The sequence below is a fragment of the Cupressus sempervirens genome, chromosome 11 (genome assembly GCF_028749045.1).
Source record: "Cupressus sempervirens isolate cs-2001-9-10 chromosome 11, ASM2874904v1, whole genome shotgun sequence".
In the NCBI taxonomy this organism is placed as follows: Eukaryota; Viridiplantae; Streptophyta; class Pinopsida; order Cupressales; family Cupressaceae; genus Cupressus; species Cupressus sempervirens.
In genome coordinates this window covers 591847830-591919918 of record NC_143128.1, presented here as the reverse complement: position 1 = coordinate 591919918, position 72089 = coordinate 591847830, and positions in this window count along the sequence as shown.

Genomic DNA, 72089 nt, shown 5'->3' with positions numbered 1-72089 from the left:
GTATAGTAGAACAAGAATGGTATCTACATCACTCAATCTAAGTATATCAAGGAGATACTGAAGAAATTTGGAATGGAAGATTCAAGACTAGTTGGAACACCTATGTCTACTAGACATAGCTTTCCAAAAATGATGATACCAAAGAAGTAAATAAGACTAATACTAATCAATGATTGGAAAATTGCAATATGTAGTACACACAAGGCCTGATATTTCTCTGGTAGTTGGAATAGTGGAAAGATTCTTAGCAAATCCTAAAGAAAATCACATGATAGCAATCAAGAGAATCATGAGATATTTAAAAGGTACTGAAGACTATGGTTAATGGTAAAAACTTGGAGGCAATTTGGACTTGAACATAGTTACTAATGTTGATTGGGTAGGAATTCTTGATGACAGAAAAAGCACTAGTGGTGGAGCATTCTTTCTTAGTAAAAGACTAGTATTTTCGACAAGCAAGAAGCAAAATTGTACATCTAGTAGTAGTAGAATATGTAGTAGCAGGATATGTAGTAGCAGTAGTCAATTGTTCCAACATTGTTTGTATCAAACAACTGTTGGAATGAACGAAGGTAGAGATCAAAGATCCAATTGTCATATATTGTGATAACACTAGTGCAATCAATATATCAAAGAATCTAGTAATGCACTCCAAAAAAAAATCATATTGCTATAAAATATCACTTCTTAAGAGAGATAGTGCAAGAGAAAGAAGTTAGATTAGAATATGTGAATACAAAAGAACAAATTGCAGACATATTCACCAAGCCATTACCTAAGGATGCATTTTTATATGTAAGAGGTAAGCTAGGAGTCATTCCCCTATCTCAAATTCACTAAGTGAAGTTTAGTGAATGCATCAACCAGAACCTATTGAAGATCAATAAGTTGGTGTAAATTTGGCAAGGGCATATTGCAAATGAATCAATACTTAAGGTACATTGGTATTTATAGAATTATTTTCTTTGGCATGTGTTTTCAAAGAGGGAGAAGTTTATTGCCATATCTGTAAAATTTTTTGCAACCAAAATAAAGTTAGAAACCAAAGAGGGAGAAGTTTTCTAAAGAAGATTTTTTCTGAAAGAGGGAGAAAGTTCTAAATTAATTTGGTAGTAGTTGTTGCAAGAAGAATCTAGTGAAATGAAGAGCTCATACTGACAGAGAGAGTTCTCAAGTCTAAAAAAAAAATTTCATTGTGCTATGACATGTTGTATTGCCATCAATGCCAAAGAGGGATATTATTGGATACAATTGGTTAATTGTGTGTTGTCTTTGATGTTACACAAATGTCATATCATTATCAGTCAATATATGTCAAGCTCACTCGAGGAGTGAAGATAGTTCTTAGTGTCTACCAAGCATTCTTGTGTTTTCCTAGTTTAGAAGGTAGTGTCTACTAAGTTCACTTGGGTGTCAAGGGAAAAGTTGTAAAAAGTGAGTGTTAACTGAGCTCACTCAGGTAACAAAGGAAAGTTGGATGGAACCAGTGCTAATTGAGCTCACTTGGCTGCCAAAGGATTTTTACAAGTTTGCAGTGTTAATTGAGCTTCTATTGGTTAACAAAGGAAATTATTTTTGAGTTAGTCTCTACTGAGTTGGGTTGGCTAAAAAAATATTTTCTTATTTTGGCATATTAAGCTTAATTGATTTGTCTATTGATTCTAGCCGACTAAAGTGATAAATATTGATTATTCTAAGTTGTATTTGAGAAAACTTGACAAAGTGGAAGATTTAAGTATAAGTTCAAGTTGTGATTTCAAAGTGTGTAAGTTATGAAGACGTTCTTGAAGATTTGATGATGAGAAGAGGAAGAAACTTTGAAGGATAAGCATAATATCCTTGTGGAGTAGCAAAGCCATATTTGATCAAGAAGGATCAAGTATAAGCTAGAATAGAGATCTAAAAATAGAAATCTAGTTGCATTCAAATCAGATCATCTCATTGTTATTATCTAACCATGGTAGTAGTGATCTAAATCTCCTAACAAAGTTAGCTTAATAGCTATTTGCGAATCCTCTAACAAGGTGGCAATTCCATTGAATTGTTCTCAAGACCTCTAACAAGGACACTCCTAACAAGGTGATTAAATCCTCTAATATGGTTACACCTAATAGTGTTGTTTTTTAATCTTTAACAGGGTTGGTTCCTAACAGGGTTCACTTCAGAAGAGTGAGAATCAATAACTAGTTGCAATTGGTGTTTTTTTTCGAATTGGGTTCACACATTAAATCTTAGTGTCTAATCTATTCATGCTATTTTCTTTTATGTTTTTGTAACTCATTTAAATTAATCAAAGATAACATCTAAAGGTTGATATGTTAATCATTTACTGAACTAATCTAGTTATTACCAAGTTATAGAATTCTATGTGTTTATCGAGCTTTAGGAGTATTCAGTTATTTGTTTGCATTTTTCATTGACATCTAAGGGATCTGGGATTTATTTTAGTAGTAACTAATTCACCCCTCTACTCTTAGTTACTCCTCTTATATTTCCAACAACATATGCCCTGCTCATAATCTTCTACAATTTTCCTAGGTATCTTAAATTTCTTTTGCATTTTCTCCTTGAATATCTCAAAAGAGTTGTCCATGATACTATCAATTTTTTCTCCCATCTCTACTATGAATTCATTGATTTGATACAATATTGGAGTATCTTTCTTCCATGCTATAGTTCCTTTATAAGGGAAAAACTTATATGTATTATTATTTGATACTCAGATGCTCTCCATATTCTTGCTCAATTTATTTAATAGTAGCTTTGACAAGATCAAAGATTAAGTTATTCTTCACCACCTTGTATGCCAGGTCAAGTACTTCACATAACACACTATTCAACTAGCTTGAGCTATAGATTTTGTGAGCTATCACATGAATGCCAAACTTCAAGCATTAATCATTTGAATGAGAAAAATCAATATAGACACAAAGGCAAAGATGGATTAGGATATACAGAAGAAGTTGAATCATCTTAGCAAGGACCTCAAAAGAACAAAAAACCTACTTGTAATCATTTTGGTTAGATTTCTCATACATGCAATAAATGTTGGAGCAATGATAAAGTAAAATTCAATGGAAAATGTTACAATTACAATAAGCATGGTCACAGAGCAAGTGAATGCACAAATAAACCTAAGTTTGAAGGAAAGTGTCACAATTTCAACAAACAAGGACACAAATCCTTAGACTACAAGACCAAGAAGTGGAACCCAACAAAGAAAATTGTGAAAGAAATATTTGGATGGGATTACAACACATGGTGTAGATGTTGATACCATGGTGAGTTTGGGCATATTGGAGAAACTTGTGTAAAAGATCACATGAGGAAAAGAGACACTACAAAGAGATTTTTTTTACACCCAAATCAATGAGTTGGGTAGCCCAATAATTTCAACTTAGTTCCCTATGGAGATCATTGGAACTATGATTTAGGAGAAATCTTCTAACACCAGTTCTAGCTAGCAAGCAGAAGGATCCAGATCAAAATTAAAGATGCACAAGGATCACCAAGTGATGATGGAAATTCAAAACCTTATCAAGAAAGGTTGGGTCACAAGAACTTACCAAGAAAGATTCAGTTGCATATCTTTTCAAGATACAAATGTCAAGTTGGTAGTTCCTACTGAATCAACAGACCTTACCAAGTTGAAGGTATCTTCCGAGCATTAAAGACCAAACCAAGTGGAGGAAAACCTATCACCAAGTGGATATGTGTATGAAGCATTAATGGTGATCATAAAGACTAAAATTCATTACAAGGAGGAAATTGATTGTATTTTTTCACAACAAATTTTTAGAGCACAAAGAAAAGAGTGAATTCAAAGACTCCAAGTGATTTTAGTAGTTATTGTTGATGATTTCTCCCGTGTTTAAAACCCTACTAAATGATGGCATCTTCAAGCAGTAAGGTTAAAAAAGGTTTTAAAATGTTGGTTCATGGAGTTGATTGCAAGCCTCCCTCATTCAAACTAAGTCCAACATTGCAAAGGCACTTGACTCTACTAGAGCACAATCTTAGATTCTACCCAAGGAACTTCTTTTCCATGGCATATATTCATTTTATCACTATTCTATTTAAGAGCTTGAAACCCTAGAAATTCACGAAGCATACAACGAACTATGTGTGGATGGTAGTGTAAAATATAAGCTCAAACATTTGGAGACAAAGGGTTTGGCACATATAACCTGAGATCAAACATTTGGAGACAAAGGGTTTGGCACATATTTTGCATATACTGAGGGAATTTCAAGTAAAATGGATCAAACTCATCCTAACATGTGTTCATAACATGCAATTATGGTTAGATCACCCTATTTTGATAACCAAGAAGATGATACACAAGATTACATAATTGCTCATGTTGAATAAGGAAAAGACCACTAAAACCCTAGGTTAGATTGAACTATAAAAGTAGAATCTTTCTAAATGGGACAAAAGAGGCATGAAGCTTAGTGGTGTGACTAACATGGAATTTCTTGAGATTTCATCATTCTTTCATTGGATTTCTTTTCAATACTAAGATCATTATGTAGTCTTTCATTCTTTGACCTTAGATTGATAAGCTCTTGATTTGTATCATTGATTTGATCAATAATGTCTACTTGCTAAAGGGATAGTTGTTGAATTTCTTTTTCTTTTTCTTCTATCACTTCTTTGGCTTTTTCTTTTTCTTCCATAACTTCACATAATCGGATTCATTGGATTTCTCACTTTCTTTTCATCTTTGTAACTTCTACTTGAAGATTGAAATTCTTCTCTAATAGATCTTTGATTTCTACATTAGCATCATTTGAATTTCTTTTTGGACATATGTCTTCAATTCTTTCTTCAATGTAGAGATTGTCATCCATTTGTGTTGCAAGATCTTCCTTTTTTTGTAATGATCGAGAGAGTTACTCCTTTATTGTCTTTAGTTGTGCAATAGCTAGTTAAAGATCCATCTTTTCATTCTCAATAGCCTTTTCTAACCTATGTACCTCCATGGCTTCTAATCTTATCTCAAGTTGTTAAAATTCTTCTGTAAGAACTAGTTTCTCTAATACCAATTGTTGGAAATATAAGATAGGCTAGGTTATGGAGAGGGGAGGGGTGAATTAGGGACCAATAGAACTTTAATTCACTTCACAAATTAATCCTCCATATATTATTTTGATCTAATTACATGCATGAAAGAATGAAAGAAATAAAGAATTAATAACACTTTGACATGAGATATGTTGACCCATAAACCTTCCAATTAGAAAGTAAAACTGGGTTGGGATGATACCCACAAGCTCTAGTACTTTAGTATAAAGTTAATATGTTAAGGCTTACAATTGATCACTTCTAGTGATCTTCCCTATTAGAAGCAAGAAGGACCGTGAGGTCCACTTTGTTAAAGGATTTACAAACATACAATGAAGTACACACTTGGTTAGGAGATTTAGTAAAATATTGATAAGTTTTCCTGGTTAAAGAATTTAACTGATACACCTATTAAAATGAATCAATGGATGATCTCTGATCTGCAACTTTGATTTACTAAATGAGATTCCTTGAATTGAAATGAGACCTTGTTGTGATAGTTAAATCTATGTTTTCCCTTATATTACTTGTGGCCTTCTTCAATTCATACTCATACACTTCATATTACTTCTGATTGATACACTTGAATATTACATAATGAGTTTCATATATATTAAAATAAATAATTACTTACTAGAGTACAATACCAACTTCATCATAATTCACAAAGTTGGCCCAACTACTATAACTTTGATTATGAAGACAAACTTGGTGATGTTTTGACACTCGAAAAACATTGTTAATGCTCGGCAAACTCTAGCACTTGGTTGAATTTGGATTCCAATCTATACTATTCACTTTAAATAGCTCAAACTTGGTGAACACTAAGAAACTTGGTAGATTTAGAATCACTCAATTGACACTACATCACTCATTCAACATTTGATTCACTTTGTTAACAATGTGAGCTTGGTAAACACTATAGAACTTGGTTAACACTATAGAGATTGGTTAACAGTAAGATCTTCATCACTTCTACTGGATAGCTTGGTAGACACTATTATGCTCAATCTATACCTTAACTATCCCAACTGCTCAGTAAATATTGTGTATCTCGTCATGAACTATAATCTAACTGTTTAACTCATTAGTAGTTGAAACACTTAGTTAACACTACTGGATGATTGATAAGCTTGATAGAAAACATAGATATTAGTAGCAATGTAACCAAATGACTACATGTTGAGTCACTAATAGACAAATTGACCTTAATGTCAAGAAAAGCATGTGACTAAATTTCCCAATAAGGTGTTCCTTATTGTCAACCACACCAAAGTGATGGGATTCAATAATCTAGTGGGTTTGTGTGTCTAATAGTCAGTCTCATTAAAAAAAATGAGGTAGGATCAAATGGTCTACTAGGTTTGTGTGCCTAATAGTCAACCGTACAAATATTGCTGATGGATTTACACACTCGTGATGTAGTACACCTATATCATGAGAATATTTTGTGCATGTGTTAGGATAGTTCATATGGTATAGCAAGTGTTTGTGACATGTTATTCAACCAATCCAAAACATGTAAAAAGAGGAAGAGTAACTAGCCTTTGCAAATTGTGTTATTCTAGTGTACTCTGTACGTTGTTCTTGAAATAAAGAAAAATATATGCAAATAAGGGATCATGTGTATAGGGGAGAATGTGAATCAAGGAAAGTAAAATTAATCTCCTTACAAAACTCTAACACCTCAAAGGGTGATCAAGGAAGTTGATCCTTTCAATCTCAATTCTAAGATAACTAGATCTAGGAACATTAGTTTTAACCAATTGATAAAGGTGCACTAATGGAAGCAAAGATTTGGTGGTGATAGAATTAGAGGAAGGATACAAAAGTCTTGAAAACCCTAGTTAAGAAAGAGTTGTGAATGAAATTTCTAGATGTAGGAAATAGATGTGCTTAAATAAAGGAGGTAATTAGAATAGTCACTTTGAGAATGAAGAATTTTGAAGCTAGTTTTCTGATGTCTATGCAACTCAAATTGACAAACACACTGAGACTCAAAGTTAAAACTATGAGATATACAAAATCCAAAATCATTTAGTTGTTTGGTAGAGTCAAATTTTCTTAGCAAGGACAAATTTTCCCTATGTAGGGAAGAATATGGCCCTAATTAGCACTGTCTAAACCTAATTCTAATTTTCCACTTCCAAAGTTTTATGAAAAGGGCATCTAGATTTCTAACATGTTTATCTTTCTGAGATCTACAACCTATAAGAAAAATGGTTTTTATTCATTGATGGGGGGTTTTCCTTGGTCACACCTAAATTTAGGAATTACCCTTGAATTGAAATAATTGAAATTTTGAACTACAATGTAAATGCATGAATTCACCTTACAATAGTAGGATCTCTCAAGTTGAATACAATGAGATCACTTCACCAATTGAATTAAATCAAGATCGATGTAGATGAATGGATGTAGAAGATGAAAAAAAGGAACTTGAATGTATTGAGGAAGATTTTAAATTCTAGATAAACTCCTTCAATTTCATGAATGCTTGAATTGTTGATCCTCAATTAAGGGATTGCTTGAATGTTTCAGTACTTAAAAGCTTGACTGCTTGAGAACTTGAGTGATAATGTGTGTGAATGTTTTATAATGGTACAGATGAGATGAGATAAAAAATGAAGTAAATGGATGGGTTTATAAAGGGGTAAGAATTAAATTTATCTTGTAGGCCGACTAGACTTGAGAATTAGCACTTTAGATTCATTCAGACACATGACCTAAGAAGTGGGCCAAAGAAAGGGCCCAAGTAGGGACACACTACATCATTGATTGGCTCAGAAAGGATGCATTGTTTCCTTGATTGAAAAGGGATGCACTACATCCTTGCTAATTAGGTCCTAGAACCTTCAAGATTTCCTCAGGGTCCCAAAATAGGTCATGGATCCTATAAATTAGGTACATATTTGAGATATGACCTTTATGGTGCAAAAAATAGATTTTGATTGATTGGATGAAGGAAATGTTGCAATATTGTTGCAAGCATGAATACTGATGATATTCCTATCGAGGTGTATTGTAGATATTTTACTATAATGATATGTTACATTCATGATTGACTTTTTCATTGATGTCAACATAGCAATAATCTATGTTATTTGATAGAAGAATAGCAGAAAGATCAAGTTGGTATGGATGGCTAGTTGAGTATTCTAACTATTCTTGGTCATGGGAGATATTTCTAAGTATCTAGTATATGTGGTTAATTTTGAAAGAAGAAATAATAAGTCTAGAAGAAGCTATGTAAGTTTTGGTGATGTTTGTTCTAAAATAGAGTTTATAGAGGCATGTTATGGTAAACTTGTTATATGTCTATGCAGAGTTGATATTCTGAGGATCAAGGTTGAGGACATGAAAAATATCTATTGATGATGACATGGCTAAGATTTCTCATCATAATATTGCATGTACAAAAATATATTCAAGTTGCAAGGCTAAAGATTAATGTTATTACTAAGTGTAATGTGTTCTTAATGTGGTCCTATAATGATTAATTGAGAAGGTCTAACAACAGACTCAAGGAATTTTTTTGAGGACTCGATATAAAAGAAGGATATTTTCATTTATAGTGAGGTGTGACATATGACATGTTTTGACTAACTTAAGTAGTAGAAATATTTGAAAGTAAAGTTGACAAGAGCAGTGTAAAAGTGAAGGAAACTTTATTGTTAAGGTTTGTGACATGGTCTAGAAGGTCTAAGAGTGATTGGTTTGGTTGACAAATGATGGAGACACAACCCAAGTATATAATGGACACAATAGGGAAGGAAAAATTTATTAACTATGAAAATATACCAATACATTTAGTGCAGAGAAAACAAACTCCAAAATATGCCCTATGGGCTTACAATAATATAAATCTAGAGATAATTTCTTCTCCCAGTACCTTCTCTCAAACTCCATTCTGAACTGCATTCTACAATGCTAGAAATGTTCTTAAATAGACCCCAAAGGGTTAAGGATTAGGAATACATTCTAGAAAGTTCTAGTTGGAATCCACCACTGAAAAAGAAGGGTCCAGAAGTCACATTAGAAGTTGGCACAAAATTAGAAGAATCAAGAAACGATAGCCAAAATTTTGAGAGGCATAACTTTTGAACCGTAGCTCCAATTGACAAACTATTTACATTTCCAGAAAGCTCTTGGAGTGCTCTATAGCCTTATGGACAAGCTTTGATTGTCACCCAATTTTAAGCCCCTTACAAGGTCATTTAGAACCTCAAACTTGACTTTGAAGCATTCTTAAGAGGTCTCCAAAAATTGAAAAACTGCAATAACTTTCTAACCATGGCACCTTTTGACCTGATTCTTTTTCTAGAATGTTCTAAATTACAACTAAAATCATCCACCCAATTTAAATTTTTTAACTCACCATAATTATGGCTCAATTACATAGTCCTAATTTTTTCACATTTAGATGTATCCCAAGGTGCTTAAAAGCTCTAATTCAGAACAATAATAGTGGAAATATGAGAGTTGGAACTTTTATTTGACCCAAATGGGTATCTAGAAATGAAAACACATGAAACAAAAACTAAGTCTAGGTATATTTTTTTGGGTGACACAGGATCGCTCTTATACCTCTAGATGCTCTTGCATCAGACACCCAGGGTAGATTGAAAAGTGACCCTGTCACTTTATGGATGGTAGTAGAAATCCCAAATGGGAAACGTTAGCTGCTAATATCCAAGTTGAGTCCTCTATTGACTGTCCTTTCCACTTAACCATGTACTCTTCATACTTCTTATTTTTGGTACTCCTGCCCACGCGACTATCTAGAATCTCTTATATCTCCTCCTTCTTAGAAGTAGGAATTGGACATGGCTCTAGCATCAACCCCTCATCTACACCATCATCATGATACTCTATTAAGTCTGCAATGTTGAAGATTGGAGAAATGTGAATTCCATCTAGTAACTCCACCTCATATGCATTTCTTGAGTCATGTCTCTTCAGAATTTCACAGGGGCCAAATTTCTTCATCTTTAGCTTGTTGTAAGTACATAGTGGAAAGCTTTCTTTTCTTAAGTGTACCATGACTAGATCCCCTACTTGGAAGTCCTTATGTCTTATCCTTTGATTAGCTCTAGCTTTATACTATGGATTCATCTTGATAATGTGTGCCTAGAACTCCTCATGTAGGCACTTGATATGTTCAACAAATTCTTTTGCTTCAAGACTTATCCTCTTCTCTTGCTCCATCTTCTTCAATTCTAGTGGAGTCCTTGGGCTACTTCCCTATATAATTTGGAATGGTGATCTATTAGTACTCCTATTTATAGAGTTATTATAAGAAAATTTCACTTGTGGTAGAATCAAATCCCATCCCTTGGGCTTATCCCCAATTAAACATCTCACCAAATTGCCCAGACTTCTATTTACCACTTCTGTCTATTCATCAATCTGTGGGTGATGTGTAGAGCTAAACTTCAAGTCCATTCTCAACTTCTTCCACAATGTTCTCTAGACATACCCCACAACTTTAATATCTTTATCAGAAACTATACTCCTTGGGAGACCATGTAGTCTCACCACCTCTCTCAACAACAAGTCCCTTTGTGTCCTTAACAATCGAAGAAAAAAATCCATACTTATGTCCTCCCATGCCTTTGATGGAATAGGAAATGGCTGATATAGTATAGTATTGTGACTAAATCCCTTGGTTGTTTGACAAACCTGACAACTCTATACAAAATTCTTCACATCCTGTGACATTTGAAGCCAAAAATAATGTTCTCTAAGAATAGCAATGGTCTTATCTCGAACAAAATGTCCTACCATCCATCCACTGTGTTTCTCCTTAATAAGATTTTACCTCATAAAACTCCTTGGAATACATAATTGAATCCCTTTAAACAACATACCATCCTGAATCAAATAGTCTAGCCACTTGGTTCTACCTACAAAACTAGGCTCTTTACAAGCTTTCCATGCTTCAGTAAAATCAAGATCCTTAGGGTATAGATTCTTGAGTTCATCAAACCCAACTACTTCAACCATCATTACTATAAGAAACAACTACCTCCTACTCAATGCATCTTCAACCCTATTAGACTTTCCACTTCTATGCTTCAACACAAATGTATAGCTCTGCAAGAACTCTACCCACTTCATATGCCTCTAGTTCAATTTACCTTGGCTATTTAGGTACAATAATACCTAGTGATCAGTATATAAAACAAATTCTTTTCGCAATAAATAATGCCTCCATTTATTTAAGGCCTCAACTATTGCATAGAACTCTTGATCATAAACATAATACTTCTTCTTCGCATCATTCAATTTTTCACTAAAATATGCAATAGGCTTACCTTCTTGGCTCAATATAACCCCAATAACACTGCCACTAGCATCACAATCCACCTGGAACACCTTTTTAAAATTAGGAAGTGCCCACATGTGTTGTTCTATCACCTTCTTCTTCAGCAATTCAAAACTTCTCACAGCTAGTGCAGTCCATTTGAACTCTTTTCTATCCCCTCTTATTGTGTCAGCCAGGGGTGCACATATGCCACTAAAATTCTTAATGAACTTCCTATAAAAACTAACTAGACCATGAAATGATCTTACCTCAGTAGTAGATCTTGGATTAGGCCATTCCAAGATGGCTTTTACCTTCTCTAGATCCATTTTGAGACCTTCAGGTGATACAACAAACCCCAAGTAGACTAACTCTTTTTTTGCAAAGCTTCACTTCTTTAGATTAATTAATAGTTTCTCTTCCCTCAACCTTTCAAGGAAACTATGAATATACAATAAATTTTCTTCCAAAGTCTTGCTGAAAATTAAAATATCATTGAAATAGACAATAAATTTTTTTCCCAAGAACTTCTTAAGTACCTCATTCATAAGCTGCATGAAGGTGGTTGCGGCATTTTTCAATCCAAAGGGCATGACTAGCCACTCACAAAGAGCCTCCTTGGTCTTGAAAGTAGTTTTTCACTCATCTCCTTCTCATATGCATATCTAGTGATAGTAACTCTTGAGATCTATCTTTGTTAAGTACTAAGCTCCACTTAAGTAGTCCATAAGATCATCCATTCTTGGAAAAGGAAACTGATACTTTGAGACCATTTTGATCCATTTTGAGACCTTCAGGTGATACAAAAAACCCCAAGTAGATTAAATCTTTTTTAGCAAAGCTACACTTCTTTAGATTAATTAACAGTTTCTCTTCCCTCAACCTTTCAAGGACACTATGAATATGAAATAAATTCTCTTCCAAAGTCTTGCTGAAAATTAAAATATCATTGAAATAGACAATAATTTTTTTTTCCTAGAACTTCTTAAGTGCCTCATTAATAAGTTGCATGAAGGTGGTTGGGGCATTCATCAATCCAAAGGGCATGACTAGCCACTCATAAAGAGCCTTCTTGGTCTTGAAGGTAGTTTTCCACTCATCTTCTTCTCATATCCGTATCTGGCGATAGCGAAACTTGAGATCTATCTTTGTGAAGTACTAAGCTCCACTCAAGCAGTCCATAAGATCATCCATTCTTGGCAAAGGAAACTGATACTTGATGGTTATCCTATTTATAGCTAAAGAGTATGTGCACATTCTCAACTCTCCATCCTTCTTTGGTTTAAGTACTGTAGGTACTACACATGGACTTAGGCTCTCCCGAATCAAATCCCTTCCTTAATAGCTCCTAAACTTGTCTATTTAGCTCCTTAGTTTCAGTAGGAGTCATCCTATGAGGAGCCTTGCTAGGAAAACTAGCTCTAGGCATTAAATATATCTGATGACTGATTTTCCTTACTAGTGGCAATCCTTCTGGAACATTAGTAGAGATGATATCTCCAAACTCACTTAATAAATCTAAAAATTCAAGTGGTATTTCACTACTACCTTCCTTATATTTTCTAGGAATCAAACCATAACACATACACTGATGTTTCATGCCATCAGAAAACTTTCTTCCATCAACAAGATAGATCCTAGCACTACTGCATACCTTTTCACCTTCATTTATCATGGGCTTCAATTTGTGGAGAACTCCATCCTTTGTTAGAGAGTATGTGTTTGTAGGACCATCATGTACCACATGCCTATCAAACTACCATGGTCTTCCCAACAATAAATGGCAGCCATCCATTGGAATAATATCACAGAGAACTTCATCATGGTAGCTCCCAATTTTGAACTTCACTAAACATTGTTCACTTACTATGACCTTATGATCATCCTTCACCCAAGCGATCTGATAGGGCTAGGGGTGTTTCTCCCTCTTGAGCTTCAACTTAGAGACCATCTCCTCTAACACCAAGTTGTTAGTGCTACCACCATCAATGATCACATCACAACATTTATCCTCACACTTGCACCTGGTACAAAATAGACTCCTCCTTTGTCCTAGTTCAATCTCACCATTTAGTAGGACCTTTTCATTTACTGGAGTCTCTCCTCTTTCTACATCCTTTGAATGTTATGAGTGTGTATCCTCATCCACATGAGCAACCCTAGCTTGACCTTTAGCTCTCCTATCTGTCCTTCCTTATCATTGAGGGAATTCAAAGGCATGATGACCTTCTTCATTGCAATGAAAATAGGTACCACAAAAACATCCTCTTCCTAAGCCTTGTCGACATCCTCTACCTCTTCCTCTCTTATCTCCAAAGTTTTGATCATGGGAGCGGTTGAAATTCTCATTCCTCTAGTTCCTTCTACTACCCACAACTTCATTTTTCTTTTGGGTCTCATTTCAGCCTCTAGATGACCTACCACTACCCCGTTCGCCTTGACCACACCCTCTTTGTCTCCCTTCAAACCTTTTCTTTAGCTTCTCTTTAACTCACAAGGCAAACTTGTATGCCTCTTCAATGCTGGTCATTCTTACAAGACTTAATTCCTCCTGGATGCAAGGTCACAACCCACTAATATAATGAGCAACCTTCTCCTTATTCACTTCTACATGCCCTGCTCTAATTAGAAGTTAGTAAAAATCCTTTGTATATTCTTGGACTGATTTTCCTACTTTCTTTAACCCATGCATCTTCTTAAACAAATGAAGCTTGTAGTCAACACGAATGAACTGCTTCTCTAGTTTGTCCACCATGTGATCCCACGTTGTGATCTTCTCCTTTCCTCTTCTATTTCTTTCCAATTTTACCTCTTACCACTAGATTTTGGCATAGCATTTCATTTTTTCCTTTGTAAACTTAACCCTATATGGATCCCTAATATCCTCATACTCAAAGTACTCCTCCAGGTCATTGATCCAGTCGATCAACTCATCCAATTTTAGATTTCCAAAAAATACACCCACATCAATTGTAGGTCTTTTTACAAACTTAGTAATGCCCATAAAAATCCTCTCCTTTGCTTGATTTAGAACTTCTCCTTCAACTTCCCCTTCATGTCCAATGTCTTCTTCTTCATTGTCATCTGCTTGCGACAACATTTGTTCCTCTATGGAGCTCCTCCTGTAATGCTTGAACTTGCCTTTAGAGGTCTCTAACATCCTTAGGATTAATAGCTCTATCCCTTTGACCTTGCTCTCTTTGTGGAGGCATCTTCTTAACTCAAACCCACAACTACATGATCTTGGTGCAAATTGCCTCACAGTCGGTGCTCTATCTACACACTCAGGAAAATTGGCTCTGTACCACCTGATGGAGACACAACTTAAGTATAAAATGGACACAAAAGGGAAGGGAAAATTTTATTAACTATTAAAATATGCCAATACACTTAGTGTAGATAAAACATACTCCGAAACATGCCCTATAGGCTTATAATAGTATAAATCTAGAGATAATTTCTTCTCCTAGTACCTTTTCTCAAACTCCATTCTTAACTACATTTTACAATGCCAAATATTCTTAAATAGACCGCAAAGGGTTAAGGATTAGGAATACATTCTAAAAAGTTCTAGCTGGCATCTGCCACAAAAATAGAAGGCTCCAAAAGTTGCATTAGAAGTTGGTGCAAAATTAGAAGAGTCCATAAATGGTAGCCAAACTTTTGGGAGGCATAACTTGTGAACTATAGCTCTGATTGACGAATTGTTTACATTTCTGGAAAGCTATTAGAGTGCTCTATATTCCTATGGATATCTCCACTTGTCCCACACTTTTCAGCCCCTTACAAGGTCATTTAGCACCTTAAACTTGACTTTGAAGCATTCTTAGGAGGTCTCTAGAGAATAAAAAATTGTAATAACTTTCTAACTATGCTGCCTTTTGACCTGATTCTTTTTTTGGAATGTTCTAAATTATAATTAAAATCATCCATCCAATTTATATCTTCTAATTCACCATAATTATGACTCAATTATATAGTCCTATGTTTTTGGCATTTACACATATCCCAAGGTGCTTAAAAACTCTAACTCAGAAAACTAATAGTGGAACTGTGAGAGTTGGAATCTTTATTTGACCCAAATGAGTATCCAAAAATGAAAACACATGAAACAAAAACTAAATCTAGGTATTTTTTTTGGGCGAAATAGGATTGCCCTTATACCTTTGGATGCTCTTGCATCAGACACCTGGGGTAGATTGAAAAGTGACCCTATCACTTTATGAATGGTAGAGGAAAACCCAAATGGGAAACCTCAGCTGTTGATATCCAAGTTGACTCCTCTATCAGATATCCTTTCCACTTAACTAGGTACTCTTCATACTTCATATTTCTAGTACTCCTGCCCACATGACTATCCAAAATATCTTCTATCTCCTCCTTCTTAGAATTAGGAATTGGACATGGCTCCAGCATCAACCCCTCATTTGCACCATCATCATGATACTCTATTAAGTCTGCAATGTTGAAGATAGGAGAAATGTGAATTCCATCTGGTAACTCCACCTCATATGCATTTCTTGAGTCATGTTTCTTCAAAATTTTGAAGGGGCCAAATTTCTTCATCTTCAACTTGTTGTAAGTACCTACTAGAAACCTTTTTTTCCTTAAGTGTACCATGACTAGATCCCCTACTTGGAACTCCTTATGTCTTCTCCTTTGATCAGCCCTTGGAAATCAAATAGTCTAGCCACTTGGTTATGTCTACAGAAATAGGTTCTTTACAAGCTTTCCACGCTTCAATAAAATTAGGATCCTTAGGGTATAGATTCTTGAGTTCATCAAACCCAACTACTTCAACCTACATTACTATAAGCAACAACTACCTCCTACTCAATGCATTTTCAACCCTATTAGACTTTCCACTTCTATGCTCCAACACAAATGTATAGCTCTGCAAGAACTCTACCCACTTCATATGCCTCTAGTTCAATTTACCTTGGCTATTTAGGTACTGTAATGCCTGGTGATCAGTATATAAAACAAATTCTTTTAGCAATAAATAATCCCTCCATTTCTTTAAGGCATGAACTATTGCATAGAACTCTTGATCATAAAAATAATACTTCTTCTTCGCATCATTCAATTTTTCACTAAAATATGCAATAATCTTACCTTCTTGGCTCAATACAGCCACAATATCACTACCACTAGCATCATAATCCACCTGAAACACCTTACTAAAATCAGGAAGCGTCAATACAGGTTGTTCTGTCACCTTCTTCTTTAGCAATTCAAAACTTCTCACACTTGCTGCAGTCCATTTGAACTCTTTTCTATCCATTCTTATTGTGTCAGTCAAGGGTGCACATGTTCCACTAAAATTCTCAGTGAACTTCCTATAAAAACTAACCAGACCATGAAATGATCTTACCTCAATAACAGACCTTGGAGTAGGCCATTCCAAGATGGCTTTTACCTTCTATGGATCCATTTTGAGACCTTCAGGTGATACAACAAACTTCAAGTAGACTAACTCTTTTTTAGCAAAGCTACACTTCTTCAGATTAGTTAATAGTTTCTCTTCCCTTGACCTTTCAAGGACACTATGAATATGCAATAAATGTTCTTCCTAAGTCTTGTTGAAAATTAAAATATCGTCCAAATGGACAATAACAAATTTTCCTAAGCACTTCTTAAGTACCTCATTCATAAGTCGCATGAAGGTTCTTGGGGGATTAATTACTCCAAAGGGCATGACTAGCCACTCATAAAGAGCCTCCTTGGTCTTGAAGACTAGTTTCCACTCATCTCCTTCTCATATCTGTATCTGGTGATAGCCACTCTTGAGATCTATCTTTGTGAAGTACTGAGCTCCACTCAAGCAGTCCATAAGATCATCCATTCTTGGCAAAGGAAATTGATACTTGATGGTTATCCTATTTATAGCTCAAGAGTCTGTACACATTCTCCACTCTCCACCCTTCTTTGGTGCCAAAAGTGTAGGTAGTGCACATAGACTCAGGCTCTCTCAAATGAAATCCTTCCTCAATAGCTAATGAACCTGTTTGTTTAGCTCCTCAATTTTAGTAGAAGTCTTCCTATGAGCAGCCTTCTTAGGAAAACTAGCTCCAGGGATTAAATCTATCTGATGACTGATTTTCCTTACTAGTGGCAGTCCTTTTGGAACATTATTAGAGATGATATCTCCAAACTTACTTAATAAATTTGAAACTTCAAGTGGTATTTCACTACAACCTTCCTTAAATTTTCTAGGAATCAAAGCATAACACATATGTTGATGTTTCATGCCATCCAAAAAATTTCCTCCACTAACAAGACAGGTCCTAGCACTACTACATAAATTTTCACTTTCCTTTATCATGTGCTTCAGTTTGTGGCAAACTCTATCCTTTTTTATAGAGTATGTGTTTGCAGGACCATCATGTACTACATCCTATCAAACTACCATGGTCTTCACAACAATAGATGGCAGACATCCATTAGAATAATATCATAGAGAACTTCATCATGGTAGCTCCCAATTTCAAACTTCACTAAACATTGTTCAATTACCAGGACCTTATGATCATCCTTCACCCAATCAATTCAATAAGGCTGGGGGTGCTTCTCCCTCTTGAGCTTTATCTTAGAGACCATCTCCTCTGACACCAAGTTGTTAGTGCTACCATCATCAATGATCACATCACAACATTTATCCTCACACTTGCACCTGGTATGAAATAGACTCCTCTTTTGTGCTGGTTCAATCTCACCACTTAGTAGGATCCTTTCATTTACTAAAATCTCTCCACTTTCTATATCCTCTGAATGTGATGAGTGTGCATCCTCATTCACATGAACAACCCTAGCTTGACCCTTAGCTCTCCTATCTATCCTTCCTTATTGTTGAGGGAATTCAAAGGCATGATGACCTTCTTCATTGCAATGGAAATAGGTACCACAAAAACCTCCTCTTCCTTAACCTTTTCCATGTACTATACCTCTTCTTCTCTGATCTCCAAAGTTTTGATCATGGGAATGATTGAAATCCTCATTCCTCTGGTTCCTGCTAGTACCCACATCTTCATTTTTGTTTTGGGTCTCATTTTTTCCTCTAGATGACCTACCACTACCCCTTCCTCCTTTACCACACTGTCTTTGTCTCCCTTCAAAACTTTTATTTAGCTTCTCTTCAACTCGCAAGATAAACATGTATGCCTCTTCAACACTGGTCATTCTTACTAGACTTAATTCCTCTTGGATGTTAAGTTGCAACCCATTAATATAACGAGAAACCTTCTCCTCATTTGCTTCTACATGCCCTACTCTAATTAGAAGTCAGTAAAACTCCTCTATATATTCCTGGACTGATTTTCTTGCTCACTTTAACCCATACATCTTCTTAAACAAATCAAGCTTGTAGTCAACAAGAATGAACTGCTTCTTTAGTTTGTCCACCATGTGATCACACCTTGTGATCTTCTCCTTTCCTCTTCTATTTCTTTCCAATTAAACCTCTTGCCACCAAGTTTTGGCATGGCCTTTCAATTTGGCCTTTGCAAAGTTAACCTTATCTAGATCCTTGATATCCTCATACTCAAAGTACTCCTCTAGTTCATTAATCTAGTTGATCAACTCATCCAGTTTCAGATTTCTTGAAAATACACCCACATCAATTGTAGGTCTTTTTCCAAACTTATTAATGGACCTAAAAAGCCTCTCCACTGCCTAATTCAGAACTTTCCCTTCAACTTCCCCTTCATGTCCAATGTCTTCTTCTTCATTTTCGTCCTCACTTTCATCACCTGTGGCAACATTCATTCCTCTACAGAGCTCCTCCTGCAATACTTGAACCTACCTTTTGAGGGCTCTAACCTCCTTATTATTAATAGGTCTAGCCCTTCCACCTCATTCTCTTCATGGAGGCATCTTCCTAATTCAAACCCACAACCAGACAGTCCTGGTGAAAACTGCCTCACAGTGGGCGCTCTGTCTACACACTTAGAAAAATTGGCTCTGATATCGCTTGATGGAGACACAACCCAAGTATAGAATGGACACAATAGGGAAGGGAAAACTTTATTAACTATGAAAATATACCAATACACTTAGTGCAGAGAAAACAACCTCCAAAACATGTCCTATGGGCTTACAATAGTGTAAATCTTGAGATAATTTATTCTCCTAGTACCTTCTCTCAAACTCCACTTTGAATTGCATTTTACAATGCCAAAAATGTTCTTAAATAGGCCCTAAAGGGTTAAGGATTAGGAATACATTCTAGAAAGTGTTGTTATAATTCTTTAGAATAAGTGAGAGGGGGGGTGAATCAGTTATTCAAGGTTCAAATGCCATAATAATACTTTTTTGCTTTTCTCTACAAATCCTTAATGGTGCATAACTGAACTTATCATGCATGCAATTTAAATATTGAAACAACTAAGAAAAGTAGACATGCATCACATTAGATAACACTAAGAATTTGATAACCCAAAAACCCTCCAGGAATAGGAAGGTAAAACTGGGGTGGGGATGATACCCACAAAATAACTGCACAATTGATTTTAACCACTTCTGATGGTCTGCCCTATGAGAAGCCTACCCTGTTAAAGGCTACAACACATTGTTAAATGTGACCTTGTTAGAGGATTTCACCAAACTGTTAGGAATGGGCTTGGTTAAAGGACTTCAAAACATTCATTTGGAATGTCACCCTATTAGAGGATTTACAATATGGCTATTAAACCAACCTAAGTCCATAGGATTTATCTTAACTATTACAGTTGCTAGAAAGTAACAACAATGGCTTTGATCTGATACAACTTACAACATAACTTGCCGATTACAGATCACACTTTAGTTCAATCCTTTGCTTGGCTTTTAATCACTTCAGTTCTGTTAGCGTATCTTCCTCTCAAGCTTTATTTCCTTGAGTCTTCTTTACTCATCATACCAATTCAATCATATTTGTGGTTATCTAGTGAAATAGAGTATTCTTTTCTCTCTTTCTCCTTAGTACTTTTCTTCAGTAGCTCATGCTTTCATACTTTCTCACTACCACCACACTACTGCTTTGTGACCTTATGACTTCTTAAATAGAAATCTGAAATATCTTTCCCGCTCAATTCTCCCTCTCCAATTTTAGGGTTTCAATGGATTAGGTAGGATACAATGTATCTACCCTATATTTCTTCTTCATCTAGAAACCTTGTCTAGCATCTAGTTGTATTCGCTAAAAACCTTTTTACATGGTGTTCTATGCCACCAGCTCATCACTCTTATCTTCTATCTGGTTTATAAACTTCTAGGTAACAACCTTGTCGTCTCAGATCTAGCGAATCTTCAATTTTAAAATAATACAGCAACACAACATTATTAGTTTACTAATACTCAACTTGTTCTATGTTACTCGGCACTTGTTTCTTGCTCAGCATCTATATCTTTACTCGGCACCTATTTCTTGCATAGCACTTGATGTTTACTTGGCACTTGATATTTTCTCGACACTTTTTTTCTGCTTGGCACTTGTTATTTACTCGGCACACTCTAAAATTCAACTTGCTTGGCTTCAACTAAGAATCTGTTTGGCACTAACTAGCTTGTTCGACATTCTCTTATGAACTTAGTTAGGCTATCACAAATAACATAGCTAAACCTTTACATCTTTGATATGTTTTAATGTGTCTATTATATGTGTCTTAGAATATGTCAACAATACACTATTTCATGAATGGCTTAGTTGATCCTTGCACTTCATTACAACATCATAACTTCAACCTTTCTCTAGGTACTCTAGTTACATCTTATTGATTGCCGCCTCCTTTTCAATCAACCAATTGATAGTATTTGGATCACTAAAAAAAATTTCATTCCTGCAAGTAGCAAGTTTGACATCAATGACAAAACAATGATTGAAAAAATTCTTTTCCAGTTCCATCATTCTTATTCAATCATTTCCAACAATCTCCCTCTTTGGCATTGATGGCAAACCAAAGTGATCATATATCTTTACCTTTTAGTTTCTCATAAGTCTTCGTTATGAGTATCTCTCTCTTATTTTGTTTATTTTGATTAGTTTCTTCATATCTCCCTCTTTGACATAAATGCCAAAGATGTAGCATCTTTAACATGTGAAATATAGGCTTTGCATCTCATATTTTCTCCCTTTGTCACCATGCTTGTGACTGATTTGGAGTTTCTTATTTCTGATGTCATCCTTTGCATCACTCTTCTGATATTTCAATGATCTACTCTTGTTGATGTAGGGCAGCGTCTTTGTTGCTCTAAACTACTTGAGTTAGGGGCATTACCCCTAACTTGCCTCTTAGATATTCATAAGCATCCTTGGGCAATGGTTTGGTGAAGATATTTACAATTTATTCCTTTGTGTGAATATACTCCATCTTCACTTGTTTGTCTTCTACTAGTTCTCTGACATAGTGATACTTGATTGCAATATGTTTGGTTTTTGCATGCATTATTGGATTCTTGGATATGTTTATAGAACTTGTGTTATCACAATACAATATCACAAGTTTTGTTACCCCTTCTTTCATTGCTTTCAATAAATGTATGAGCCACACAATGTTTGTGCAATTGACTACTGCTACCACGTATTCTGATTTTGCAGTGGACTGAGATGTGCATGTTTGCTTCTTGCTGGTCCAAGTAACTAATCTTTTTCCTAAAAATAGTGCTCCTCCACTTGTGCTTTTTCTATCATCAATGTTACCTCCCCAATCTGCATCTGTGTCTGCATTGAGCTCAAACTTTTCATTCTTTTTATAATATAGACCAAAATCATTAGTTTCTTTAAGATATCTCATTATTCTTTTTACTCCTTTGAGATGGTTCTCTTTGGGATTAGCAGAGAATCTAGCCACTATTCCAACTACTAATGCTATGTCTGGTCTGCTATGTAAAACATATTGTAGTTTTCCAATCATGGATCTATACATTTTTTGATTAACTTTAGCTAATACATCATTTTTGGATAGCTTATGTCCTATTTCCATTGGTGTGCTGACAACTTTGGAATCTTCTAATCCAAATTTTTTAATTATCTCTTTGATGTACTTTGATTATGTCATAAATATACCATGTTTTAGCTAATGTACTTGTAAACCAACAAAGAATTTGATTTCTCCAAACATAAACATTTCAAATTCATGTTTCATTTTGTCAACAAAACTTTTGCAAAGCACTTCCTGTCCTCCAAACACTATGTCATCTACAAAAATTTTAGATACAATAATGTCCTTACCTTCTTCTGATTTGATGCACATGTTGCTGTTTCATTAGTTCTTTCAAATCCAATTTGCACTAGATACTTGTGAAGTCTCTCATACCATGCTCTAGGTGCTTGTTTCAGACCATCGAGTGCTTTATGTAGTTTACAAACCATATCTTTGTTATTTTCATCAACAAAACCATCTGGTTGTTCAATGTAGACTTCCTCTTCCAATATACCATTCAGAAAAGTAGACTTTACATCCATCTGATAGACTTTAAAACCTTTATATGCAGCATATGCAAGTAAAGTTCTTACTCTTTCCATTCTTGCAATAGGGGCAAATGTTTCCCCATATTCTAATCCTTCTTCTTGAGCATAACCTTTACATATTAGTCTAGCTTTGTTTTTGGTAATTTCTCCATTCTCATCTAGCTTGTTTCTGAATACCTATTTGGTACCCATCACATTTTTGTCAACTGGTCTGGGAACTAAACTCCAAGTTTGGTTCTTCTTTATTTGATCAATTTCTTCTTCCATAGCTTTATACCAGTCACCATTTTGTAATGCATCATACACTGTCTTAGGTTCAATTTTTCTTAGTAGACATGATTCATTTCTTAGTCTATTCCTTGTCATTGGTCTTGCATCTTTGTCACCAATTATCTGTTCAGTAGGGTGATGCCTCTTCACATATTTGGACAATCTTGGTTTTGTCCTTGTTTCCATATTTGATCTTTCATATTCAGGGTCAATATGCACTTCATTGTCATGTAGCTCTACATCTCTGTCATGTGTACTAACTTCAAAGTCAGAATGAGCATTTTCTTCATTCTGCAACTTGGCTTTTGAATGCAACTCGGCATTCACTGGTTGTGAGTTGGCTGAAACTGAAACTTGTTGTTGAGTCCTAGTTTGATTGATAGTATCTTTATCAATGGGCATTCCTTCATAAGAATACATGAAGGTTCTATAGTCATCCATTTTCTTTGGTTTTTCAACTTGGACATCTACATGCTCATCAAATTTTACATTTGCACTTTCCACAATTTTGTCAGTGTTAGTATTTAAACACTTGTATGCTTTACTTCTAGTGGAGTAACCAAGGAATATGCCTTCATCACTTTCTGCATCAAATTTTCCATTTCTAGCATCTTTAAGGATAAAACATTTGCAGCCAAATACTTTGAAATGCTTTACATTGGGTGAGTGACCATACCGTAATTCAAAAGGTGTTGCATTTGTACCTTTTTTGACTTGTACTCGGTTCAGTGTATGAACAACCACACTTATAGCTTCTCTCCACTATTTTAGAGCAACAATATTTTTCATCATTAATGTTCTGGCACAGTCAATCATAGATCTATTTCTTCTTTTAGCAATTCCATTTTGTGGGGGAGTTCTTGTGGCCGATGTTTGTCTCTTGATTCCTTTGTCATTGTAGAATATCTTGAATTCATTTGATGTAAATTCACCACCTCTGTCCGATCTCATGCATTTCAAACTTTTTCCTATTTCCTTTTCAACTCTAGCCACATACCACTTAAACATTTGAAAAGCATCAGACTTTTTCTTTAAAAATATAATAGTCATCATCCTAGAATAATCATCAACAAACAACATTATATATTTGTCTCCTTTGTAGCTTTATACTTCCATTGGACCACATAAGTCAGTATGGACTAACTCAAGTACTTCTTTAGATGTATAATTTTTACTTTTAAAACTTGACTTGGTCATCTTTCCTAGTTGACATTGTTTGCACATGATATTGTTAGGTTTCTTCAGTTTAGGTAAACCTCTGACTTTCTTCATTTTACTGATATTGACTAGATTATCAAAGTTGACATGGCATAGCCTTCTATGCCATAACCATACATCATCAAATTTTGCAACAAGACAAGAGGTATTTTCCAGATCAAGATAAAACATATTACTTCTTGTTTGATCTCCTTTTTCTATCAGTCTACCATCAGTATCATAGATTTTTGCAGTTTTATTTCCAAATTCTACTTTGCAACCTACATTGCCTAACTATGAGACACTTAGGAAATTGTAGTTTAGTCCTTCAACATAGTATGCATTATCGCATGAAATTTGTTCTGTAAGCTTAATGGAACCTTTTCCTTTGACTTGACATGGAGCATCATTACCAAATCTAACAGAATTTCCATCATACTGAGTAAAGTTAACAAACTTACTTTTGTCTCCTATCATGTGATGTGAGCATCCACTGTCTATGATCCATTTATCATTATTTTTCATGCATGTTACTAGTGTTTTTGGCTCTTCTTCATCAGATTGGTCCTTCATGGCCACATAAACAACTTCATCAGAATCCTCTTCAACAATATAACACTTCTTTCCTTTGTCTTTGTAATCTCTCTTGTCAGCTTCTCTTCTATTTTTGTACTTGTTGCCTTCCTTATATTCCTTTTTCTATGTACACACCTTGCAGTAATATGTCCTACTTCATTGCAATTAAAAAAAATGATAGGCATCTTACCTTTGAATTTTCCTTTGCCTTTGTGAAATCTTCTAGCTAGTAGTGCTTTCAATTGTTCCACATCTTCCTTATCAGTGCTACTGTCACTGGATACATATTTCATCTTTCTTCTTTCTTTCTTTCATTTCACCTTATCAACATCTTTTAATGATAGCTTGGCTTTGAAATCAGATTCAACATTCTCGAGTCTATAGTTGTCAAAGTTAGAGAACTCAAATGCAGTGAGTCTACCTACTATGCCTTCAAAACTTAGATTGTTTCCTGGCACACATCTTAGCTCTTGTATAGCTGATACTCTAATAGCATAGATAGGGAGCAAGGTTCTTAAAAACTTACTATTAATAGTATCATCATCTAATTGACCATTCAAGCATCTCATTGCACTTACCACTTCCTTTATTCTAGCAGCATACTGAACAACATTCTCACCTTCTTCCATTTTCATATCATCGAACTTTCCTCTGAGACTTTCTCTTTTTGCTATTTGGACACATTCTGATCTCCTCCATAAATATCAGACAAGGCTGTCCACATTTTGAATGTAGTGTCACATCCTTCGATATCATCAAATTCAGCATACTTGAGTGTAGAAGCAATTTCCAGCATTGTTTGATTGTGTTCCTGTTTATTTTTTAAATCTTCTGTAGTAGGAGCGCCAGTTGGATCAACATGTTTAATGTCAATTGAATTTCGGGCATAATCTCCTATGGATCCAAGATGTAGCTTCATCAAGCTTTGTCAAGCAACAAAGTTGTCTTTGTTGAGCTCGGGAGCTTCTCTCTTAGGCATTTTGATCTTTTCTTCTTCTGATCGTTTTAAATTAAATCAGCAGCTGATGCTCTGATACCAATTGTTATAATTATTTACAATAACTGAAAGTGGGTGGGTGAATCAGTTATTCAAGGTCCAAATGCCATAATAACACTTTTTCCCTTTTCTCTACAAATCCTTAATGGTGCATAACTGAACTTATCATGCATGCAATTTAAATATTGAAACAACTAAGAAAAGTAGAAATGCATCACACCATAACACTAAGAATTTGATAACCCAAAAACCCTCCAAGAATAAGAAGGTAAAACTAGGGTGGGGATTATACCCACAAAATAACTCCGCAATTGATTTTAACCACTTTTGATGGTCTGCCCTGTGAGAAGCCTACCTACTAAAGGCTACAACACATTGTTAAATGAGACCTTGTTAGAGGATTTCACCAAACTGATAGGAATGGGCCTAGTTAAATGACTTCAGAATATTCACTTGGAATGTCACCCTATTAGAGGATTTACAATATGGCTATTAAACCAACCTAAGTCCATAGGATTTATCTTAACTGTTACAATTGCTAGAAAGTAACAAAAATGGCTTTGATCTGATACAACTTACAACATAACTTGCAGATTACATATCACACTTCAGTTCAATCCTTTTCTTGGCTTTTAATCACTTCAGTTCTGTTAGCTTTTCTTCCTCTCAAGCTTTATTTCCTTGAGTCTTTTTTACTCATCATACCAATGCAATCATATCTGTGGTCATCCAGCAAAACAAAGTATTCTTTTCTCTCTTTCTCCTTAGCACTTTTCTTTAGCAACTCATGCTTTCATACTTTCTCACTACCACCACACTACTGCTTCGTGACCTTATGACTTCTTAAATAGAAATTTGAAATATCTTTCCTGCTCAATTCTCCCTCTCCAATTTTAGGGTTTCAATGGATTAGGTAGGATACAATGTATCTACCCTATATTTTTTCTTCATCTAGAAACCTTGTGTAGCATCCAGTTGTATTTTCTAAAAATCTTTTTACATGGTGTTATGTGCCATGAGCTCATCATTCTTATCTTCTATCCGGTTTACAAACTTTTAGATAACAACCTTTTTCGCTCAGATCTAGCGAATCTTCGATTTCAAAATAATGCAACAACTCAGCATTATTGGTTTATTGATACTCAGCTTGTTTTGTGTTACTTGGCACTTATTTCTTGCTTGGCATCTATATCTTTACTCGACACCTATTTCTTGCTCAGCACTTGATGTTTACTCGACACTTGATATTTACTTGACACTTGTTTTCTACTCAGCACTTGTTATTTACTTGGCACACTCTAAAAGTGAACTTGCTCGGCTTCAATTAAGAATCTGTTTGACACTAACTAGCTTGCTCAACATTCTCTTATGAACTTAGTTAGGATGTCACAAATAACATAGCTAAACTCTTATATCTTTGATATGTTTTAATGTGTCTATTGTATGTGTCTTAGAATATGTCAACAATACACTATTTCATCAATGGCTTAGTTGATCCTTGCACTTCATTACAACATCATAACTTCAACCTTTCCCTAGGTACTCTAGTTACATCTTATTGATTGCCACCTCCTTGTCAATCAACCAATTGATAGTATTAGGATCACTAAAACAATTGTCATTCCTGCAAGTAGCAAGTTTGACATCAATGACAAAACAATGATTGAAAACATTCTTTGCCAGTTCCATCATTCTTATTCAATCATCAAGTTCTAGTTTGCATCCACCTCCAAAATAGAAGGCTCTAAAAGTCACATTAGAAGTTGGCACAAAATTAGCCGAACTTCTAGCAGGCATAACTTTTGAACCGTAGCACTGATTAACAAACCATTTGCATTTCTAAAAAGCTCTTAGAGTTCTTTATAGCTTGATGGAAAACTCTACTCATCTTTGACTTTTTGGCCCCTTACAATGTAATTTAGCACCTCAAACTTGACTTTGAAGCATTCTTAGGAGGTCTCAAAAAATTGAAAAACTGCAATAACTTTCTAATCGTGGTGCCTTTTGACCTAATTCTTTTTCTGAAATGTTCTAAATTACAATTAAAATCATCCCTCCAATTTACATCTTCTAACTCACCATAATTTGAGCTCAATTATATAGTCCTATTTTTTTGGCATTTGCACATATCCCAAGGTGCTTAAAAACTCTAACTCATAACACTATTAGTAGAACTATGAGAGTTGGAATCTTTATTTGACCCAAATGGGTATCCAAAAATGAAAACACATGAAACAAAAACTAAGTCTAGGTATATTTTTTTGGGTGACACAGGATTGCCCTTATACCTCTGGATGCTCCTACATTAGATCGCATGTTCTCCCTTCAAGCATCTATACCCTTAAGCCTTCTTTCTTAACATGCCATTCTAGACTCTCAATTAGGTTGCTAAATGAAGCAATACCTTTGACTCCTTGCATTTCTTAGGTTCTCGCACATGACAACCCTTTCTTTTGACTAGCCATCCCTTTAAATAGAGAATTAAAATATTTTTTGGTTCATACTCCATCATCTGATTTAGCGTTAGGATATATTAGGTAGGATTCAATGAATCTACCCCTCATTTCATATCACTTCTAGATACTTCTCCTTCAATCCTCTTTGAATTCATTTCAAAATGGTTTACCATGAATTCTATGCCACCAACTCATTAATCTTATCTTCCACCTAGTTTACACAATCCAAGATAAAAAACTTGTCGGCTTAGATCCATCAAATTCATGATATTTCTAATAATGTTGAAACTCGACATTAACTTACTTCTGATGTTTAGCATATACTACATGTCTTGGTATCCTCTATAAAATCACTCGGCATGAACTAAAGTTTACTAGTGCTTGGTATCAACTAAACATTACTCAACATCCACTATTTTTCTTTGCATATACTAAAATAGACTCTTCTTTGCACTAACGTTTCTGTGAAGCTACTACAACAAACAAACTTTTTTTTAACTTGTTCTTTGAAATTTTCTTAGGGTAACCAACCCTTGCAACCTTATGTAGATTATCATTGCATTACAATATCATTGTCTTAACTGATTCTTGTACACTTTTGTATATCATAACTCAACCTTTCCTCTAGGTGCTATTGTTACATTTTTTGATCAAATCCTCTTCATCAATCAAATAAGTAATAGTACTTAAATCATATAAGTAGTAGTCTTACCAACAGAATAGTAGGTTTGACATCAGTGACAAAATAATAATTGAAACATATTTATCATGTTTGTATCAATCTATTTTCAACAATCTCCTTCTTCAACACATCTCATGCCTAAATGTTATTTCATTACCTTCCCACAATTAGGTCTTTTATAGTAATTATCTATGAAGACTCTTGATACTTTGATTCAACATCATCTCATTCATTTTTTAATAGTTCCCATTATGGCCAGTATTTTAGTCATTGTGATTTCTTAACTCTTATGTTCCTTTTTCATTAGGTTCAACTTTTTCCACCATTCTTTATTATTTTCTAGTAGTTCACTAGTTTTCTCTAGTGGTTCCTTTATTGCAGCATTGGCTTCCATAGAGTTGACACTTCCCTCTGATAGATTTTCCAAATTATTAAGACTCATTTGTAGTTTTTTAGTGAGTTCTTTTTCATTTTTCACAAAGAGTTATCTCAATTTTTACTTTAGCTTAAAGATATATTTATTTTCATGTTCTAGGGCTTCATGTAATTACTTTTGATACTTGTAACTTGCCATTTTCCTAGACCTGTTCAAGTTATTAATACTCCTTCATGAGCCAAGAGCTCTAACACCAATTATTGGTAAGTGATAGGTGACCTACTAATGGTGTTGGGGGGGATTTTGTACCATTCAATTTTAAAAATTTAAATACTTTTTATTCCATGAATAGATATAGTGAAAAACATTACACTAGTAACAACACCAATAGGTTCTATATTCATATAGTTTACTATAAGCTAAATTAAAGTAACTAAAACAAACATTAAAATTCATGAACTCATAAAACAATATTGTGGTCTTGTAGAAAGACCACAATATAAGGGAAAAAATATGGTGGGGATGTAGCTTTTAAAAGTGTCAAATACCCTATATCAATTTTCCTATTAAAGATTTATTTGTTTAGAGATACAATCTAACTAATATAGTGTTCACCCTATTCAAGGATTCACAATAAGTTCAAAATAAGCACTTTTATGTCCTATTGAATCCCACCTTGTTAAAGGATTTAACAATCTTGTTGACAAACTTGTTGAGTATAGAAAACAAGAGATTGGTCTATACTCTCCTATCATCTCTACTTGGTAGGTATTCTTTTTTGTTCACTATCTATTATTTCACCCAATAACTTGTTTTACTATTCTAATGTAAATATTCCTATGATAGATAATCACTATTCCATATATGTGCAAGGCTTTCTCAATACTTTCTTCATCAACCTATCTCTTTATTCTTCCTTCTTTTTTAGTTGTATCCCCTTGCCTTGTTTTATGACCTCGTTAGGGTTTCTCAATATTTCCATAGATTATTCTTTAATTTTTTTACCTTTACCTTCATTGATAAGCTTCTTTATTGCTAATATAACCTTTTAGGGTTCTCATAACACTCCAATCTTTCAAATAGCTTTGCCAATTCTTCAATAACACTTCCTTAGTTAATAGCATCCTTATGTGTAATTCAATTTGTTTAGTATTTTTCCTTTGCACCAACAATGGAAACCTTCAAAATCTTTACCATAGGTTGCTATGATTTTTTCAAGTTAACATAAATTGTATGAATAACTATGATTTTATCCATGTGGTCTTATTAAGTGTGATATCCTCTTTCAAGACAACTATTTATTTTGCTTTTTGTTTGTATGATTCCTATAATATTTCTCACTCCTCCCCTTTTCATTATTAATATTAATTATATTAATATGAAAATTATATTATATTATATATTATATATTATATTAATTATATAAATGATATTCCTTGTAATTAATAATACTATTTTAATAAGTAATACAAATATAATTGTCAATAGTTAATTTATGTGTGTATATATATATATTAATTATTTATATTCAATAATATAGTATTTAATATCTAATATATATTAAGTATATATATTGTATACACATAGTTGTATGATAATATTTATGATATATATATATATATATATATATATATTCAATTTATATACATTATTAATCATTTTAATAATATATAATACTTATTTATTATTAAATTATATATCAAAATGGGGATATCACAATCCTCCCCTCTAGAATTTGCTTGTCCTTAAGCAATTGATTTGATCCTCATTAATTCATAGTTTGGATTCATTCTCTTTCTTGCATGTGTTAGAGACTTGCAAAGTAAACATGTTAGTATATAATAGCATGCACAAGAATATATGAATGAAGACACAAAGTAGGAACATTAATGCATGAAGACATAATGAAAACATGAGGTAGACACATGAATGCATTAAGAAATGAAGAAGACATGAAGTAGACATATTAATGCATGAAGACACAATGTAGACACATAGTATAAATGTTATAATCATGCTTACAATTTGAAATAAGAAAAAGGTAAGGAAATGTTTTACCACTTTGATCGTGAATGTCATGCTCCTTTCCCCTATCTCAAAATCAAATTTCTTGAAGATCCATATTCTATAGATATTACTATAGTAGGGTTTATAATTCCATAGTGTATGGTAGATTTACTATTGCTCGAGTTTGGACACATTTAGCTTGGGGCTTCCTTAGATTTTTAATCCATATTGGGATTCTCTTTCCCCAAGGTGATTGATTTACTCATCCCCCTGTTCAGACTCCCTACCAACTAGGAGCATGTTTAATTTTGATTTTGATGGTAAATTTACTACTTCTTGAGGTTGGACATGCTAATCTTAGGGATCCCTCAATTCTTTATCCATATTGGGATGTTCTTGCCCCAACATGACCAATTTACTTCCCCTGTGCACACTCCCTATCCAACTCCATGGATAACACAATAATTCTTATGGATTCAACCATGAGTTACCAATAGTATTATCCACACATCTTTACTTAATACAATTCATAATAATATTAGATCCTTCAAATACATTATAGATTAAATGTATATTTTGAATATATAATATGTATTTCATTTTTTCTTTTCATATTTCAATATATGCCCCTCAAACATATTATTTCCTTATCAAAATTTTAACTCTAATTAAGAAATTCATATACAAATAGTGAGGAACCCATATTTAGGAATCTATTTTTATCAATAATCAACTATAACTAATTAGTAATCTATATTTTCTTAAATATCATATCCACACAGGGGTTCAGATGTAAAATACTTACCTCCAACTTCCTTTTGACTTCTTCAACCCACATGTAGGAATGTATGTGGAGTGTCTTGGGGTATGTTCCTTATCCTACCATCAATGCCCAATGTTTATACTAAGCTCAATCAATGTGTTACTTGTTATTAATAATATGTAACTAGCTTAAAACATATATATTTGTGTTCATAAATCAAGCATCTCAAGCTCTATTTCAAACATTTTCTCAAATAGTTTGATGTCTTTTCTATTCCCATTCTAGTATCTTAGGCTTTGTATCTGATGGCTCATCAAACAACTAATGGCTAAGTGTGCATTCTTTATCATTTACAACTTTACCAACTGCATTTCCTTCTATGTGTGACACTTATTATATCTCACTCATTTCTCATTCTATAATGGTGACAATGAGTGTGATCTATAAATTAGGTCCAAATAATTCATGTAATTGTGTACTAACTAGAATTACTCTTCTAAAGGCTTTGTGCCCACTCATGGATGCTTTCACATCTCATAATCTTATGAGGATCTCATATGCCTCTGGTCAAAACAATATGACCCTCAAACTACACTAATAATTTTGTCAAACACATTGTTCCCGATGCATCTATGCTTTCATCTTTCATATGTATATTCATGGCCAAATTCGTAGAAGGTATTTGCATATTTTGGGCATTTAGTATGGTGAACCAAGGCATTCTATTGAATGATTCATATGCCTGTCTATCCCTCCATGCATATCTATCATCTGGGCATTTCAAGCTCTATTTGGGCATTCTCTCAAATAGTTTTTTGCCTTCTTGCAAGCTCAAGCTAGTAGCATTGTGAGTAAATTTGTCATTCATTCAAGCCCAACTTCATGTATTGATCCCTCTATTGTAGTGCGTTGATAAGCATTTTTCTCAGTGACACCTTCCATATAGTCCCACAACCCATATTGTGTTCCTACAATGTGCATTCACTATATTTGGGTTGTAAAATTTCTACACAATCCTTCTCCTTCAGTTTATAATTTTCCTTGCCACTCCATAATGGCTCTCAATATGCTAGATGTGTAGAAAATCAAATAGTAGATCCAAACATGAATAAGAGATAAAAGGCTCTTAATGTGCTACAATGAACCATTCTAAAAACTAAATTCTTTCTTGATGCAATAACATTTGATATCTCTATTATTATATTACGCCTTCCCACTGTACATATCAAATGGTCCACAAATATAATTATAATCTTCTATATAAGACATCACGATGCTCCTCTATTTTGTCTCTTCCAGTAACCATGATAATTGACAAAGTGCATTCGTGTTCATTTAGTATTGCTTTGATATAGACATTAAATAATCAATTTGTTGTAGTGGAAGATTGGTTTATGATCATTACTATCGTTTCCATGCCAAGAAATAACCTTATTAGGCTTTTATATCTTTCAACTCATTGCATGATCATTGTTTAAAGTAAAGCAATCTCAAAGCCTACAATCTCTAGGCATCATAGACTAAACATCTTCATGTATTAATAGGATGCTAGCTCTGGTACCAATTTTGATGTCACTTTTTAGGACAACTATTTATTTTTCTTATTATTCCTATGATTCCTATAATATTTCACTCCTTTGCTTTTCATTATTTGATAATATATGCGCGTGTGTGTGTGTGTCTCCAAGAGTCATGCCCTTTCATTATTAATATTAATTATTTTAAAAAGATAATTATATTATGTATTATTATATTAAATATGACTATATATTATATTAATTATATAAAGCATATTCCTTGTAATTAATAACACTATTTTAATAAGTAATTAAGATGTAATTATCAATAGTTGATTTATGTGTGTGTGTGTCTATATATATATATATATATATATATATATATACATATATATATATATATATATATACATATATATATATATATATATATACATATATATATACACACATATTAATCATTTTAATAATATACAATACTTATTTATTATTAAAATATATATCAAAATGGGGATATCACATTAGGTTTAAACCAAAAAAAATGAAAAACTAAATTATATGTTTGACAAAACTATTGTAAGAAAGGGAGTTAAAATTAATATTGGGTAGAACTTAAAACACATTATTATTGTTCTAGGATTTATAAATTTTCTAGTTACCATTAAATAATCTTGGAAATGCTAATATTACAATAATTTTATTGATCGAGATACCTATTGAAATGTGCATTTAGAACCAAAAAGCCATGGTTATCTATATTTTCAAACAATTTCAAAGTGATTGATAACTAGATTGTAAATATACAATATGCTACCTTTCTTGATATTTGTAATGAATTTGAATTTTTATCCATAATGTTTGATATTGTTGGATGTCTATTGGTTGAAATCAATGAACTTCATGCACACAAGGGACTTAAAATCCTTTGATGATTTAAATCTGTTCATTTCTTCTTCTAGCATGCAAATTGATATATTTTCTATATGTATGATGCAGGAAGTTTTAGTGGTTTTTCGATGAATGATCTTTTAGTAATATTTTAAAAGCTTTTAATGCTTTTCTTAGTTTTTTGAAAGTCAATTTTTATTAATAACCTCAAAATATTACTTCCAATTTTGAATGTTAGTTGGCAATTCCTCTTATCTCAGTTTTACAAAGCGTAAAAAAATTAACATTTTTTCAGAGTTGTTTTTAAAAATTACCTAAAATAGAAAAAAATAATTTTATGAAAAAACTATCAAAAATGGAAATTTCGTATTTGTATTTACTCTCATTGTAGGGGAAGAGAATTGGGAAGATGAATAACGGATAATTTGAAGTTCTAATATTTATTTTTGTGTTCTTTCTCTCTTATGTTTATGTTGATTATATGAGGAATTTGTGCTGCATTATCTTAGATTAGAGCTCAGATGATCTAGAAAAATATTATTTTTATATTTGCGTGGTTATGAGTTTATGTTTACGCAAGTTGATAAGAGGAACTAGTTTACAAAAATCAAGGTAGAAAAGAGAAAAGATCCATTTGTGGCAAATGATGCACTCGTTTGAAGAGTTGAATTTATTGACGAAGTCTTTACAAAAGAGGAAAGAAGAAAAGAAAATAAAAGAGAAAGAGAGGAAGAGGAAAGAGGAAGATATTAGATGATTAGAGTTGAAATAAATCTTAAGAGAATTACAAAAAAGTTTTCAACAATTAAGAAAGCTAATGGAATTAGAAATGCAAAAATGGTACCAACTAGTTAAGAAGAAGATCACATGACCTATTCAAAACAAGAAAAGGAAAGAAGAGACACAAAAAATATAGGAAGATCCAAAAAATTAAATGGTGATTATACCAACGATGGTTTTGACATCAAGAATTGAAGAAGCCAATATAAACCTAGCCGTGGAAGAGTCTTTTTGTCATTTTTAGCCTTGTGTTCAGAATGAGCAAATAAAAATGGTTGTCAATAATGAGATTTCAAATGAAGATGTTTCAGATTTTTTTAATCAGGTACATGAATGCTCGAAAATTTATTATGTTAATTGTGGCAATGGTGGATATGCTAATATATTATATGCTAATGACATAAATGGTTATGGTACAAAGGTTTATATAGAAGAAATGCAATTTTAGATTTTAGAGGTTGAGAAGATATTCAATAGAACATGGATTGAGAAAAATAAGAGGAAGAGGGATCTAGTGATAGATGCAAAGATGAATGATAAAATGTCAAAAAATTGGAAGACTGGGAAGAAGGAACAAACTTGCATTCCTTTGAGTCAATAAAATCAATATTTGATACAATGGAAGGAAAAGTTCCAAAAAAGAAATTACACACATTAAAAAATAAAATTGGAGGAGCAGTGTTATTTCAAACATAGGAGAATGATGCAGGAGCTTTTAGTGGCTTCCTAATGCATGTTCTTTTAGTAGTTTTTAAAAACCTTTTAATGTTTCTCTTAGTTTTTAGAAAGTTGATTTTTATTAACAACCTTGAGATATTGCTTCCAATTTCGAATGCTAGTTGGAAGTTCATTTTATCTCAGTTTTAGGAAGCCTCAAAAAAAAAGTTCAGCTTTTTTCTGTTGTTTTTAAAAATTAGCAAAAATGGCAAAAATGGTTTTATGAAAAAATTGCCAAAAATGGTAATTTCAGATTTGTATGTAAATTTGTATTAACTCTCATTGTAGGGGAAGAGAATTGGGAATATGAATAAAGAATAACCTAGAGTTCTAATATTTATTTTTGTGTTCTTTCTCTCTTATCTTTCTATTAATTATTTGAGGAGTTTTGGTTGCATCAATGTAGAGATCCTCTAACCTCTCTATGACCATTGGTAATCTAGTTAATTGGTGTACTACATGATTCTTTTGATGGTTTTTTAATATATTTTTTAATTTTATTTATTTTTAGTACCTTATATTTATGTCTCTTATTTGAAGATTTATAAATTTCAAATTGTTTCTTTTCTTACTAAATGTGATTCTCAAAATAAAAGTGTTTTTAGTTGTTAATGACAATCTTTTTAAGATCATGGTTTCATACGTTGGTGCATAAAACTTATTTTAGGGTTCATATTTTTATTTGTATTTGAAATGTTCAAATGGAATTCTTATTATTAGCTATACATATACTAAACCAATGAATACCCAAATTTCCAAACTTCTCTTAAATTATTTTAGCCATTAGAACTTGAGGTTTTCTTTGTGAACTACACACCAGTCTATAGATTTATACTTCAATAGTAGACTTCATATTTTTTATAGTCAGCTAGAAATAAATTGTGCATTTAAGAACCAAATTTTATTCAACATGTTTAGTTATAAAAAAAAAATCTTCAATCTAAAAACCTAACTAAGGTTTCAATGTGTAAAGATAGATATTCCTCTCAATCTTTGTTGGGACACAACATGTCTTCCCAAGGAAAGAATATTTCTTTAGGATGCTTTGCAAAAGGGAATCCTTATGAATGCTAGGTTTACTAAGATGGGCTTTGAGTGACCCTCAAATTGTTTGTTAATGTGAAAATTAATCTGAGAAGGATGAGCAATTACTTTTCCTATACCCCTTTGCCAGAAACTATTGGGAATGGTTATGTCAAAAGCTTGACTAGTCAACAACCTATCTTGTCAACTTTAGGAATCTTTTTATAGTTGGCTCAAACATGGGAATGTCATAGTCTCCAATAATTTATGGAAAATTTATTCATCCATTACTTCTATGGAAAATATGAAAGGATAGAAATAGAATAATTTTGCTAGCAAAACTTTGTATTTAACCTCATTTCTCAATAAAGTGGAAGCATGTATTTTAGATGTAAAAATTAATAACCTTAAAAATTCTCATAAGGAAGAAGGTTCTTTCTCTAAGTGGGATGCATACAAGCAAAAAAATTGGTTTAATCTTAATAAGCCACTTTTGATCTATTCAAAAGAAAATAATCAAGTTAAGGGGGATTGGAAATGGGAACCTCATCCAATAGGTTGGAAAAATATTAATTTTGATGGGGCCTCAAGAGGCAATCGAGGGCATGTCGGATTAGGATGCATTAAATAATTTCTCATAGACATTATTTTATTATTAAACATGCCAAACCTTAGGGGTACTTTCTAATAATTAGTAGAATAAGAGGTCTTGATTATAGCTCTAAAGCTGAGCTTGGAAATGGATATTAGAATGTTAGTCATTGAAGGGGATTCATAAATGGTTCCAAATTGCATCAAGGAAACAAAATAATCCTAATTGGATATCAAACTCTAAACTTGAATATGTGTTAAAGATAGTCCATCAATTATTAATGAACTATGTAAATGGTTTAAGAACTCTTTGGAGGAACCATGAAATTAATTAGTTAAAAGATTTTGGCTTAATCTTTTCACCAATCACAAAAAGAAAAAAAAGAAAAAAAGAAAAAAAGAAAAACAAACACAACATAATACTTTAAAGGATTTGTATAATATTTTACATGCAAACTAAAAGCGTTTGTACTTTTGATATGTTAATGGGCCTTCAAGGGTTAATCCTAGACAAAGGAAGGAAAGGTGTTTTTGGCAACCACCAGAGGAAGGACAGATACAAATAAATTTTGATGGGGCTGCCTAAGGTAACCCATGTATATCAAGATGTGGATGTATAGCAAGGGATCATGAAGGTAATTTAGTAGCTTTGGTTGCTAAAAGATTAAGGGATGGGACCAACAATGTGGCAGAATGTGAGGAAGAAAAATAGGCTCTAGTGTTAGGAGTCAAACTAGGTATCAGGCGAGTGCATCTAGAAGGAGATTCAAAGATAATTTTAAATGGGATCAAGAAAGGGAAATTGGAGTCTTGGAATCTTGGAATCTTGATAACCACATTAACTAGATAAAGTGTCTTTTGAAGGAGTTTGAGGACTTTAGGATATCTCATGTAAATAGGGAGGCAAATAAGTTGGCAAATAGGTTGGCTAACATAGGATAGAATGTCCCCTTTAGGAAATAGAATGAAATTTTTGAAGATTTTAGGATTCTTATATTCAATTAAGGATGGTGTGTTTAAGTGGCATTATGTTCATATGCTTCCTTCTTAATGGACTAATTTCCAATTATTACCCCCATCATCAAGGACACTTATGAGCAAGTAATCATCTCCACATGACAAAGGATGCACATTCATTAAGAACTCAAAGTGTGTGTTTTTAGCTCTATCATGGGAAAGTTTTAAAATAGGGAGGGGTCTCTTTTTTGTGAGGGAAATTTAGCAGAGTTTTTAGAGATGGAGGACAACTTTTCATTGGAGTTAGACAATCAAACCCATGCTTACAAAGGGAAGATCACAGTAAGATGCTTGAAGAATTTATTACTTGTTGAAGACTAGGATTTCATGAGTGACATCATGGCTCAGATGTTTCACCTGAAATATTTGGACTCCTACTACTGGAGGAGGTCCAATCTAGACATTGTGTCCCTCTTTATGGGCATGGATCTGCTAGTTGGAGAGTCAAAAGAGGAAGTAAGTAGGGTCATCGTTGTGTGTATTGACCCACAATGGCTATTGGGAGTAAAAAAGGGCATTGATAGAGCTGAGCTAGGTTTAGGGTTTGATATGGGGCATGAACCTTCGAGGTTGATTGGAGGTGGGGATTCTTCACTACAACCCTCAATTGTGTGGTCATTTGCAACTCCATGTGAGGATTACATACCAAAAGAGTCCACAGGGAGGAGGAAGGTGATATGCTTTCTACAGGAAAAGATTTGGGTATTGGATGATGGGAAGAAGGGCTTTATGAAGATGACACTAAGGAAGAGTGTAGGACCACCTAGAGAGCTACTAAGATACCAACTTGGTAAGGAAAGATGTGAGGATGCTATGGAATCCACATGAGCAAGCATGTGGGTCGATGTGTCTTTGACAAGGGAGACAAGAATGAGTGGCTCTTACATGAACTGATAATCTGTGGAGGACAACCTCTCCATATCAAATTTCACTATGGAGGAAGCTACAACCTAATTCAAGAAGTGAATGGGGAGGATTTTTTTTGGATGAATGGTTGCTTTTGCAGTTTTTGTGTTTACACAATGTATGGGGATGAGATATGTTTGTAAGTGTTAATGTCTTTTGTTTATAGTATATACTAACTCTTTTGTTAATGTGTTTTTTTATGCAGACTTTTATAGTATCCACTTAAAACTATGACACACTATTGTAAGGATCATCTTTATAATCAATACAAGAATTGTTACCTATAAAAAAAAAACCCATTTCTACTTTGAAAAATTAAATTTCTTTCAACACCTTCAGTGATAAAAGCCATTTCTTCAGCAAAACACAACTTAATTTTTTAAACTATTTAGATTAGTGAATCAATTTTTTAATCATTTCAAGACTTTGCAAGGTACGAACAATACAAGTTAGAATGAAATAAACCTTAAATAATCTGACTTTCTGTATCTCGAATTAGAAAAATATTAGATTTATAGATTTAAATAATTTACTTAAAGAAAACCCACTTTAAATGAAACCTCAATAATTTAATAATAACTATATTAAGTGATCTATTTTAGACACAAAGAGAAGTATAAATGAGTAGTAGGCCTGTAATGAATAGTGGCAATGTAGAGGCAATCCACATACAGTGCAAAGGTTATAGTCATTGCAATTATGGAATGCTCTGAGTTGCTTCATCTATACCTTGACATCAAAAGCGAACAATGGGATTTTGGGCTTCTTTAGTGCCTATATGAATTCTAATTCATAGTAACCGAGAATTTGTCTTCTAGGATACAGATTTATGGCCTCAAACTATCCATTTCGTTCAATTGGCTTGAATTAACCCGAGCCACATACTTCAGTATCGATTGGCTTGAGAGGAAACAATTGTAAAGTCTGCACTGCTTCATTTCTGTCTTGCTGTTCCTCAGATTGTTTATAATCATGTGTTTCTGCCACCCTTCTGTCGATTCGTGCAATTGCCCATCCTCTTTTCCTTAAATTCTTGTTTATACGCCACGGTAATTGAACCTTCTGGTAATTACAATCATCATTATAATCATTGTCCTTGAATTTAGTCGCTATTGCATTCTCTTGAACGTTGCAAATCTCTCTTGTTTTTGTCTCCTGTTACAATGCAATCGTCAAGTAGAAAGAAAACACTATAATAGACAGATGATAATTATATTATTGTTACCTGTTCTTTGCTGGAAATCTTTGCTATCGTGCTTGAATCTCTTGACGTTCCTTCAGCAATCACACTAATTATCTTTTGCGGTGAACTTCCAATTGCGCAATAATCTGGAGCATGCAAATACTTGTAATAAAAGAACAAATTAAATTCTCATTGAACATTGTAGTAATTGTATCAAGGCACGTTAAATATGGTTTTAAATGAGAGGAAGATTTGTGTGCGTATGAACTCAAAACAAATGTTAAATTATGTTGTTCGACTGTTCATTTTGATGAGTCTTACTGTGGTATGTACATACCCCATGGGTTTTCTAGTTATTACTTTTCATTCAATGGATGCTGTACAAACCCTAGTGCAGAAGAGTTTCCATGAAGTATATATAAATTTGTTGAGATTAAGTAAACAGTATATTAATTTGTTAATAGAAAAAGGACTATTCATCAAAAAAGACGTAACACGGGTAGTTGAGACAGTAGATTTGGGAATGTGGTTCACATTATGGTGGCAGCAATTATGGGTCATGGTAAGTTGTGGAAATGTTTTGGTAGTCACGCAATCTGGAAATTGAGGTTATGGTGGTCTCCCAATCATTAGTTGTTATTGTAATAGACCATAGCGAGTGCTTATTCGGAAATGCTAGATTTTGTCCCATTTCTCCAAATTATGGATCAAGGCAGCTTAAGTTATTATAAAGTTTTGGGTAATATAAGATTTATTTTATTATCATGAGAGGTAGTTATCTTCATGTGATATGAAGTTTCTTATTATGTCATAGTAGGCTATTTATTTGAGATTATAGTGTTGGCATGATATAGGTTTTCTAGATAGCTTTTTTTCTTTTTGGAGAGTGAAGTTTTTATTTCTAGAGACCGAGTTGTCATGATGTGTTCCTAGATAATATAGAAATGTAATGGGAGTTATGACAAATGGTCCTAATAGTGTTGTCAATATCTTTTGAGCTTTTATCAAGAAGACTAAGGAGCCTACACTTGAAGCTGGACACGAGTTCATTGTGAACCTAGAGGAGATTGTTCTTAGAGAAGAGGCATTGTGACTTTTAAATGGTTCCTAGTTTTGGAGTGTTTTTGAGCTTTATCTTCATGTTTACAAGGACTTGCATCCATGGTGGTTGGGTGTTGTAAATGCTCTTATTGGGGACATAAAGAAGACGTTGTATGGAAAACCTAAGCACTTAGTGTTGTTGTTAAAAGGATGATTTATGGTTGAAATGTATAGTCCCTCCTAGAGTTCTTATTGAGATCACTTATTGTTGTTCTTCACTATTTTTTCAATAAAAATATGTAGTCTTTTGTGAGAGCTTGGAAGATGTCATGTGATATTTTGTAGTAGGTTGGTTTAAATTTGTATATGATCTCAAAGTATTATGACACCTTTTATGTGTTCATTGACATGATTCATTAAAGTTTTGGTTAATATTTCTTAGGGCGCACACAACTTTCACTTTAATGGTATTCTACTTTTTTTTTGGCACATCAATGCATTCTCTTGAGTTTTGTTAGAAGATGGTATTTTTAAATGGTGAGTTGTTGCGAGGGTTGAAGATGTAGGCATATACAAGATATTTATCTTGCATGACTATTTGGATGTGATTAGCAATTGGCTATGGGTTTTATTCTACTATGGTGTCTTCATTTTGGGAATTAATTATCACAAGCTTTGGTAAGGAAAATAATAATTTAAGCTAGAGGTTGTTCAAATGTGAAGTTGTAGTATTAGCTAGGGATGAGATTATCACATTACAAAGTCTAACTATTCCTTTTTAACTTCTTTTATTTGTCTCTTCATCTTCTATTTAATATTATTGTATGTACATCATTTTGTAGTTGCAGTTTTAGCAAGTTTGAAGTCCTTAAAAATAGGCATAATTTCAGTAAGGTGATGTACAGATGAGTGGAGAACCCTAGTCCCCAAACATATTGAAGGTATCTTAAAAGTGTATCTAGAACATATATTAGTTTAAAGGCTAATTTGAAACTTATTTGATTTATAACAAGGAAACCTAAGTTTCAAGGTCTAACTGGGACTTAGAAGGCTACCAGATCTATTTATGAACAAATATTGAATCAATGATGAAGTAATACCCAAAACCATTTGTAAGTGGTTAATAATGGACAAGGGGAGTACATAAGGGGTCAATCCACATTTTCTAATAGGATCCATGGTCATGAGAATATTTTGAAGGACTTACACTAGTGAGTCTTGGTTGGAATAGGATGGAGTTGCATTTTGGTAGTGAGATCCTTGTGTGGTTAGAAGTTGACTAAATTCTTCCCAAGGAGAATATCAAGAAAATAACCCTTGGAGACATGATACAAAAGGTCTAGTTGATGTCAAGAGGAAGGCCTATACAGCAGTCAAGAGTGAATTGTTTGGGATCTCCCTATCAAATTGTTTTTAGATCCCACAAAGACTTAAGTAAGAGAGGCATTTATGTCTAAATTAATTGGAGAGTCGGCTATGGAGACCAATGAAGAGTTGACCAAGGAGGTGATAGAGAAGGAGGAGGAAAATAAACCCCTAAAAGGATAAATATCATCCATTATTATAAAAAAAAAAAAAAAAGGTAGGGAAAGCAGAAGAGAAAATAGATAAAGTGAGTGAGAGAATAAAAGATGATGAAGTTGAAGGAAAGACAATGTCTATACATGATGAAGTTCCTAAACTTGGTCCACCATTTCAAGAGGAACCATTCTTGAAAAGAATTAAATCCCTATGAGAAAAATCTCTAGAGGGTTTTCCCATGTTTAGTGGCAATATGGAGCTTCAATTAGTTATGAAGTGGATATATGGGATGAAGAATCTCTTTCAATGTGAGGGAATCAGTAAGGCCCAAAAGGTGAAGGTGGAAAAATAAAGAACAAGGGGACAAGCCCTAACTTGGATGATTTTTTTACAAATAGAGAGAGAGAGAGAGAGAGAGAGAGAGAGAGAGAGAGAGAGAGAGAGAGAGAGAGAGAGAGAGAGAATTACCTAACTAAAGATTATAAGATACAAGTCCACAAAAATAGACAAAATCCCAAATGAAGAGAGATGGATGTAGACACCTAAATAAAAGAGTTCTATAAACTGTATTGAAGATCTAAGGTGCAAGATGATGAAAGCATCAAATTGACTAGGCATCTAAATGGACTTGTTGAAGTATACAGGAGGAGATAAACCTCATAAGCCCTAGCATTGTAGAGGAGAAGAACAAGAAGAATAAAGATACCAATAATAGAGGAAGATGAAGGGGAATATATTCTAGATTCCATAGAGAAGTTTATAGTGGAAGAGGAAGTTCATCAAGACCCCAAGATGAGTATAGGCTTACAAAATGAAGTAGTGAATCTAGTGGAAGAGGGAATACAAATTTATGTAGAATCTTTAGTGGGAATTGAGGAATATTTGGAGTTAAAGTGTAAATTTTTTAAATTATGAAGTGCTACAATTATGGACAGCTAATTCATCTATCTTATACGTACTCTGAGAAAGGATCAATCTCTCAATCAGAGAAGAGGGTCAACTATACATCCAAAAGGATACAAATTGTTTGAACTCACAAGAGGTTAATTTTAATTTAGAAAGTGGCCCAAAAATTTAATGTTTAGAAGGATCTTAATCAAGGAACATGTGAGAGAGGAGTCTAATAAAAGAAGGGAATTGTTTACAATCAAATACAAAATTCTTGGGGTAGTATGCAAGGTGATCATAAATTGGGAGTCTATTGGTAATGTAATTTCAGAGGAGGCAATTAATAAATTTGGTTTGATAAATATCCCTCATACTCACCCTTATAGGGTTACTCAATTTTATAAAGGATAAAATGTACTACTGAATGAACAAGCTTGGGTAGAGTACACTAGAGAAAGATACAAGCACAAGATCCTATGTGATGTTCTTCCCATGGATTCCTACTAGATGTTATTGGGAACACCATGAAAATTTAATAGAAATACCATTCATAATTGGGAGAGGAACACCCACTCTTTTAAAAAAAATGGTGTTACTTAGCATATGTAATCCGTAATGGATGAAAATGAAACTAAAACTATGGGTCCTAATGTTTTAATTATAAGTGGAAACAAGTTTTGGAATGATCTCAAGAAAGATAATACAATGAGATTTTCCATAGTAGTGACTCCTAAGGAAGAGACTAAGTAGAAAACAAATCCTATACTTGTAGTGGTGGAAGCATTTCTTGAAAAATTTAGTAGTATAGTAGTGATGGGAGTCCTACAATTCTACCACCAACAAGGGCAGTTAGTCATCTAATTGACTTCATACTAGGGGCATCTTTACCAATAAAATTAGTATACAAGATGACACCTAATTATAACATGGATATTGGAAGAAAAGGTTGTGAATTTCTAGATCAAGGATTGGCAAAGAAGAGTATAAGTCCATGTGTAGTCCAAGAAGTGTTGAACCTAAAAATGCATGTAAGTGGAGATTATTTCCTAATTTTGGGATAATTAGTAGGAGACCAATAAGATATAAGTTTCTTACTAATAGAATAGATGATCTTATGAATTATCTTTGAGGGGTTATATATTTCACTAAAATAGTTTTGAAAAAATTGATACCACTACAACATGATAAAGGAAGGGGATGTGTGGAAAACAACTTTCTAAACCATGCAGGGCTTATATGAATGGTTAGTGATGCCATTTTAGCTTAGAAATGCCACAAGCACTTTTGTGAGAATGATGAATGAAGTTATAAGAGATTTCATAGGAATATTTTTATTTCTATATCTTGATGGTATACTCATCTTCAAAAAAACCAAGGAGAAATATTTAAAGCATTTGGAGATAGTACTAAAGAAGCCATGCAAGGAGAAATTAGCCATAAAAGTGGAAAAGTGTGAATTTATGAAGTAGGATATGGTGTATCATGGGTTTTTGGTTACACAATTTTTTCTAAAGATGGGTCCTATTAATGTTGAATCCATACTAAGTTGGCCAACTACAAGGACAAGAACAATGGTAAGGATTTTTCATGGTTTATCTCTTTTCAATAGGAAATTCATAAGAGGATTTAGTGAGACATGTTTTCCTCTCTTAGATAGCATAAAAGGTGGATTGAAAACAAAATTCAAATGGACCAAGAAAATCAATAAGGGGTTTGAAATAGTTAAATAAGAAGTTAGCCACTTAACCTATCTTTTCTTTACAAGTTTTCAAAAGTTATTTACCTTGGAATGTGATGCTAGTAATGTAGCAATTTGAGAAATCCTTAGTCAAAAAGGTAGTTTAGGAGCCTTGTTTAGTGAGAATTTAGATGAATCTAAGAACATATATTCATCATATGACCTAGAGCTTTATGATTTATTCTAGGCCCTACAAAAATAGAGGGACTACTTATGGCATGAGGATTTTGTTGTATTCACTGACAATCAAGCTTTCAATTTTATCAATGCTCAAGAAAACTAAGTCATAGATATATCAAGTGAATGGGGAATTATCATGAATGATGATGGTATTCCTTTTTGGGAGTATCCTAAGAATTGGAGAGAATTGACATGTTGCATTCACGATTATGTTTTTCATTGATGTCAAGATAGTAGTAAGTTAGTGAAGGTCGACAGAGTAGCAGATAGAGATTAAGTTCACATGGATATAGGTTTGATGATCTAGTGATGTGCTAGTATAGATATGTTCCAAACTATGTCCTGATGATGAGATTCAATGTGTGTAAAGTAAGTCAAGGATGTACATAAGATATGCCTAATTTATAGTAAGTAGTATAGAGACATAAGTATTACAGTAAGACCATCTAATGGTGACATAAGCAAGTGCACACAACCTAGTATTGTACTTGTGAGAAGTTGTATAGATTGTGAGCCAAGGAATTATATTGAAGATAGGGTGTAAAGGAAAAATGTTTTCCTTGTTTGCCTGATGGTATGCAAATAAAGTATGCAAAGTGATCAAGGAAGTGTGAATTGGAATAGAGTGTTTGGTGTATGCAAGTAAGTAATCCAAGGGATTATTGAATACAAAGTTTTTGATCTAGTAACAAGATCAAAAGGAGCAAAGCTCTAGTTGATAGGACAAAGAAAGAGGAAGGAGAAGTACAATACAATTCTATAATTTGTAATGAATAATATAAAGATCATTTGGATAGTGGTTTCCTTGGTCTTGCCGCTAAAGTTGTTTGGACAATGAGTCCAACTTCCTTCCACAACTCCTAATAAGGATTCAAAGTCTCCTAACAGGGACTAATATGTACTGAATGTTGTTATATACTCCTAAAAAGTTCCATCCTTTAATAAGGAATATTTATATTAGTATATCATCTTGTGGGTACCATCCCCACTGAGGTTTTCCCTCTGATCAAGGGTTTTCCTAGCTAACATATCAAGTATTATTTTGCATGAGTATCTTATTATGATTTATTGTTATATTGCTCATATGGTTACGATTTAATAAGGTTGATAATTGTGATATTAGTTGGATAACTAATTCACCCCCCAAATCTCAGTTATATTGGTGGACTATATATTCTATAAATTGGTATTAGAGCACTATTTTTTGGCTGGAATGAATGTTGATGCTTCTTGTATGGAGGAGTATATGTGATGAGAAGATTCATTAAGGACTCTTGGTATTTGGTATTGAATAGTGTCTTTGGACACTTTATCTGGTTTAAGACCTGAAGTAGCAAATTGACATAATAAGGCCCTTTTCATTGATGTCAATGGGGAAGAAGAGTGCATGAAAAACATCCTCTAGTTGAATAGGGTAGAGTCAAGTGTACATATCTATATTACAAAGATTTCGAAAGATTCATGAATGTACATATCAAAGAAGTGTTCCAGAGGATTTGAAAAGTGTAGCAGTAGCTACAAGAGAGTATTGTTTCATATTCTTGGAACTTAGATATTTTGTGTTTCCATCAATGGCAAAGGAGGAGATTGTTAGCATGAATGTTGATTGTAGTCCTTTGGGGAACTATCCTAAGCATTGGAGATTATTGACATGTTGCATTCATGATTGTGTTTTTCATTGATGTCAACATAGTAGTAAGTCTGTGAAGATAGGAATAGTAGAAAATAGAGATCAAGGTCATATGAACATAGCTTTTATGATCTATGATATGCAAGTACAAACACGTTTCACATCATGTCCTTAAGATGAGGTTCAATAAACATAAAGCAAGTCAAGGACATATGGAAGATATGCCTGATTTATAGTAAGCAGTACAAAGACAAAGTAGCTAAGAAGAAATTAATGGTAATTGTATTATATCTTCTAATAGAGATATAATTTAGTGATGCATAGCTAGTTAGAGACAAAATTAGTCATATGGTGATGTCAATAAGTGTGCAAGCCCTACTATCACACATGTGAGAAGTCATATAGATTATGAGCAGATAGTGCTATTGTAATTATAAATTAATTAGTTATCTTATTATAATTAATTGAGAAAGCATGAAGGCCAACTCAAGGAATTACTTTCAGTATAGGGTATCAAGGAAATATGTTTTCCTTTTTTGTATGTGTTTATGTCTAAACTGATCAAGAAAAAGAAAATTAGATCAAAATTTTTGGTTAATGCTAGTAAGCTATCCAAAAAATTATTGAATGCGGCATGTAAAATCCAAGTAAATGGACTCAACCATTAAAAATATAAAACCTACATTTCAAAAATCTAAAATCAATATTTACACTTTACATGGAAGGATCTTTCATATCTCAAAGGTTCATGATGATCCCCAAGTGTGAAATAAAGAAAGATCCATTATTTTCTCATTGACCCTAAACATCATAGTAAACTAGTTCCAAGCAAGGTATTTTTATTACACAAAGATAAATTAATTATCTACTCCTATAATAACACAAAGAGGAAAGTAAAAGTATTAGCTAAAAATTTACATGAAAAATAAACACAATTCAACCCATTACAGGATATATGTTCTAGTTGCAAGCATGAGTATGGTGAAATTATAGAGAAATGTACTTTGTTTTCTATGTCCACTTGATCATTAAATTATAAAAATAGTGTATAAGGATTTAGTATGTGTTGAATAAACCTCCTAAAAATGATCCAAGTTTACAAAAATTTGGCATCAAGACAGGTTTATCCAAATGTTATCATGGCAACATTGGAAAGTTGCAATGTTGCAATTGACAACTATTGTAACTTTTGTGTCTTTCTCTTCAAAATTCCTCCAATCACTCCCAACTTGTGTAGAATTAATTTTTAGACTATATTAAGTCTATTTTCATCCATTTTCCCTTGGAAATTATTGTGGAGGTTAAGTTGTATCTAGGCTTTGATGGCCCTACTTGGTAACACATTGAAAATATTGAGAAACTTGTGGTAAGTCTTGCCAGACCTTGTCCTAAAGAATATAACACACATATTGAAATCCCTTGGATAACTCATTCTCTCCCTAACTTTGATATATTATAGTACAATGCAAAATGATTAAGGAACTAGCCTCATTCCCTAGGTGCTTTTACACCATACGCCTTCATAGAGAACATTCTCACCTTAATCTCCTCCTTAGTGACAAGCCAAAGGAATTACTCATTATTGTTATTATTTGGTACAAGTGAGATGGGGATAATAATATTTTCCCCAACCTCTAAATTAATTTAAACTTCCTACTAGCTAGTATTTCTTCAAAGAGTTCAGCAACCCATCCTTTCATTTCTTCATGTTAAGATAAGGAGGTGTTATTTCCATCTAGGAGGGTTGTGATAGTACTTTTCACTTTTATGAGTGGATGCCAATCTATAGAAGAAAGTAGTATACCTATCTCCCTTAGGAAACCATTGGACTCTTGAGTTCTTTTTCTAGAATATGTCCTCCATAGTGATATTATCCTTCTATTTTGTCTTTAAATTCTCCTCTAGATGGTCATCAATATTTTGTCTCCTTGTTTTTATTATCTTTTGTAATTCATTCATAATTTCTTTGAAATAACCTCCTTTTTATTGACAATATTCCCAAATGAAGACTCCCTACATTCAATGACCTCCCTTTGTTTTTTGATCTCTTAACTAACTTAAATATAGCTATGGCCATCACTTGAATATTTCATCACTCAAGAACCTTATCTCTAAATTCAAAATGGGAATTCCTCATTATACAATGTAATGTGGACCTATACATGTATTTTCCTTCTAGATGAGGATAATAGGATAGTTATCTAAGGTTGTACAAGGGAGAGAATGAAGGATTGAGGATAAGGAGATATACCAACTAGAAAGAAAATAAAGCTATCCAATTTGAACTAGATGCTTACATCTTTCTATTTTTAGACAAAGTGTAGCTGGAGAAGAGGAGCTTAAGGTCCAACAAGTTATTCATCATAATAAAATTATCCAAGTTGAGCATATTGTCATTAAAATCCATTTATCCACTCAATTTCTTAGAGGCGAAGATGGGGGTAATAAAATCACCCATAGAGAGAGCTTATAAATTTCCATTAGACTCAGAAACATTAGTTCTAATCTCATTGTTAAACAACCTCATTTCCTAGGATTTACAAACATAGATGCTAAGGAGAAGCCAAGGGATATCATGGTTCTCAATCATCTTAGATAGATAGTTATGCGAGAAGGAAATAAACTTATGTAAGAACTTACTAGGACTCCACAAGGTAGCTATGTCTTAAGACACACCACTAGCTCTAACATATTGTAATGTAGTACCAAGGAAAAGGTTATTTAGGATAAGAGAAAAATTATCATACTTTAGCTTCACTTATTAGAGGAGAAGGATTTTCAAAATCTTACATTATTAAGGAAAAAAATGCATAAGGACATGATGTGTCACAATTGTAGTACTTATATCAAGCTAATGCTTTGATATCAGAGACTTTCTTAGGTTATGTGGGTTCTTTTCCATATGAGTATTTATTCTAACATTTATCTGAGAAAAGTAAGTTGCATTTGGAATTTATCAAGAGTTGAAGAAAATTACAAAAGCTTCATGATGGTTGGAGCTTTGAAAAAGAGGGAGTTGTGGAACTATGATTTTTGGAAACAATAGCCTAAAGTTTGGGAGAAGTTGGATTAAGGTGGTATGGTGTCATACATGACCATAATGAAGGAAGCCAAGCTGAAGATTACAAAGGCATTCATTAATAAATCTAAAGTGGGTATGACCACACTTGTAGGATATTGTCTCAAATTGGACATCAACATTATGGTTATGATTACAAGCCTCGAAGGAAAAGTTATGAGCTTCTACTAAAATAAAGACATTTCTAAGGAAGAGATGATTAAATTTCCTAAGACTAATGATGGGGTTCTTGTCATAGAAAAGGGGGAGTTATCACTCCTTCTTCCATTAAAACCTTGTGGAACTTTTTTCTCAAATTTTTTATGTAGTATGTTACTAGTGATAGGAGCTACGATAGGGCATGAAATTATCATTTTGTCCTATTAAACCATTTTATACATAAGATTAGAGTTTGTTTCCTATTTTATGTTCTGTGCTCTCTTGCTCATAGTATCAAGTAATATAAGAAAAAACCAAATAAACCCATCCTCCATGAAGATTTGATCAAGTTAATTTTTGAGTTTATGATGGACCATATGAAATAAACTCTCTCATTGTCTATCTCTGCTAAAAGAAAAAAAATATCCCCAAAGTTCCTGGTAGTAGAAAAGGTAAACACAAGCTATTGATGACTAATATGGGAGAAGTGAAAAGGAAATCAATAGAAATAAATAAGAAGAGTGTTAATTAAAAGAAAGTGATGAAAAATCCTAAATGAGATAGAAAACAAAAGGCTAAAAGTTTAGAAATAGAGGAGGATGTGAAGAATGAATTCTTTGGTCAGTTAGTTGAAAATTTGTTTAGATCATCAAGTATTTGTCCCTCCCCTATTTTTTTAATGTTTGCAGAATGTGAAGGATAGCTCACAAAAGAAGGAGATGATGAGAGGAAAAAAATTTGAGACTGATGAAGAAGAGGAGGTAGGAAAAAATGTTGATACTAGTGAAGAAGAGGAGAGTTATGATAAAGAGGCTTAGTGCTATAACTCTTATCTGGAAAATGTGACTCCTTATGTGTACATTGAGTAAGAGAATTATCCTCTCAATGTGGCCCCTAAAGATTATGAGGATAAGCCTGAGGAACTCAAAGAGAAGAAGTATCCTATCACTAATACCATGGTTGTGGATGAGTCCATGTTAAATTGTTGGAGGAAGATCTAAAACTTGTATTGATATTTAGCCTCCTTTGGGTGTGCTTGAAATAGAGAAAATCATCTTTATTTTTTCTTTTAGAATAGAGAAATGGACATTTAGTTCCATTAATAATTTCAACATTAACTATAGAGTACTAAATTAAAAAATGGAGGTTGTTGAGGGTAACCTCAACAAAGAGGTAGGGAGCAGTAATGTTGGGAATGATTTGGGCATAAAGATTAAGGAGTTTTTGACATAATTGAGAATTTGGAAATAAACACCTCTATTTTGATCAACAATTACTGGAATCTATTACAGTCCTCAATGGAAAGTATTAATAAACATGTTGGTAATGCAAATATGGAAATGAACAACATCACATGTGTTGGACTTGGATGATGCAAAGGGAATGAAAGAGTCTCTATGAAAGAAAAAAGCTAGATCTTCAACTAGGAAGATGAAGGCTAAGACCAAAGAATAGATCAAAGAGGATGTCAAAGTATCCATGAAGAAGAATAAGGAAAAGAAGCAACAACTAGCACTAGAGCAAGCCTAATAATGGGTTGGTTATTTTGTCTCTTAGTTTTTTTCCTTTTTGTGTTTTTAGAATAGTTATGTTATTTGGTTTTGATGTTGGTCCTAGATTGCATTTTTCTGGTAACCTTAATGGGTTGTTAGTTGTTTGGTAGTGTTGGCTCTATGTTCCAACATTGTTTTAAATGAAAATTTTAATCCTTATTTTGTAAAGATAGTTAGGGTTTTGGATCCCTTGTAAAAAAAAAAATTTAACCCTTAATCATTAATGTTGATTTACTTTTGGAGGATATTAAAAATCCCTTATATTCCAAGAGAGGACCATCATTTATTCATTTTCCTTTGGGAGCTTTCCAAGGTTGACTAATTTTAGTTATCAATATCTATCTCTTGAGCCTTTGTTCTAGATATTATTCCATTAGGTCTTCCCACCTTGGCATCACTTCCCACATCCATTTTGGGTTAGTCTAGGTTCTTTTCTCTTTTCTTCCTACCCTTAGCTTTATTCATCATGTTAGTCTCCTTCCAAATTAACTTATGGAAAATTAGAGTCTCTGACGATGGATTTCTTAGGGGCCACTAATATTCAGAGGAATGACTTTGACCATGATTCCTAGGATTATTATTACCTCCCTCAAAGTTCTAGTGGACTCAACCTCTTTTCCACGCATAGGAAAGGTTGGGCTTTCTATGTGAAATGAGTACTTTATAGTATTATAGGAGACGATGAATATAAATTTCTCTTAAGGAATTGTGTCTTCCTCAGCTACCCTCTAAATTGAACATCCTAAAGAGATATAGGCTTTATAACCCAATATTTCATGCTAGAGCTAATGAAAAACTATGGGTTTTTCACTCTACAAGGAGTATTTGGCATGAATGGAAGGTTTTTAATAATTGGCTAAGATGATATCATTTTGGTTGTCAAGATAGTTTTTCTCTTAATAAACACAATCTATGGTGGGCACCCATAATTCATACACAATGGAATCCTCTTGTCCCAGTTCTTGGTATTCATGTTGGGCATTGTCACTGACATGACCTCCAAACTCCACAAGATCCCTTTCACTTATCCATGATGTCTCTCTACACTTGGGAATATATTTAAAAAAATTTCAGCCAAACCTCTTAGGATTGAGACATTTTACATTGCTTATTTCCCTTTTGTCACCTCTAAATATTTTTTCATAATATTAAGAGAAAAATTTGTACTCCATGGAGGAAGAACCACAAATAGTATTGTTACATAGAGTTCCAACATTAATGACCATGGTAAGGCTATCTATGGCTCTCTCACCATTTATCAATGCTAGATATTTTAATGAGCAATAGAAATTGTAATCTTCAAATTTTACTTAGATTTCTCTTAATTTTTTAACCATCTTTTCTAGTATTACAAAGCCTCAAGTTATACATTTTAGCTAGTGTATTATATTTCAGGGTTCACCTTTAGGTTCTTATCTCCACCATTTGGGTATTCAAGATCCTAATTGTCCCTTTTACATTCATTAGTGTGAATCTTTCATTCATGTCTTTTATTATTTTTAATAAGCTCAACATTATTGGGTTTAGATTTATGATTTCTTCCCTCCTTTTCTTTAATATGTTTTCCTAGAAAGTGGTCTTCCTAGAAGACAATTCTAGATTCTCATTCCCATTCCCTCAACTTTGGAACACTTTTAAAATATAAATTTTATTTGCAATTTGGGAAGAAAGAAATACAATACTTTTCTTAAATACAATGATTTATACTAATATATCTTTTTTTAGCAAAGCCTATATTTAAAATAATGAGATGCTTCAAATTTAAGTGTAGGCATATAAAATTTCTCTTAAGATTTCCTATTTTAAGAAGGTCATTCAACAATAGGGAAATCCTCCTTGCACTATGACTTGAGCTCCTCTAGAGCTCTTAACTTGTGGCACTCTCCTAACATCTCATGGTCAATGCCATGGAAGAAATGGCTCTTATAGGTGGAGGGATTTTCATTCTCTACCTAAATGTGTCATCACTCTCCTCACCATCATTATTCACCAAAGAGTTATATTGTTCCTCCACACCCATAAGGTATCCCTTGTGTTGGATAGTGATGACTACACACATTTGGAAACCACATTCTACCATTTTCTACCTAGGTGTAGGCGATAACTCAAAATGATCATCATGTTTTAAAGGTTTTCATTAGCTCACACTCACAGTCTTCTCTCACAAAGAAGACAATAGATGGACATTACTAGACACCAAATTCATGAAAAAAATATGATGGGGAGGAATGAAAGATGAACCAGATTGTTTGGCTCCTTTTGCCATTATTATAGTGGCTTGAGAACACTCAACTTCTAGGATTTAACATTTTATTTTTCAACTCATGTTCTTCAACTTTCCTCTTATGACATTGTTTTATGTTTCTTCTTATTTTTTGGACGAACCCATATGTCTTTGTTCCTGGGGCTTACCTCAAGTTAGCTTCTTGGTAGATAAAATATTTTTTTCCACCCATCTCTGTACTCTTGTGTTAAATTTACATTTCTTAAGAAATGACTTTTTTGTCCTCTATATCCATAAAAAAATTGTTTGACAACTTATTCCTCTTTACTTTAATATTGTTTTGGATCAAAATAGAAGTAGTAGACATTTTGACTATTGAATACTATTTTAGAAATATTCTTGAGTCAGTTCTATCATATATATCATACCAAGTTTATTGAAGTAATTAATTGAAACAAAAATAAAAAATCTTCCAAAGGACCCTTATTATTGAAATATATTATTCATGAGAATGATTTATCTTTTATAAAAGAAAACAATAGTGTTTTGAAGACTATTTATTGTTTAACAATTTATCCTATAGGGATGCTTCTTGTCATTTTGTCATTCTATACAATGTTTTCATGATGAATGAAAATATTTAGACACACAAGAACACTTTTCACTAGGATAAAAAAATTTCAGATTGTCTTAAGATAATTGTTGCTAGTAGAATAGTTATTTTGATTGTAAATGCTAGCACCTGCACCTTTGAAGGGTGCAAGGACTAAGCCAATAGTCTTGTATACTTTTGATGATATTCTTGAATAGTTACTTATAAACTCTTCATATCTACTTTGCCACCCTAATATTTATATCTCACTTATTCTCACTCATGGGACACTCCTTTCTCCCTTCCTATACCTATTTTATCTAACTCTCTTTATTGTTCACTCATGTGTATATATATCTTATTTATTTGTTATTCTTTTATTTACTCTATGTATGCATGTTGTCTATCTATCTATCAACTATCCATTTGTGATGTCATATATCTTTAGTATTCTATCTATTTTCTCCCCCCCTATTGCTCTTACTATATCATTTCCTCTCCATCTTACTCTATAATTATATATTTCTCTATTTTTACATCCATATGACTTTCTCTAATTTACACACTCTCCCTATTTTCCTCCATATCCTTTCCTTTATATAATTTTTATACACATACAGACACTCCTTTCTCTCTCACTATTTATATTCTATATTCTCTATTTCTCTTTGATCTATGACCAAAGAGAAATAAAGAATATATAGAGATCAATAATTTTTTTTTAATCTAAGTAAAAAAATGTTATCTACTTGCATACTATATTCAATTGAACAGTGTGTTGATAGGAGTCATATCAATTGTGTTATAGTATATTATTTATGTTATATATTTTAATTAATATAATATGGAAATTCACATTTTTTAGCAGTAAATATATAATCATTGAATAATTTTTTTATGAACATACTTTCATTTTTGGTTTATAATATTAAAGTATAGTTTGAAAAAAATTGTTACATGATTTTAAAATTATGTATATAATAGAAAATAATATATTAACAATATAAAATCATTTAAAGTGTACTAATATTGTAAGTTCAATATAATAATAGTTTGAATAGAAATTTTAAAATATTATATGTTATTTATAAATAAGATTTTAGTTCTAGAGTGGTCAATGATAATTAGAGGGGTAGGGATATGTAGAAGGGATAATGGGAGACATGCTGGGGGGATTAAATAAAATAAATAACATGAGGAGACAAGAGAAATAGAGAGGTAAACACATTGATAAATATGATAAACAATAGGTAGAGAGAAAAAGAAATAGAGGGTGTGTATGTATGAGGGAGATTGATATGAACAAAAAGGCAAAGAAGAAGGAAGCGGGAAGAGAGGAATGTGAGGAGATTGAAGATGGAATATATATATATATATATATATATATATATATATATAATGAAAGCATGTTCATTAAAAATTATTTAGTCATTATATATTTACATTTTAAAAATGTGAATTTCCATACTATATTAATTAAAATATATAACATAAATAATATACTATAACACAATTGATATGACTCTTATCAACACACTGCTCATAACATTTTTTTAAACATGACTTAGATAACAAATAATTATTGATTCCTCAATTTAAAATGTTAGATGAGGATTCAACCTACAACTAGATGAAACCATAATAGCATGCATTTAACCCCATAGACTTGCATCCTCAACAAAAGTGTGATGCTCCAGAGGTGTGTAGAATTGAAACCATACACCAAATGGCATCCAATCGATGAAGAAAAATGATGAAAAATATTTTTTCAAAAACGGTTTTGAAATAAGTAAGATTTTTTCAACAAAATTGTCTAGTCTTGGTTCTAAATTAACAATAAAATTGACTTAAACAATTTACAAATCCACTAGTGTCATGGAAAATTACAAAACAAGACAAGTACAGTTAATCTTTACATACCTAAAAATATTTGCCACAACAACCTCAATACACAGCATATGTGAATTGTCAAAGCCATCTGTATAATATTGAATGCTTCAATTGTCTATATAGCCTACCAAATGGGATAAAAAAATGCAAAGATCAAGGACTTAGGATTTCAAATAAGTTAGATCATTTCCCACTATTTGAAATAGTAATTTCTACTTAGAATTAATCATTCATCATTAGATGTTTCTAAATTATTAGGTTCAGGTTTAGGTTGTGTTAGTTGAAGTATTTTCTACAAGTTTGAGTCAATTTTAGTATTTTCCAAAAATTTGTAGATATTTTTTCTTCTTGGCTAGTCCTAGATTTCTCTAGAAACACTTACCTATAAAAAGGCACTATATATTCATTTGAAATCATAGTGAATGGAATACAATATATTTGTATTGTGTCACAACACATTGTGTTTCTTGTGTTTTGATTTTCACGTGTCTCTGCCCAACCAATAGATTGGTATCAAAGCAAGGTTAGGAAGAGGAGTTTGAAGGATTGTGCATTAGGAGGATTGTAGTAGAGAAAGGGGATAGAAAGTTATTGTAAGATCCATAAGTTTCTTATTGCCCTATTTAGGGTTTGTTTTGTCTATGAATTTTGTTTATGAGTTTCTATCAGGCATGGCTTCAAGGAGTTTTTAGGCTTCAATTCCAATATTTTTTGGAAAGAATCATAATGATTGGGCTTTTAGAATGAAGCTTATATTTGATTCCTATAAGTTATTAGATATAATTTTTAATGGTTATGCTAAACCTGTAGATGAGTCTACATTAAATGCTAATCAAAAGAAAAAGCTGGATTAAAAATAGGTAGAAGAGTCAAAAAACTTTGCAGATTATTGGACAAGCTCTAGATGACTCAGTTCTTAGATAAATTAAGTCAGCTATTATAGCCAAGCAAGCTTGGGACATTCTTGAGACTACATATCAAGGTAGAAGAAAGGTAAATATTGTTAAATTATAGGCACTTAGAAGAGAATTTGAAAATTTACAAATGAAGGCTTCTAATTCTATAGAAAAATTTTCAAATCATGTTATAAATGTGGTTAAACAAGTAAGAATGAATGCTAAAGAGCTTACTATTCAGAAAGTTGTAGAGAATATTTTAAGAAGTATCCCTCCTAAATTTGATAATATTGTGGTTGCAATTAAAGAATCTAAGGATTTAACAACATTATCCATAGATGAGGTGTTTGGATCCTTGTGTAACCATAAAGATAGGTTGAACAAGCTTAATGATAATTCACTGGAGAATGCATTCAAAGCGCAAATGACATTGGGTAGAGGTAGAGGAAGAGAAAATTATTGATTTAGAGAAAGAGGAAGATACAGATATAATTTTCAAAAGAAAGAAGGAAAGAGTCCATATCTAGGAGGAAGGAGAAATCAATACTTCAACTCAAGGGGATGCAATAATAGACAGACATCACAAAGGTATGATAAAAACAAACGTTAAATGTTATTACTACAAAAAGTTTAGCCATTTTGCAAATGAGTGTAGAAAGAAACAACCTGATATGAGTAAGTGAAATGCAATTTTTTCTAAGAGTAGTTGTAAGACAATGTTCATTACTTGCAATGTAGCCCAAGAGAGTTCAAATGATTTTTGGCTTCTAGATAGTGGTTGCAGTAATCATATTATAGGAAATAATTTTTTTTTGAAATCTTGGATAGCTCAATTAAATCATAAGTGAACTTGGAAAATAATGAGATAGTGGAAGCAAGTGGAAAAGGTATAATCAATGTCATAACAAAGTGTGGTAAGAAATATATTTCTAACATATACTTTGTAGAGTTATTTTTGAGAAAAATATGTGTACTATATTTGATATACTTCATAGTAACTTGGTGTTTGCAAGGGTAGAAATAACAAATAACATAATGTTTCCACTCCAGATGAGGAGAAATATGATGGATAAAATTGCAGCAAGTTTCAAGGCAACAAGTCATGATTAGACATGGATATGGCACTTGAGGTATGGTCATCTAAATCTCAAAGGATTATCCTTATTGCAAAGAAAGGAAATGGCAAGAGGCTTACCACCAATTGAAGCATCATTAAGTCCATGTGAAAGTTGTATTTTGGCCTAACATCATATAGAGAGTTTTCCAAAATGGATATCATATAGAGAAAGGGTACCTTTAGAAATTGTGCATTCAAATATATGCGGTCCAATGAAAATGCCATCATTAGGGGGTGCATTTATTTCTAAGCATTTGTTGATGATTTTAGTAGAATGACATGAGTTTACTTTCTTAAATACAAATCTGAAATTTTTGGCAATTTAAAAGAATTTAGGGCTTTTTTTGAGAAACAAAGTGGTTTACCTATCAAAGTATTGAGATCTAATAGAGGAGGAGAGTATAAGACAAATGATTTTTTAGATTATTGCAGGGATCATAAAATTAAAAAACAACTTACTACTAGTTACACACCATAGAAAAATAGTGTTATGGAGGGAAAGAATAGGACAATAATGGAGATGACAAGGAGTATGTTGAAAGGTAACAATCTTCCTAATGAGTATTGGGCTGAAATAGTTTCTTGTGTTGTTTATATTTTGAATAGGAGTCCAACAAAGATTGTGAGGGACATGATTCCACAACAAGCATGGAGTGGTAAGATTCATAGTGTTTCTCATCTCAAAGTATTTGATTGTATTGCATGTGCACATGTTCCTAAAGAAACTAGAAGTAAATTAGATGATAAGAGTGAGAAATGCATTTTTGTTGGCTATGATCAGTAATCTAATGCATATAGGTTGTTCAATCCTATCACCAAAAGACACATTGTGAGTAGGGACATTTTATTTAAAGAGGATGAATCTTGGGATGGAAATATAAATAAAATAGTTATAGGTGCTACAACAATACCATATAGTGAGAAGGATAAAAGGGATCATGAAGATCAAGAGGATCAACCAAGTGACAAAGAAGGAACTCCACCACAAAGTCCACAAGGAGATCACTTAAAAAATGAAGTTGAACAAGGAGAATCTTCAAATTCACAAGTAAGTAATGATTCAAACCCTATACTTGCACAATTAAGATAAATGATTACAAGAAAGAAAACTAGAAGCTTGAGTGAGATTTATGATAAAGGAAGTAAAATAGATTTGCAATCAAATTTTTCTTTATTCACTCAAGATCCTATATATTTTGAAGATGCAATTAAGGAAAGGTATTGAATTAACACAATAAATGATGAAATAGAATGTATTAAGAGAAATGATACATGGGAATCAGTTGACTTTCCTAAGAAAAAAGATTGCATTGGTGTAAAATGGGTTTATAAGACAAAGTTTAAAGCTAATGGAGATGTAGACAAATATAAGGAAAGGTTAGTTGCTAAGGGATTTTCACAAGAGTATGGGGTTGACTATAATGAGACATTTGCACCTATAGAAAGACTTGATACTATCATAATAGTATTAACTATTGCAACTCAAAACAAATGGATGTCAAATCAACATTTTTGAATGGGTGTTTGGAAGAAGAAGTGTGTGTAGCAACCACCAGGATATGAAATAAGAGGACATGAAGAAAAAGTTTATAAGTTGAATAAGGCACTCTATGGATTGAAGCAAGCTCCAAGAGGTCGATACAGCAAAATAGATTCATCCATGATGGAGAAAGGATTCAAGAGAAGCACTAGTGAACCTACATTATATACCAAGATTAATGAACAAGGTTAGATTTTGATTGTTTTTTTATATATTGATGATTTGATCTTCATAGGCAATTTATCTATTGACATGTTTAAATCAACAATGAAAAAGGAATTCCAAATGATAGATCTAGGATTGATGAAATATTTTTTTGGCATTGAAGTTACTCAAAATGATAAAAGAATTTTCATTTTCCAAAGTAAATATGCAAACGATATTTTGAAAATATTTAAATTAATAAATTGCAATCCATTTTCTACACCTATGCTAGTAGGCACCAAACTAAATAGAGAAGATACTGAGAAAGGTTAAATGACTCAACTATATTTAGAAGGTTGGTTGGTAGTTTGATGTATCTGACTACTACTAGACCAAAGATTATGTATGGAGTGAATTAAATCTCTAGATTCATGGAATCACCTAAAAACTCATAGTGGGAAGCAAGAAAAATAATTTTGAGATATATTCTAGGAACTGTGAATCATGAGATTTTATATTCTACTTCAAATGATTCTCAATTAGTTGGATATATAGATAGTGATTTTGTAGGGAATACTGAGGATGGAAGGAGCACATATGGATATGCATTTCATCTTGGCATAGGTGTTGTAGCATGGGCATCAAAGAAGCAACCTGTAGTAACTCTCTCATCATCTAAAGTAGAGTATGTAGTAGGAACAATAGTAGCATGTCAAGCAGTATGGATGTGAAAGATTTTGAAAGACTCGATGCAAGCTCAAGATGGACCTACTACAATCTATTGTGATAACAAGTCTACTATTGCACTTTCAAATAACCATGTGTTTCACAAGAGGACAAAGCATATTGACACAAGATTCACTTCATTAGAGAGTTGGTTTATAATAGAGAAATTAATCTACAACATTGCAAATTAGAGAAGCAATTTATAGATATCTTCACCAAGGCTTTAGCACAGAACAATTTGAGATTTTGAGAGAAGCATTCGCAATTGTAAATATTCATGATGTAAATAGTAGAAATTAGGAGGGAGTATTGGAAATAGTAATTTCTACCTAGAATTAATCGTCTGTCATTACATGTTTCTAGATTATTAAGTTTAGGTTTAGGTTGTGTCAGCTGAAATATTTTTTTAAAGTTTGAATCGGCTGTAATATTTTTCAGAAATTTGTAGATATTTTGTCTTGTCAGCTAATTCTAGATTCCTCTAAAATATTGTACACTTGCCTATAAAAAAGACACTACATATTCATTCGAAACCAAAATAAATGGAATACAATATATTTTTATTGTGCCACAGCACATTGTGTTTTTGTATTTTGATTTTTCTGTCTCTCTGCCCAACCAACATTCATGGCGGTTAAATCAGTTTCAGACGTCCCACAGGTCAGAAAGTCAGAACAATCCAATGGCATTCAAGCTTCTCGGCTTAATTACATAGTGAAACTAACTTCTACTTGTTAAAATTGACTTACTTGTTGGAGATATTGAAGACTGATCAAAGATATCTATCAACAAAAATAATTTTCTAAAATAAAAGAACAAAACCAAAGTACATATTAAGCCGACCAAAAGAAAGAAATGTACAGTCTAAGCTCAGATATGATCCGAGTAATCCTACAGTTCAATCTGCAAAGTCACCATACTTATCAATTTCAAAAAAACAAATTGGCTTCTCTACAATATAAAGAATTATAGTTAAACGTAGTTAATGAATTATATAAACCAAAAGTAGGAGGTATTTTTCTCAGTTACTATCAGGATTCAACATATATAAACTCCACTGTTTGTTTTTGAGTAGAACTCAGGAAAAAAGATCTCAAATACAAATTTCACTCATTGTTTTGACTCTTGAAACAATTTAATGCTTAAATACAAGTCCAGTCTAACATGCCAGTGCAAAAAACCTAACGTGGGCTCATACAAATACACGTCGAAAACAACAAATACACTACTTATACTAAAAGATATTACGTGAGTGAAGAAATTACCAGGTTTGGTCTGTTTGGGTTTGGATTTAACTGAATCCAATATGGCTCCTTCCAATCTCCTGTGTTTATACTTCTTACCGCTGCATTTCCTATTTTTAAACCAATAAAACACACTCTTTGCTTGTATTTCTCCATATCTTCTCAGATGATTGGCAATATCATTTATCTGGTCTTCATTTGGCTTCCGAACAGATTTGCAGTACACTTCTTCCAATATTTGCAGTTGTATTGGAGTTGGCTTCCACCTTGTTGTAGCCATTTTTAGGTTAACAGAGAGCATTCAAAAGCAGACATAAAGAGTATCAAGGCGAGATCTTCTAGACTGCTTCAGTTGGTTTACACTTGGAAGCATCTCTTATGGCTTCCTTATTTTTTCCGTTTTCATAATATAAAATACTATTGTACAGGAGATCTATTGTCTTAATACGGATCTTTCAAAGAGAATATTGCTCATTGTATTGTTTGAAAGCAAAGCTGGTGGGAATCACAATAACTTCTTGTGGGAACAATTTTATATCGACAATCAATACTTCTAGGCAAACAATGACAAGGAAGGTTAAAATATTAAGAAGAAGGACTCGTTCGAACAAAATAGTTTTAAACCATCTCCATCACATATTACATCATCTCACACGTCATATCATCACCCCGGATATATATTATTTTATAACTTCAAGCTAAGGTTGTCTAATTATTTCAAGCGTAGGAGACAATCTTTTTTTTTTTTTTTTTCCATATATTTCATAAATAATATTTTTCTTCTTATTTTGACATTTAATTTTGTTTAATAATATTTATTTTGTTCATTATGGTTTTCTTTATTTGATATAATTTATTCTTTCATTATGAATCTTTTTATCATCATCTTGTTTATGAAGCCTTTCTATATACAACAATTGATAACATACAAAATTCTAACATTACCTTTGAGAAGAAGAAGTACAATCTTACATAAAAACAAATAAACTCTACCACAAGAGCTTAGTTATTTTAACAACAAAATTCAAAGTCATATTATTCATACTTCCTTACAAATAACAAGTAATAAACCTTGTAGCACTACTCTCCACAAAAATAACTTGACCAAAAGTGCACTTCAAAGAGCACAAATTGAACAAAGGCATTACCCTGTACTCAAGGCAAAAAACACATATTACTTTCATTCCTTTTACAAAGTATATTTAAAAATATATATTATATTATTTAAGAGTAATTGAGATTTTCAATTTTAATAAAAAGGCTTTTGAATTGTAAATATTGATGCAATACAAAAGTTATATTATGTTGTTATTTTTAATTATTTATATTAAGAATACAATACTCTTTAAATAATTTCATCAATCCACAATTCCTTTATTTTTAGGAATCCACCTTGGAAGAGTACATGTATCTAGAATTTCAACACTCTCTAGACAATTTACACACACATATGTATATGCACATACATACAAACATGTATTAAATAAGAGAATAGACTCAGATTAGAAATATATTTTCCATTTCATCACAACAAGGAATACCATCCAAAAGCTAGAGTTTCTAAAATATATCGTTATTTTTTAGAAATATATATTTCCCTTGATAATTGAGAAATATTATGAAGCAACAAAAGGTTGATTCAAATGATGATTTTAAACTGCTCAATTTCATGAAAGACTATATTTTAGTTATAGAAGTTATATATTGTCTAACTGATCTTCTAGTTTATCATAATACTTGATGAAGAAGCATAATAATTACTTCAATAGTTGTTGAGTTAAATGCTTGAATGAATATGGATGCTTGAATTCATGTATATGAATGTTTGTACTATAATAGATTTTTCTTTCTTGGTGGAATTATTATCTTGACATTCAATGAAAGAAAGAAGTTTGACTTATAGAAAAGATTACCATAAAACAACCTTACAATGTTTAGAATTTATCAAGAGTTTTTGAAATGTCAACTTGTAAGAGATCACTTCAAACATTGATTGTATATATGTAAATAATTAGAGATTGGACTATTTTAAACATGTAACTATTGATATTAAGGTCAAGTTGTCTATTAGTGACTTGCACTTACTCAATTGGTTATGTTGCTACCAAGTTCCTCAATTGCTACTAAGCTTCGAAACATATGTATAGTTTTTGCCTAGTGTAGTAGTGTTTACCAAGTTTTTTAGTATAAGTGATGGAAACTCTAGTGTTAACTGAGTTCCATAGCATTAACCATGACCTCTAGTGTCTACCAAGAAAGAAGTGTTAACGGTATGAATCTAGTGTTGACCGAGCCATGGAGTGTTAACCAAGTCATTTAGTATATGCTAAGTTTCATATGATTCACTAAGTCACACAATGCTAACTGAGAAGTGATCAGTATGAACAAGCCTCCTCATCAATCGAGTGTCAGGCAATTTTGAGTGTTGATAGTAGTTGCCAAATATCAAAACATCATCGAGTTTGTCTTTAAAATCCAAGTTACAATAGTTGGGCCAACTTTGTAGATTTTGGTGAAACTTGTATTGTAGCCAACTCTGGTAAGTTGTGATTTGGATTGGTATATATGTAATGCATTGTATCATATCCAAATATGTAGTGTAAGCATATGATGAGTAGAAGTGTGAATTAAAGAAGGCAACAAGGAGTATAAGGGACAAAAAAGTATTATCGTTCATAACAAGGTGATCATGACAATTCAAGGAATCTCAACTAACAAATCAGACTTGTAGATGAAAGATCAACCACTAGTTCATCGTAATAGGTGCATCAATCAAATCCTTTAATAGCATAGACTTAACAATCTTTGATAAATCTCTTTACCAAGTGCATACTTTATTGTATATTTTGTAAATTATTTAACAAGGTGGACCTCATAGTCCTTATTGCTCTTAACAGGGTAGATCATCAAAAGTGATCAATTGTAAGCCTTAACAGGCCGACTTTATGCTACAATACTAAAGCTCGTGGGTATCATCCCCACCCCATTTATATTTTTTATTTGGAAGGTTTCTAGGTCACCATATCTTGTGTCAAACTATATTGAATGTTTATTTGCTTTCATTCTCTCATGCATGCAATTAGATCTGAATATTGTATGAAGAATTAATTGGTGAAATAAGATTAAGTTTTATTGGTTCCTGATTCAACACTTGTTGCCTCTTAGTAACCTTACCTACCTCACATTTTCAGCAATTGGTGTTAGAGAAATTTTGGTTCTCACAAAAGAAGTTTAACAACTTGAGTAAAGATCTTGGAGATATACAGGCTAGATAAGGCTATTGATAATGAAAATTTGGATCTCGAATATGCTATTATGTAACTAAAGATATCAAAGGAGAAAATCTCTCAATCATCGAAAGAAGAAAAAATCTTGTAGTGCAAATGAATGACAACATCTACACTTCTACACTAAAGAAAGAATTGAAAATATCTATCCAAAAAGAAACTTAGATGAAGCTAATCAAGCAATCAAAAACCTATTAGAAAAGAATTCCAATGTTTAAGAAGAATTTAGATAGCTCAAAAGAGAATGTGAAATCCATTTAGTAAGATTGTGTGAAGTTATGGAGAAAAAAGACAAAGCCAAATAAGACATAGAAGAAAAGAAAAATGAAATTCAACATTTATCCCTTTAGCAAGCAAACTTCATTGATCAAATTGCAAATGCAAATGAAGAACTCATGAATCTAAGGTTAGAAAATGAAAGACTACAAAATGATCTAAACATTGAAAATAAAACCAATGAAAGAATATTGAAATCTCAAGAATGTATGAATCGGTAGAATGAGAAAAATAAATATAGACACAAAAGGAATGTAGGACTAGGGTACACAAAAGAAGGTGAATCATCTGGACAAGGATCTCTGAAGTATTAAAGGACTATTTGCAATCATTGTGGTAAGATAGGTCATACATCAAAAAAAATGTTGGAGTAATGGTAAAGCAACATTCAATGGAATGTGTTACAACTACAATAAGCATCATCATAGAGCAAGTGAATGCAAGGAGAAACATCTTTCCCAAGTGCAATACTTCATTGTATATTTTGTAAATCCTTTAACAAGGTGGACCTCATAGTCCTTATTGCTCTAAACATGGAAAATCATTAGAAATGATCAATTGCAAACCCTACTAGGCCAACTTTATACTATAGTACTAAAGCTTGTGGGTATCATTCCCACCCCATTTATACTTTCTATTTGGAAGGTTTCTAGGTCTCCATATCTTGTGTCAAATTGTTATGAATGTTTATTTTCTTTCATTCTCTCATGCATGCAATTAGATCAAACTATTGTATGAAGAATTAATTGGTGAAATAAGATTAAATTTTATTGGTTCCTGATTCACTCCCCCTCCACTCCCAAGTAACTTTCCCTACCTCATATTTGTAACAATTGGTGTTAGAGCTATTTTGGATCTCATAGAAGATTTTTGACAACTTGAGTAAAGTTCATGGAGGTATACATGCTAGATAAGGCTATTGACAATCAAAATTTGCATCTTGAATTGGCTATTGGGTAACTGAAGAAATCAAAGGACCAACTCTCTCAATCATAAAAACAAGAAAAGATCTTATAGTACAAATCAATGACAACATCTACACTTCTATGCTAAAGAAAGAATTCAAGATATCTATCCAAAAAGAAACTTAGATGAAGTTGATGAAGCATTCAAAGACCTATTAAAAAAGAATTCCAATCTTTGAGAAGAAGTTATATAGCTAAAAAGAGAATAAGAAATCTAGTTAGTAAGATTGTGTGAAGTCATGGAGGAAAAAGGAAAAGACAAATAAGAGATAGAAGAAAAGAACAATGAAATTCAACATTTATCCCTTTATCAAGAAAACTTCATTGATCATCTTACAAATACAAATGAAGAACTTATGAATATAAGGTCAAAAAATGAAAGACTACAAAATGATCTAAACCTTGAAAATAAAACCAATGAAAGAATATTGAAATCTCAAGAAAGCATGAATTAATAGAATGAGAAAAATAAGTATAGACATAAAAGGAAAGTAGGACTAGGATACACAAAAGAAGGTGAATCATCTAGAGAAGGATATCTAAAGAATTAAAGGCCTACTTACAATCATTGTGTTAAGATAGGTCATCTATCAAACAAATATTGGAGTAATAGTAAAGAAACATTTAGTGGAATGTGTTACAGCTACAATAAGCATCGTCATAGAGCAAGTGAATGCAAGGAGGAACCTAAGTTTGAAGGTAAATGTCATAACTGCAAGAAATAAGGACATAAATCTTCTAAATGCAAAACCAAGATACTGAATCTAGTAGAATAGATTGTTAAAAAAATATTTGGATGGGATTACAATACATGGTGCAGATGTCACTACTCTAGTGAATTTGGGCACATTGGAGCAAACTGTGCAAAACATCATATGAGGAAAAGAGATACCACTAAAAAATGTTTTATTTGTACAAGACTTGGACATCTTGCCAAGAATTGTATAAACATAGGATGAATTGAAGCTAAAAAGAAAGCCAAAGTAGACAATATCAGAAAGATGATGAAGCAGCAATAAATACCAAAATCTCCTAAGAATGCAAGTCTATCTAAGTCATAAAGCAAATGTCACTGAAGAGTTGGGTGACTCAATCATTTCAACTTGAATTCCCATAGGAATAACTAGGATTGGGACTATGAAGTAGACATCTATCATCAGTTCCATCTAGCTAGAAGAAGATATCCATATCAGCATTTAGGATGTAGAAGGATCACTGACTGGTCAAGGAAATCATAGACCCTATCGAGCAAGGTCAGGAGACAATAAAGTACTATATGTGGACACAGAGTTGTCAAGCACCCTACTGAGCAAGAATGATTCTACCAAGCTATGAATGTCTACCAAGCATTAAAATTTACCCAAGTGTAAGAAAGCATGTCACTGAGAAAACAAGCATACCAAGAACTAATGGTAATAGTAAAGAGGAATTTTTTTAAAAGGAAGAAAGTGAATGCATTATTTCACCACAAATATAGAACTAGTTGAGTGGACTGATTTTAGAGCTTAAGATCTATTTTTTTGTTTTTTCTTCAAAAAAATTGAGTTTTCCAAAACCCTACTAAGCATGGTATCTTGTGGTAGCAAAACCAAAAAGGGGGTCTGAAATGTTGGTTCGAGGACTCAATTACAAGGCACCAAACTTTAAATTAAGTTTAGAAATTGTAGAAGTACTAGACCCTACTAGTACACAATTACAAATTCCACCCAAGGTATTGCTCATATATGATATATGTTCATATTACAAATGTTCTATTCAAGAGCTAGGGATACATAAGATGAATGAAGAATTGAACGAGTTATGTGTAAATGAAACTCTAAAACCCAAACATCAACATCTAGAGGCTAAGGGCTTAACAAATATTTCACATATGCCAAGGAAATTTCAGTTAAAATGGATAGGATTTATCCTAACTTGAGTTCACAATGAAAATTTATGGTTAGACCAACCCATTTTGATCACAAGGAAAATGATTCATATAATTACTGGTCTTCCAATGTTGGATAAAATAAAAATGACCAAAACTCTAGATCTAGTGCAACTAAAAAAGAAAACCCTTGCCGAGTGGGACGATAGAGGAATGAACATCATCAATGTAACTAACATGGAATTGAAATTTGGCATCCACATCATTGCTCATAAAATCTACAGGTCTAGTCATCTCAATAGTGTGTCATGTGAAGAAGTTGATCTAGCTCTTAATGTAGTGATAAATAACATGTTAGTTAACCTTGCTAAGTTGTTATTGAATTAGTTCAATTAAAACATGGAAAGCATCAGAGGTTCCAAGAACAACCTATTTAAGTTTGGTTCACTCTTGACTTGTTTATTTTTCTTTGTCCATAAATTTTCCCTTTCTAAAGGATCAGTAGTATGGAGAAAGGATGTCCCTATTTTATATCAAGTAAATAAGTATATATTAGAAATGGGTGAAAACTTCAACAACATCATGGGAAATAACTTTGGAACATTCAAAGAGAAGATTAATAATTGATATAGGATACCTATGAAGCTTGTAGAAGAATACAAGGATGATATATATTTTATAGTAGATTGTGGCAAGGTATATATTTAGGCAGCCATGCTAAGAATAACATGGGTTATACCTCTAGAGTATGAGGTTAATGTTGGAATTAAAAATGGAAAACATATAATTCTGAGAGGGGGGTGAATTAGAAGTACAAACTTTAGGTATTAAAACAATCACCATTCATTAGATGCATGTAATACATGAACTAAAAATAGCATGAAAAGTAAATGCATCTAAAATATGTATTCAATTGAACACACACACTTAACACCAAGTATGATTACCTAGAAACCCTCCAAAGAGAAGGTAAAACTAGGGTGGGGATGACATCCACAAATCTTCACTATTGGAGCAATAACGTGTAGTCAATTAAGGTTACAATGATTTGACCATGAGACATGATCTGCCCTATTAAAGGCTTACAAAAACTATTAAGTCCCACCTTGTTAAAGGAATTTAACACCCTGTTAGAAGTGTGCCTAGCTAAAGGACTTCAAAACATTCACTTGGAATGTCACCTTGTCAAAGGATTTACAACAGCCTATTAGGACTACTACACCAGGGAGATTTAACTAAAATCACCTATTAGGATATTTCAACATAGAGCTTGTGATTGCTTCTAGTTGCCTGATTAAAGATTAAATTTTTATAGTTTCCTTCTTGATCCTCTCTGATCTGATATAAAAAAATTTATATCCTTTTGTTCGTTTTTCTCCTTCAACTAATTCTACAATTCACTCTCACTCCTAAGTTACCTTGAAATGCTTTGTAAATAAATTAAATTATTCACCCCTTGTTACCTCTTGTAACATTATCTCTCACATTTTCTATTCATTCGTCACTTCATTATATTTGTTGGGCCTTTGTCTTCCTTATAAAGACTTTGGTGGCTTAGGGTTAGGTTTGAATCTACAACTGAGAATCATACATTTTGCCACTTAATCCTTCCTATTTTCTAATTGGCTACATTCAAACACATAGGGATTCTATAAAAATATTTGTCTTTATCTTTAAAGAATTGAAATCTAACCTTATGTCAGCTTGAAAATGGTTTACATAGTTGTTTGTGCAATCACAAACAAATATATCCAATCTCTGTTACTCAACACTTGAAGTTACTGATGCTTGACACATACTATAATTTTGTATCTAACTCAACATGTGAACTACTCAGAACATACTGTTCACTTGACACTTTAACTGCTCGACATCTATTATTCACTTGGCACTTGAGGTTACTTGGCACATGAGTGACTCAACACTCATTGCAACTCGGCATAGTCTTGTATTTACATGTTATACCCATCATGCATTACTAGTTTGACATAAACTAAGTAAATTTCTTAAGTGTGTTGACACTCAATTGTCAAAACTAATATGAGATCAACAATCTCCCCCTTTGACATGAGTGTCAAAAACACTTAATTGTACATAATCACTCTAATCTTCTCGAGTATAATATATTCACAACTCAGCTTATATACAAAACTTCAAAATTTCAAAATTATGTATTGACCTATGTACCTCAAAATTTATAACTCCCCTTGAGTTAATGTGCTTGATATGTATCAAACATCTATTCTCCATTCTGAGTGGGTTTGTCTTTGCTAACTAATACTCTTTGGCTTCAATGTGTTTGTAACTAATGCTCTATCATCTGATATGATCTATTTCAGTTCTATTCTAATCTTTCTTTGTCCTTTTTTTGTTCTATTTTCTCCTCCTTTCATTTCTCTCTTCTTTCTTTATTTTCTCCTTTTCTTATTTCTTTTTTTACACTCTTTTCTTTCTTTGCCTCCTATTTCTTTTATCTCCCCCTTTTTGAAACTTATGTCAAAGGTCTATACACTTAGAGTGTATTTGTCCAAAAAGGATTTGTGAACTTCCATAATAATATTCAAAGCTGCATCCCACTTGCCACATGCAACATCCGATGACTTGAGTTGGATTGCTAACTCAGCTACTAGGTGAACTAGTCCATTTGATGTTGAAGGATGAGGATCTTTCTTTAACAATTTTTTTTCATATCCTAGCTCTTTATGGAGTATTTCCATATGTGGGGTGTGGGAAGGTTGAATTTTTGTCAACTTAGCTCTTATATTAGCTTCTTCTTCTATTAACACA